Source organism: Camellia sinensis, chromosome 8 (genome assembly GCF_055761805.1).
Source record: "Camellia sinensis isolate YWXY chromosome 8, ASM5576180v1, whole genome shotgun sequence".
Classification (NCBI taxonomy): domain Eukaryota; kingdom Viridiplantae; phylum Streptophyta; class Magnoliopsida; order Ericales; family Theaceae; genus Camellia; species Camellia sinensis.
Window position 1 is genome coordinate 69444388 of NC_138968.1, and position 72089 is coordinate 69516476.

The 72089-nt window shown below is 37.8% G+C and overlaps 2 protein-coding genes across 2 annotated transcripts; one reads left to right on the forward strand and one right to left on the reverse strand.

The window, feature by feature from the left end:
* Positions 1-8947: 8947 nt before the first annotated feature.
* Positions 8948-37525, reverse strand: LOC145797821 (uncharacterized). Its single transcript, XM_082885248.1, has 5 exons — positions 36468-37525; positions 35644-36123; positions 34809-35028; positions 9121-9218; positions 8948-8987 (listed from the first exon to the last, which is right to left on the reverse strand). Exons 1-5 carry the CDS (start codon positions 37523-37525, stop codon positions 8948-8950), a joined length of 1896 nt encoding a protein of 631 aa, XP_082741374.1.
* Positions 37526-58387: 20862 nt separating this feature from the next.
* LOC145796576 (uncharacterized) lies at positions 58388-59391 on the forward strand. Its single transcript, XM_082881795.1, has 3 exons — positions 58388-59015; positions 59104-59196; positions 59289-59391. The coding sequence occupies exons 1-3, from the start codon at positions 58833-58835 to the stop codon at positions 59316-59318; spliced, it is 306 nt and encodes a 101-aa protein (XP_082737921.1). The 5' UTR covers positions 58388-58832; the 3' UTR covers positions 59319-59391.
* The last annotated feature ends 12698 nt before the right edge of the window (positions 59392-72089 follow it).

Below are 72089 nucleotides of genomic sequence, written 5' to 3' on the forward strand. Positions count from 1 at the left end.
CTTCATATCATCCTCAATTTGTACCCCCATCTCATGTAAATCTGAAAAGGTGGGGAAAGGGAGAACAATCATTTTCTGCATAAGCTTGGGTTGGAGATTGCGCACAATCATCCTAATCTGATCTTTGTCAGTGGGCCTAATGGTCATCATTGAGGCCTTGGCCCTCCACCGGGTTACGAAGTCAGAAAAACTCTCCTTAGGCTCCTGCCTAGTCGTCTCGAGATCACGGGTTGTGACCTCGATCTGTGTATTATAGGAGTACTGAGCTACAAAAGCCTCGGCCATCTCATCCCAATTCCTCTTAACATCATCTTCTAGTTTTGCGTACCAGATGGCCGCCACACCCGACAAGGTCCGGCTGAATAAAGAAAGCTTCTGTAGTCTGGTGAGGCCCATCAGCCTTAATATGTCTGAAAATAGCCGTAAGTGCACCATGGGATCCCCGGACCCGTCAAAACGGTCAATATGTGGCATTTTAAAGCGGTCCGGCAGCGTCATGGCAGCATCGGTATACCCATCCTCAATGTCCGGGATGGACTTGACGCCCTGAGATTTCTTGAACAGCTTTTCAAGCTTGCTCACCTTCAATGCTGTGGGGTCTACCTCGAACTCAAAGGGAGAATCCGGCAGGTTGGTAGGTGTTTTGGATAACTGGGATAGAATCGGGGGCGGAGCCGGTCCTACTGGAATGTCCGTATCTTCCTGGGCATTAGCTGTCTCCCCGAGTGTTGGAACTCTGGGTGGAGGAGGAGCCTGATGTGGAGCGGAGGCTCCGATTTGCTACTGCAGCCGGGTGATTATCTCTGCCTGTTGGGCCATGATCTTGGCCTGCTGTTTGGAAAATTCTGCTTGGCGGGCAGCGTCCTGCTGCATAGCTTTCATGCTTTCTTGGAGTTGACACATCATTTCCTCCATTCCTACCATGTTCTGCTGATCCGGCTGAATGACAGGTATATCTACCCCTGCAGTAGTGACTGAAACCTCAGCCTGACTGTTCACTGGTGGGGTGGATAAGGGCCACTAATCTGGTAACTGCCGAACTGGTGATCTGTGCCTTACCGGCCCTTCTACCCTGCATCTGGCAAAGGAACACTAATTGCCCTTGAACTGAATCTCTGACCTGACAAGGTTTATCAGCACAAGTCCGATGAACCTCGGGGGATATTGGAGCCCTCTGAAGCTATGGTTCCCAGACTACCCTAGCAAAAGAGAAAACATGCAGCATCTCAGCCCAATTCGCCAAAACAGATATGAGCATAACAGGATGACTGTGCCCTCCACTGAATTCTGCCCCAAAATTCTGCCTGTAAACTGCTACCCTCAGGTAAAACTGATTCCCCAAATACTGATGCCCGCAGGCCTGATACCCAGACTTGCAAACTGTTACATACATTCCTGTAGGGACACACCTTAAAAGCACATAGCAAGCAAGTGAGAGCCAAAACACCCCTATGTTAGGGTAGGGTTTCCCTGTCCTAGTTTCGTCAAGAACTAGGGTTTCACTACGCACGCAGTGGTTTCAAACAACCTATAATCGGGTAAGCAATTGTCCTAGCTTTGGAATGGTCACTATGGATTCCGAATATGCACTAGGTCGAATGGTCAAAAAGGGTGCCCCGGTAAAACCGGGGTTTGTGTTCCCGTCGTGGCAGAGCCCGCAACCGGTCAGCCTTATGGCACGCTTCTCAAAGCGGGCCTCCGACAAATCGTTTAGGAATAGCATACGGCAAACACGGTGTCCTAGGCGCACCAATGAAAATGCAATGCAAAGAAACACATAAGTGTAGTCAAAACCAGATATCATGAGTTCGAGTCAAGTTCTCTAACTCCCCAGCAGAGTCGCCAGAAAGTATAGACGTCCCCGAACGTCTCGGGAGGAATCCCGTTTTGTTCATCGGGGCTCACTACAGTTCGGACTCAATGTCACGGTCCTGTATCTAATCTCGCAGAGTGCAATGCAAGACCGATGAATCATCAAAGAGTCCAAATCCGACAAATTATTTTAGAAAACAGATTTTTAGAAAGAAGTGCCAAACATGGACTGCTTTTCCAGATACAGAGTCGCCACCTAAATATTTTATTTTGGGAAATTTAGGAAACCCTGACTCGTTGCCTAAGGCCACGTGTCCATCATCACCAAAGTTGCCTTGGCTCGGGAACTTGGGTACGATTGAAGAAGGTCACTTCATGAGCACCCCCGCTCGCCCGATCAAAGATCGGCCTCTACTAACCATGATATCTTGTTTTGAAAACATTATGTGTTCTTATTCCGATTATTAGCCTAGAATTACTATGTGATGCGCACAGCATACAAGTATAGATTGGGTCGCCTGAATTGGAACAAAACATTTCATGTTTGTTTCGAAAATGGTTTGCTACTCGCAAGTAGGCTAAAATGTGGATTTGCCACCCTCAGGTGGTTTTAGAAAACATGATAATTTGCCACTCTCAAGTGGGCTTAAAACTCACAATTAATGAATTGTTCCAATCCAAATAACCCAACCTTCACCCACAGGCATTCAGGCAGTTATATCACATAAGCAGGTAGCCTCATGGTAAGCATGCTATCATGGCAGTCACTCACACACATGCAAGGATGCTGAAGCATAAATACTTACTGAGTACTCCAAGCCAAAACAGAAGCTATGTTAGAAATCCATGCATGATCCTAACTATACAGAAATGCCTAATGTAACACATGCAAAAATGAAACTACAATGGACTCGGCTATTCTAAGATGGCATATGATGATGCTATAGCTAACACGTATTCGACTTTGGAATTGAAATACAATGCAGTTAGTATGATGCACCGAGCCCGGTGCATGCAAGACAAATGAATGAATGCAAACATGTAAGCATAAGTATGCTAATTGAAACATGCCCTAATCTAACCATCATAAGCTGGTAAATAAAAGAGAGAAAGACGTGGGGTTGGAAGACATACATCACACACACGCACACTTATTACAATTGTGTCCTCGCTCGGAGGGTCCGAATAAATAATACAAGCTGCCTAATTAACTAACTAACAAGCTAATTAATTATTACAAAACCAATAACAAATGCTAATTAACAAGTAAGCAGTAAAAAAAAATTGCTCCAGCTCCGTTTGAAGAAGAGGAGGGTATGCATGCTCGCTTCGGTTCCTCGCCTCGAAACGCCTTCCGGTTGCTCTTTAGAGGCTCTATTTGCAGGGTGTCTTCCAGTGTTTGTTGCTGAAACTTACCAAAACACTACTGGAGAGTTCACCAGTGGCCTGCCGGCCATGAAAGGAGCACTGCCGGCCAATGGTGAGAGTCTGCAGGCCATCAGTGGTGCACTGCCGGCCACTGGTGTGCTGTGACACCAAGCTGCAACACAACACAAAATAGAGGAAATGGAGGGTCTCCCAAGGGTGTATATGCACTATGCCATCCCAAATCACCTCAAAACATCAAGGGAGAGGCCTAGTCGGATCCACGACCATCAATTACGCATCCTGATACATGATGGCCAAAGATCCAACTTGTGCAAATCAATATGAAAATGAATGCCCAAATACAACAAGTGAAGCCTAGAACTCTATCATGAATCATCAAGAGCTTCGGCGACCGAGAATTGAGACACGTTCCATCGCTTGAAGTATGAAACGTCCCTCGTTTCCCTTGTTTGGGCTAACTCCTATCCCAAACACAATGCAATGAGATGGGATACACAATTTGACTAACATAAAACCTAGCATACGCAATGCAATGGACTAAAATGGCATACACAATGCACGATGGACTTACACCAATATGAGTGGACCTCTGCCACACTCAAATCAGTGGCCATATGATGGAAATGAGACGACCGAAATACATGCAAACATGCACGGATGCAAATGACCGATCCTAAGGCATAACATGCAACTCTAACTAAGCATGGCAGAGGATGAAGTATGGCATAGAATGACAAATGATACAACTCTGAAATGGCACAAAAGATGGTCCCGAAACATGTAAATATGTCACACAATGTATGCTAGGGGGCCCGGGTACCGAAACTAGTGAATTGCGTTACACTAGAGGTACCCAAAGCAAGGCACAAATGGCAAAACCAACCCCAAACAGACCCTAGGCAGGTCTGAAACAAGTGGGGAAATGGCCTAAAATGATGGCTCAACATGCAAAGAAATTGAAGCTCATTCAATGGTCCGAAAACGAGGCATTCATGGACAACTCTCAAGCACACTTAAGGAGTAGAAAACATGGCAATATGGCATTCATACAAGCTCTGAAGTATGATATATAATGGACCCAAAACATGAACACACCTCAGTATATGCATGGAATGAGCCTCAAAACTCAAAGTTAAGCATGGGTATTGAACTACAAGCATGCAAAACAAACAACATTCGACCATGAGACCCAAAAATAGAGCTAAGGCAGTCCAAAATATGCATAACATCAGTTTAAGGTATGGCCAAAAAATGCTAAAATCAAGGGTCAACAAAGCATGCAAAGAAAGCTAGTGAACCATAAGTTGTACTACAACTATATGAAGCATATGAGAGCTCACCAAACCAGCCAAAAACAGAAGTATGCCATGCCAAAATATGCCCAAATAACCACTGAAACTCAGTCAATGCATGCAAGAATGATAGGCTCCTTTGGAAGGCCATGTACGGGGTTGTTCTACACATATATGATGGACACACCAAATGGAAAAATCACCTCTGGAAAAAGGTTATGAGGGTCCTAAAACCCACCAAAAAGGCCCTGGAATGTGGCTAGGAAGCATGCAAATGAAAGCCCCTTTGAAAGGCCTTGAATAGGATTACTCTACACATGCATGATAGACACAAAATATGGCAAAAGGGGCTCCGGAAAGATTTCATGCAGACCTTAAAACTCACAAATAATGGCCTGAAACAAGACTTCAAAGCATGCAAAATGGAGCTTCTTTGGAAGGCCAACAAAGCTAGTAAAGAGAACAAGGGGAGAGAGGGTCACCCCTCTCTGATTTTGAAGCTCAAAGACACATCTAAGCCACTAAAAATCCACTGGATTTCAGTGGCTAAAAGGCCAAACCAAGGCCAATGCAAATGCTCAAATGCATAGCCCTGAACATGAGGAAATAAAGCATGCAAGGGGGTAGATGACCCCCAACAGAAAAATATCCTTAAGAAAACATGTTTATAAGCTCAAAATAAAACTTTTTTCAGTTTATGTCGAAACCCAAAAATGCTTGAAAATAGGGCTAAGATATGAAGCAAAATAATGCAAAAAAAGGAGAAAATAGAGGCTTACCCTTGTAGAGCCGACCCTCAGCAACTTCTGGACCAAGGTAATGAGCCTTCAACCTCCGTAAATCAGTTCCAAGGTGCTTGGATGGATGGTGGAGGTGTTGTGCTAGGAGGTGTAGTGTAAAAGTGCAAGGAAAAGGGACTAAAACAACAACAATATAGAGAGAGAGCAAGAAATATAAAGAGAGATAGCTATATCTCTTGTCAAAGTGTTGAACCTCTACTAAGGAGAGAGGGCCTCTCCTTATATAGAGGATAATTAATTCAAAGCTTCTTGAACAAGCTTGGCAAGAGCTTCATTCCTTCATACACGTGTATGGAGGGGAAATTAAAGGATTCCAGCTGGCTCAAAAGATCTGCCGTGAAACCTGCTGAGAGAGGGGTTCTGCCGACCATCAGTGATGGCCGGCAGGGGTCACTTTTGGCTGGCATTGGCCAATCATGGCCGGCACACTCCCATAGAGGCCGACAACAAAAATCAATCCTAGTCCCCGTTTTGAAGAAAGCCGAAATCCTTCATCTGGATGCCGTTTCAGGTCATTCTTGAGCCTAAACTGTAGCCCCGGAAGTCTTCTTTCCAAATTTGGCCGCCTCACCTCAAAATTTCATGTGTGCTAAGAGATATCCCTCTTTTAGTAAAGACTGCCCAGTTTCGGTCCAACCGGATTGATGCCCAACTTCCAACAACCATATCTCTCCCATCCGAACTCGGCTCGAGGAGATTCTTGAATGAAAATTGAAGCCCCGGAAGTAAGCTTTCCAACGGTGGTGGCCTCATAGCTGAAATCCAGGTATTCAAAAGGATAGGCCTGATTTGACGAGGACTTCTCGTCTCTCTCTTAACGGTTCATGCCCAACTCCTTCCCCAACTGGATTTCTTCTCTCCTCTCCTCTTTTCTTCAACTCCAAACCCCTAAACAAGGTGTTTTGAAATATTTTTCAAAAGAGTTCATCTCTCCTTCATTCATTTCCACTTTGTCCTTGCTCGGTTTACCGAAAAGCGCAACATTTAACAAAATGCGAGCGTCGGAACATCGTAGGAACCTATTTTCAAAAATGTTTTGAAAGAGAGGGTTTTGAAGGTCTCAAAATCTTTTGATCAAGATAGTTTTGATCCAAAAAGGGGTATGAAGTTGGGATTTGACCCTCTCCTTACCGAAGAAATCGAACCCTTGCACTGCACAACTTTCACCACCAAGTAAACCGTCAGTAACGGCGTCCAAGTCTTAAGGGCGGTCAAAAATGGGGTGTCTACAATATGCAAACTGTTTGGCAGTTTTAAAACTACTCGGAACTGCTGGGCAGTTTTGCCCAATCTGTTGGATAGTTTGAACTTGTTGGACTGCTAGAAAATGGACTGTAAACCAGATACAGTTTGGAAAGAAATTTAAATTCTATTTTGGTACAAAATTTGAATTCAATTTCATTAAGAATTTTGGAAAAAATTCAAATAAATTTTCTCCAAAAAATAATATTAGAACTGACCCGACCCACAATTAAGCCCGGCCGGACGGACTGCAGCGCGCGCGTGTGATGGTTTTAGCCAAGGATAAAATCCATAACTCCTCCATTTTACAAACTTGGGGTTCCCCAATCCAAGTTAGTACATCAAGAGCTTATATATCCACAAAAACTCTCTTAAAGTTTCAATGTGGGACAACCCATTTCAAGGAAACTCACATTTACTTCTTTAATTGTCCATTCCATGAACCCGAAAACGACGTCCACTTCCCATTCACTCATAAATGGTTTTGACAAACCGTTTTCATCGTGTGACTTGCCATGCAGTAAGGAACACGTCACCTTTTCGGACCCACCCCAAAAGACGTTTGGGGCCCACTCAAAGTTGGTCCAAAGTAAACCTTATAAAACCAATTTTTCCAACATACTCTCCTCCCATGAAATGATAAAAATATCTCCAATGCTATGTTTGATTCACAAGACTAATAGTGAAAGTATTAATAATCACATCAAATTAGTGTGGTATTCGCTATCCAATTGGATTAGTATGATAAATTATCCCTTTATCCATTGTTTAATTTGTATTGAATAAGAAAATATATGAAGGTAAAACAGTCTTTTTATTTTATTTCTCAATTTAGGATATATAATCTCATCCCTACCTCATTATTAATAATTTTATAAATTTACTAGATTAATTATCAATCGGATTAATAATCCTGAAATAAAATTTCAAAACAAATATAAAATTATTGAATTCACGAATTAATAATTCTAATCACATACTCTAATTATGTCAATCAAACATGCCCCAAAGACTTTCAAATGGCAGGTTTATTTTTTTTTTTTTATTATAAATGCTCTCATTTACAACTTTATTGTAAAAATAATAATAAAAAAATACTAATATCATTCACAGTTGTACATGAATCGCACAACTTTTTAGTCAAATGAAAATCACAGTCAATGTCTATCATGTGAGATTTGGTCATAAGTCCACATCTAACTTTTAGTGTGAAAAGGATATATTTATAATAAATAAGGTAAATTATACTCACATTTTTAAGATTTTTAACAATTATAAAATTTTTTTATGTAATTTTAATAATTACACTAACTTTTCTTATTTTTGAAAATATTATTAAGATTCCCTCACTATTATTCTCTATTAGGATATTTAACAAAATTTGCTGATATCATAGGTTATAATACCAAACATGATGATATTGCCTATTAATTACCTTATGTATTTAAATGAAAATTTTCACTCACCTCTCCTAAGGTTTTGCATATATATATATATATATACATTATCAAAAATCTATACATATTTTAGCATTATTTAATATGATTCTTAAATTTCATCCACTATTAAATAAAATCCTTGAATTGTTAAGATATCATTAAATCATTTAATAATAAAAAATTAATTTTCATTGATAAAATAATTAAAAATAAACAATCTATTTAATATAAGATTTATCTACACAAATAATGTAAAATTTATCATTTTAAGTAATGCATTTATTATTTGAATTTTTTTAAACTTGAAACAAATAGATTTATTTTTTCCCAGCAATTTGCCTTACTTATTTATTCATATGTAAAAAAAAAAAAAAATTATTAATTTATATTTTCTCAGTCATATTTTATTCTCAAATTTCAATTTTTATTTTTAAGTGATTAAATTTGTAATCAATGCATATTTAAAAAAAAAAACGCAAGTTAATATTTTTTACATTATTAAAAAAATTTAAAAATAACTATAGAAGTAAGAAAAACCTAATCGCCTCAAAATAAACATATTAGTTGGTAGGGAATGAATGATCAAGAAATCATTTGAGAATAATATTCAATGCAAATAATTTGTCATTTATTATATCTAAAATTAAATTTAAGGGTGATGCACCAATAAATCCCAAATTAACAACTTATACACCGTTTACTCCTAAAAGTTTTCTTATAGACTGAAAGGTCCCATTATAGAGAAATTGACCATAGAGGGCATATACATCAAGCATCATCATCATCAAAACAACATCAAACATCACAGCATTATTATTAAAACAACATCAAACATCACAACATCATCATCAAACAACATCAAACATTATCATCAAAACAACATCAAACATCACAAACATCATCATCAAAACAACATCAAACATGGGCGGACTAATTTATGAAAACAACATCATCACCATCAAAACAACATCAACTACACCATCATCATTAAAACAACATCAATATTAACAGTCCTACAATGAACCAGAACATTTGGAAAAAACATAAACTTTTCTAATACTGCCAACATCATATCAATCTACAAGTAACATTACATTTTCTCTTTTGAATAAAAAAAAAAAAAAAAAAAAAAGGAGTAACATAAACCCAATGAAGTAGAACGCTGCCACTGTGTTAGTTTCAACCACAAACATCAGTTTCAACCTGTAAACAACAACAAAGAACCCAACATCAAAAATCAATGACTGTCACAAAAAAAAAAAAAAAACAACCTATTAAAAATTGCCCAGCTCTATGAACACCCCAAAAAACGTATACCAGATGTAGCGATCCCAAGTTTACCCTTGTTGTATAGTGATCCGGACATGTGTCCGTGGATGTTGGTAGTTGTTTATTATCTTGTTTACATCCTTTCTTACGTTGTATTTGAGTTATAGGATGTGTTGAGCGGGTTTGCTACAGGTTGGTTGAGTTTAGAAACCAAAACTAGTTGCCCAGATTTGTACGCTCGAGCGGAGGTGTTGGTGCTCGAGCGTATATTACGTCCATCCAGTATCTTGTTGTGCAGTGTTGTGAGCTCGAGCGTAGGGTTGGGAGCTCGAGCGGAGTCCTGGTTCTGCAAAAGTGCTGGGCGAGTGCATTCTGCGCTCGAGCGGGAGGTTGGCCGCTCGAGCGGAAGTCTGTGAGTGGCCGCTCGAGCGGGGTGTTTTACGCTCGAGCGGAAGACTGGGTTTAAATCCCGAAATTGTGACTTTTCAAATCACTTTTTCACTTTCTCTTCTCTCTCTTACTTTTCCAAAATCACCATTGTTGAGCCTCTCACTCTAGACTCTACCTTCTCTCTAGGTTTTGATCTAGTAGGAGTGATTTACTCACCTTTGGCCTTTACAAAAAAGTTGTTGATCGTCGAGGGCTTCATTTTAATCTGAAAATCTCGGGTTTTGGAGCACGTTGGGTTTTGTCGTCTTCTCCTTTGGGACTCCGAAATTGAGGTAGGGATAACCTACTCCTCTCTATGGGTTTTGTCTTTAAATTTTGGTATTTTGAGATGTTGGGCTTGGTTTGGTAATTTTGTGAAAGTTTGGGGCTTTTGTGTAATTTTACAAAAGTTGGGGTTTTATTCATAATAAACCTAGATGCATGTTTGGCATAGAAAAATGGAATGATTGTTGAATCATTGATGAAAATGGGACCTAAGGGTTGAAATGGTAATTATGGAAAATGGCCTAATTACATTGTTTAATTAATTGGGATAATTAATTGGTGAGAAATGAGGAAATGAAATGTTGATTGAATATCCATTTGTGCATTTATTTTCTGTTTTAGAAATAACTGCTTTGGGCTATCGGTGGAGGATAGTCGAGATTGTTGTAGACAATGCATGATGATTAGGTAAACGGAAACTAATCAATGGAATGTGTCATGGAACTTGACGGTTGATAGTATACATTAATTGTGTGTATTGTGTGATTGTATATAGAGCCAATGTGTTTATATACGTTATGTGTAGAGGAGGAGATAGGGGATGTACTCCGCGGTTTAGGGGAAGATAGGGGATGTACCTCTAAACCGGATAGGTATTGGGAGGAGATAGGGGATGAACTCCGTAGACAGAGCTCATATGCTTGTCTAGAGAAGTGAAGATAGAGCTCATATGCTTATCTTTGTGAAGTGTGGATACAGCTTGTATGCTTATCTGTGGATATTGTTGATATACATATCTGTTGTAGAGTGTGGATACAGCTTGTATGCTTATCTGTGGATATTGTTGATATACATATCTGTTGAGAATGTGGGTATAGCTTTTATGCTTATCTGAATGTGAGATATAGTTTTTATACATATCTGTGGAAATGATGATAGAGCTAGCATGCTTATCTGTTGAAAAAGGGAAAATGAAAAGTAATTGGGACTTGTAAGTCGTTGACATAAATATGTAATTTATGTGATTGTATCAGTGTTGACCAACTATCAATTGCTAATGTTTTAGTCATTGTCCATGGTTGGTTTAGTGTATTTCTACTGGGCTGTGGCTCACCCTATATGGGAATATCATTTTCAGGTACAGGAAGCATGCCACCTCCAAGGACATAGCTTGGAAGGCTAGAAGCGGACATAGTGTAGTGGTTTTACTTTTGATGTATTACATGTAACTTCAAGCCAAGGGCTTAATGTGTAAACGAGTTAGTACTCTTTTGTTGAAACCAAGTGTTAACTTGGAAAGCTGTAAGCCCGTAGGGCATTTTGTTTTGATGTTAACATGTAATACTTATGTAATGAAACTCAATGAAATAAAGGAATGTGGTTAGTTTATATGTAAATGCTTGTCTTATTTTGAGGGCGTTACACCAGAACACCCTCTTCGTTCTCGCCTGTGTTCTCATCGTTGCTTTGGGTCGGTTAGGGTTTGGAGTCCTCATTAGCAACATTCCCAAAGTTCAAATTCCCAAAAAATGAAGAACCCATATCCATCTGAGAAAATGAAGAAATCGAATTATCCGAAACGGGTCAAAACGGATTAAACCCATCAACATCATTATCAAAACTACAAACAAAGATATCGTAACCAACATCTGAGAAATTTATTTCAAATTCTCAATTGCAAAAAAGAGAGGTTGGTTATGGTATATTTACATAAATATATATATATATATATATCAGCACATCGATCGATCGTGAGGCTCTCTCTCTCTCTCTAGATTCTCACTAAAAAAAAAAAACCTCTTTTTGATTTTCTGTTTCAATTCGGAAACAAAAGGATTGAAGTTATAACGGAACGATGATCGGAAGTTTGCCAGCGGAAATGGAGGTTCCGGCGAGATCAGGCATCTTCAGGCGGAGGAAGGTTAAGATCGAGACTGTGGAGGAGTTTGCTTGACGGACTACGGTCAGCGTCTCGAGTGTTCGAGATTGTAGATTTCCATGATAGTAGGGATTGATCTGCATGCTGATCTGAAGAAATCGAACACTCGAGCCCTGCCCTCCTTCAGGCTATCAAACATCAACATCAGATGTAGGTTTGAGGGAGACGAAGGAGTTGCAGCTATGGAGTTGATGTTTATGTTGATGTTAGGGAGAGGATGTAGTTGATGTTATGTTGATGTTTATCTTGATGATGTTAATCAAAATTAAATAAACAACATTACCAAAATAAAAATGGGACTAAATGGTGCATAAGAAAACATTTAGGACTAAATGGTTCAACTTTTCAGAAAATAAGATTTATGGGTAAATTTTTCTAAATTTTTTAATCCTGACTTGAATGTAGAAATTATTTGAGAATAATAAAATACTCAATTAATTTGCTATATATGATACTCAAAATCTATTTCTCCATTTTTATTTATCTCAATTAAACTATTTTTTATTTTATTAAGTCTTAAAATTAATTTCCCACCTTCATTAATGGTTGAATTTTTATTTTATTTTTTATTTATAAAAGTTCAAAAACTTGTTATAGAGAAAAATAGAATCAATAAATTACATTTATATTTTGAGAAAGTTATGAAAAATAAATAATGATTTTTATATATTTAATAAAATAAAATAAATTTAATATATTTAAATTTAATATTAATATTGATAATGAATAAGTTTAGTTTAATTGTGAGAAAGCTTGGAGGGGATCAGGACAATAGTAATGTGCTAAATAAGATAAGGCATGTGTATTTTAAGTATCGACAATTGAAAAAAGAACCGGATTTATAGGTTAGTAGGTCCAGTCAATATGCTTGACCCGTCAATGTTCCAAAATTATTTGATGCCCTGCAGAAAACTTATGCCTGGCAAGTAATTTTTTTAGTTAAAAAGTTAAAAAATTATTAAAAAAAAAGATAAAAAGATAATAATTTATACTAAAAAGTTAAAGATTTTATTTTCTTTCTACTTTTTGCATATATTTTTATAAAAAGTCAAAAAATCATCCAAAATATATTAGTTTTTTTTTACATCATATTTTAACTAAAAAGTCAAAAAATTATTAAAAAAACATGTTCTCAAACGAGGCCTTAGGCGGTGTTCTAACTTAGTTTTTATTAATTAAAATAATTTTAACTCCACAAAAAATAAAATAAAATAAAATAAAATAAAATAAAATAAAAAATAAATAATAAAAAATCGTGATAAGCATATAGATTTTTAAAAAAATGGCAAATTATATTAAACCCCTTCAAACTATCGACTATTTATATTTTATCCTCTAATTTTTTAAACCTAACAATTATCCCTTTCAAATTATTTGAATTCGAATATTAAGGTCTCGTTTGACAAGCGATTTTTTTAGTTAAAAAGTCAAAAAGTTGTTAATCTATACCAAAAGTCAAAGATTCTATTTTCTTTCTACTTTTTGCACATCTTTTCGTAAAAAGTCAAAAAGTCATCCCAAACATACTAGTTTTTATAACAACGTATTTTAGCCAAAAAATCAAAAAGTTATTAAAAAATCCTATTCCCAAACGAGGTCTAAGTCATTCTGTTAGTAATCTGTTAGATATTTGGATGAAAAATTGTCAAGTGTTGTGCACATTATGCTTATATTAAATTTTTACAAAAAATAAAAGGGTATATTATGTAAATAGTCCCTGTAGTTTGCACGATGTGTCAATTTGGTCCTTATAGTTTCAATTTACTCGATTTTCCCCATTAATTTAACGGATTGTGTCATTTTAGTCAAATAAATAACGGTTATTGAATTAATTTAACGGAAGGTCAAAAAATGTGTCAATTTGGTCCCTGTACTTTACACGATGTGTCAATTTGGTCCCCGCAATTTCAATTTTCTCAATTTTGACAGGGATTAAATTGGCACATTGTGAAAAATACAATGACCAAATTGACATATTGTTTGATTTTTTGTTAAATTAACTTAACAACCATTATTTATTGGACTAAAATAACACAATCTGTTAAATTAAGGGATAAAATCAAGCAAATTGAAACTATAGAGACTATTTGCATAATTTTTCCAAAATAAAATAGGATAATGTTGATAAAATTTAATATAATCATTGTGCACAGTACTTGATATTTTTTCATCAAAATATTTAACAAATGACTAACAGAAAGATTTAATATTCAAATTCAAATAGTGTGAAGGAGGTAATTGTTAGATTTAAAGTATTAAGGGATAAAACATAAATAATTGATAATTTGAGAGGGTTTAATAGAATTTACCCTTAAAAAAATAGATCAAATAAATGAATGTGACAATGGCGTGGGCCCTCTCTCATTTCTTCTATAAAGACCATAAAGTTGGGAAGTAAAAAGTCTTGTTTGAGATGTTAGTTGGTTTTTTGACTTTTTGGATATTTTAGACCAAGTTTGACATTCTTAGAAAAATCTAAAAAGTCAAAAATTCATTAAAAAAGTAAAAAAATTCATACTATTTACCTCTTTTTGGAAGGAAATCTGTCAATTAAAAAAAAAAAAAAAAAAAAACAACGTTGCACAAACTGTGCAGCCACACATTCCAACAAAATTTTCAACGTGGCACACTTGTAGCCACACATGCCATATAAAAAAAAAAAAAAAATTGAAAAGTAACAGAAAGTGCACTACGCAGTACTACTGTGCTGTGTCAGCGAGGATAATTTCGTAATTTTATAATTTTATATAATATTTTAATACACATTTTTTCGTAAAAAGTCAAAAAGTTAACCCAAGCATCCATATTTTTTTTTCTCTACTTTTTAATCCAAAAAGACAGCAAGTATACTTATTTAGGACATCCCAAACAACCCTCTGGGGCTAAAAAGTCTTGTTTGGGATAGACTTTTTGATTTTTTTGACTTTTGTGAGAAAAAAAATAAAATAATTGTGAATTCGATGTGATATTTTGTCTTATTGAGCAAAAAAAATTATTTTATCTTTTTATGACTAAAATAATCAAAAACTCCAAAAGTCTGACATGCCAAACAAAAGCTAAAAGTTTTCACCTAAACTATAGAGTTAGCTCATTCTTTGTCTACATTTACTTTTCAAATTTGACCTGGGTTATTCCAAATTCAAATATAAATTAATATTTATTTTTAATAATATATCAAATATATTAACTTATTTAAATAACTTTTTTTTTTCTATTTTTTTACATATGTTTTTTGTAAAAAACTAAAAAATGATCTAAAACATACCAATTTTTGTTTGCCTCAATTTTAATCAAAAAATTAAAAAATTATTAAAATAATTTATTCTCAAACGAGACTTTATTATTATGACAAATGAGATGTTGAACTTAACATATAGCCTTTGCTTGGAAAGTGGGTTGGCTTTTTGACTTTTTCACTTTTGTAACGTAAGTTAAAAAGTTTCGTTTGAAATGCGTTTTTTTTTTATTTTTTTCGACTTTTGTGAGAGAAAAAATGAAATAATTATGATTTGAATATGACATTTTATCTTATTAATTTTTTTAACTTATTTTATCTTTTTGTAATTAAAATAATTTTCAACTCACATGCCAAACATAGTCGTACTATATAAATTTGGTCATACTAATCCTTAAAATAGTGTGTCTAACAGTCAAATTTTAATTTTTAATTTTTGCAAATGGTCTATTACTTGATAGTGATGGTCAAGTTATTATATTTCTCTATTGTACTCTTTTTACTTTATTATATATATATATATATATATAGTCTTGTAAGTTTACTTATTGACAGCAGTGTTATAAACGGACAACATAAAGTATTGTCAAAACTATCTAAAATCAAGTACTCTTGTTATAAAATCTTATTGACATTTAAAAAATTATAAAGTGTGTGTCACTAGTTTTTTCTGGCTGGCCATAATGAAATTATTTATAAAAAAAAAAGAGATGAAATTACAAATACAACTTGAGAGGGTAATTTTTGGGAAAATTGGGCCGAACTTCGGGTTTGGTTTTGAGGCCCAAAACGCAGTGGACTAGGTAAAAAGGCCATACAGAATACTCCGGCCCAGAAGGGCAAAATTACTCCGGCCTTAGGAAGACAAAGCTACTTCGGCCCAAGGAGACGAAATTACTCCGGCTCAAGAAGAGATCGTTACTTCAGCCCGAGGAAGAGTAAAATTACTCCGGTCTGGAGGCAATTCACAGTTAGGCCGGTCTCAGAGTTAGTCCGGTCGCAGTATGTTCTAAGAAGGCCGGTGTCGGAATTAGTCCGGTCGTGACTTATATTGGTTAGGTCGGTCCGAACTTGTTACTTGGAAGTTTGATCTAAGCGCATCAAGGTCGAACAGGGCAGCCGAAGTAAAGAGTTGGAGGAGAAGACCGAGCTAAGGATAGTTCGGCCTTCTGTGGCGCGGTATAGCCAAGTTTACTTCGGTCAAAAGGAAGTTCGGCCGTAAAGAAAACCATCCCACTTGGTTTGAGCAGTGGGGGAGGGTGTAAAAGGATAAGCATTATCCTTAGGAGAATGAATCCTAGGAGGACTCTGCATGGAGAAGTGCAAGTCCTACTAGGATTGTGCCACGGGAAACTTATAAAAGCTCACAAGCATCACCTTGGAGGAGGTAATTGAACACAATCTTTCTGAGAACTTAGAGCTTTGTCTATTTGTCAAGTTTTCTGACTTAGGCATCGGAGAGGTTTCCGGCACACACCCGCCGGCTAGCTCACGTTTGTGTTTTCAGGTGACAAAGCGACGTCGTACGGAGGAGCGTGGACTTGGTCAACAGGATTATACGAGGAGAATTATTTCCTCCCCGTACAATTGGCGCCGTCTGTGGGAAGAACAGACAAGAACAAAACCTCTTGACTAAGCTTCTCCTTTTTTCTCAAGTCAATGGCACACATTGAAGAACCACCGCAGTCCGCCGTCGACGGACTAACTCCAGAGGGGGGCGCAAGGCGAGAAGGATTACCTTCCGTCCCTCCCATGGCGGAGTTGGAACTCCAACAACATAACTCCAGGAGGAGTGGCAGGGGAAGGCGGAATAGCAGCCCTCGTCACTCTCAGAGTCCTGACAGACAAAGGAGGAGGATTGATCCTCAAGCCCTGGAAGATCGCGTGAAGGAACAAGATGAACTAATTCGAAGGATGGCGGCGGACATGGAGGCCTTGAAACGCCAGATGAAGAATAAAGATGTGGCGACAGGAGAGGGGCGCAAGCATAAAACGCCCCCTCGCCACTCAGAGAATCGTAGTAGGAATACTACGCCCTCCCAAGGAGAGAGCAGAAGCCTCAGGACAGGCGACACTCACTCCTTATCTTCAAGAACTCGTCACTCCAGGTCTGAGAGGACGAGATCCGAAAGATCATATACTGAAGGAAGTACGTATTGGCCTTCACATTCACACCAAACCAGATCCAGACAAACCGAGCTACCCAGGTCATCCGATTTACGAACCGTGCTAGAAGAAAAAGCACGATGCAAGGAGGATGCCAGGGCAAGGGATCCACACCGAATTTCGGCCCTACAACGGTTGGCTCCTCGAACGCATGGAAGCGTCGAGGTTGGAATGCCAATACCGCGACCGGCCTACGAACCAGCGGACAAAGCATTGGCAAGACTACAGACTTCGCCGTTTGTCCCAGCGATCGAAAACGCTCCCCTACCATCAGGCTTCCTTCAGCCGAAGTTCAATACATATGAAGGGAAGACGGACCCGTATTCACACTTGAGCCACTTTCGCCAAGTCATGGCCGTGTACAGGCGAAACGAGGCCTTAATGTGCATACTTTTCCCATCAAGTCTGGGCGACCTGGGCTTGACTTGGTTCGAAAAGCTCCCAGAAGGTAGCATAGCCTCCTGGGCCCAATTGGCAGAAGCATTCGTAACAAGGTTTCGGACAAATACTAAAACACCGGTGGAGATAGACCAGCTACTCTCCATCGACATGGGTGAGAAAGAAACCCTCAGATCTTACAACAGTCGCTACTGGGAGACATTCAACCAGATTGGAGACTGCCCCACCAATCTAGCCATTGCGCAATATAAAAGAGGCCTACCAGTAGGGAACCGACTAAGGGATTCAATTACCATGACGCCACCCCTCACCATGGAAGCCCTGATGGAGAGAGTGCATCAGCACATCAGGGTAGAAGAAGATGGCGCACGTTCCAAAGCCAAAACAAGTGCGACCACGGTACCAGAAAAGAAAACCTCAGCAAAGGTTAATACGGTGGACCGAAGTAACAAAAATGGACGTGGCAGACGAGATAACGGAGAAGACCCAGACAAAAGATGGCTAAGAATTCGCACTGCCATAACCACGGTGTTCAAAAAACCAATATATCGGATTCTGAGCGAAATCAAGGATGAGCCTTTTGTCAAGTGGCCAGCCAAACTTGGAGAAGCTCAGAAGAATTACGACGACAGATCACGGTGCACCTTCCACAAAGAAAAGGGGCACCGAACTGAGAATTGCACGCCCCTAAGACAGCATTTAGAAGAATTGGTGGCAGCAGGCCACTTGGACGAATACATTGAAGGAGGAGCGCAATCTGCCTCCCAAGATCATGACCAACCCAACAGAATGCCAAACGACGCACCACCACAAGGCATTATCAATGTAATTCATGGAATTTTTGAACCTGAGCGCGTATGCGAGCTTAGAGGTTCAATCAAGAAGGCTGAACACTTTAGGGAAGTATTAAGTTCCCAACCCACCATCAAGAAGGGGAGGACAGAGGCAACAAACGTCATGTCCTTTTCGGATAAGGACTTGGAACGAATTTACTGCCCCCATAATGATGCCCTGGTTGTCACTCTCCGAGTCAAGGATTTTGACGTCAAGCGGATTCTGATTGACCAAGGTAGTTCATGTGAGATCATGTATTACGACACATTCAAACAACTAAAGTTACAAGACAAAGACTTGGCACCTGCAGTTTCTCCCCTGATTGGATTCAACTCCATGCCAGAGTGGCCTGTCGGCAAAATAATCCTTCCAGTCAGAGCTGGAAGCGTATCAAAACAGGTGGAGTTCTGGGTATTGAAGGTCCCCTCCACCTACAACATCATCCTGGGCAGAACATGGCTGCATGCCATGCGTTCGGTGGCGTCGTCTTACCATCAGGTAATGCGGTTCCCCAGTGACGCCGGTATAATTGAAGAAGTCTATGGCGATCAGATCATGTCAAAGCAGTGCTTTGCCACAGCAAATGGAAGCCGAGCTGCCAAAGGATACGTTCATTCGGTGGAAGAACCAGAGAGTAATGAACTATTCGCTGACGTCGGCAAAGAAGCTAATCAGAAAGCGGTGGAAGACTTGGTAGAGGTAAAAATAGATGAGAAGAACCCGGATAAGTTCTTCCTGCTTGGCTCATCATTGTCCAGCGCTGAGAGATTAGAGGTCATGGAATTCTTGACTTCTAATATCGAAGTGTTTGCCTGGACACCTTACGACATGCCAGGCATTGATCCAAACTTCATCAGTCACCAACTCAATGTCCACCCATCCGCCAGACCAGTCATTCAACGCACACGCAGATCGGCACTCCACCACGCCGAAATAGTGGCAGAAGAGGTAGGCAACCTACTGGAGGCAGGAGCGATAAGGGAAGTGCACTACCCAAAATGGATCTCCAACACCGTCGTAGTGCCAAAAAAGAATGGTAAATGGCGTGTCTGCGTCGACTACAAAACAGTCAACAAAGCGTGCCCAAAAGATAGCTTCCCTCTACCAAGAATAGATCAACTGGTGGACTTAACGGCAGGACATAACCGACTTAGCTTTTTGGATGCATACAGAGGCTACCACCAGATCGCCATGCATGAACCAGACCAGGAGGTCACATCCTTCACAACACCAAGGGGGTTATATTGCTACAAGGTCATGCCCTTTGGCCTAAAGAACGCGGGGGCGACATTCTAAAGGATGGTCACCAAGATGTTTGAACCATTGTTAGGCAGAACAATGGAGGCGTACATCGACGACATGGTGGTCAAAAGCAAGGATGAGAATGACCATCTGAAAGACTTAGGCGAGATGTTCCAGATCCTGAAGAAACACAAGCTACGCCTCAATGCGTCCAAATGCGCATTCGGAGTTGGATCTGGCAAATTCTTGGGCTTCCTGGTGACCAACCGAGGTATAGAAGCCGACCCCTCTCAGATCAAAGCGATCCAGGAGTTGGAGAGACCAAACTCAGTTAAAGAAGTGCAGCATCTTACTGGTATGGCGGCTGCACTCAACCGGTTCATAAGCAGATCGTCGGACAGGCTACGACCGTTCTTCCAAGCTTTAAAGGCCAAGTTTGAGTGGGATGAAGAATGCGACCGAGCTCTGGAAAGCTTGAAGGAGTACATGTCTTCCCCACCACTACTTGTAACTCCAATTCCTGGTGAAGAACTCTTTTTATACCTGGCAGTTTCTCAGCACGCAGTTAGCGCAGTGTTGGTTCGTGCAGAAGGAATACAACACCTGCCCATCTTTTATGTAAGCAAGACATTGTTGGGAGCCGAAACAAGGTACTTGCCCTTAGAGAAATTAGCATTAGCATTAATGATGGCATCCAGAAAGTTGGCACACTACTTTCATGCCCACACCATAGTCGTCCTTACGGCCTTTCCATTAAAAGCTCTGTTTGAAAGGGCGAACTTCAGTGGGCGAATTTTGAAATGGGCAGTAGAGTTGGGACAATTCGATATCAAGTTCCAACCAAAGACCGCAATAAAAGCTCAATCTTTGGCAGACTTCGTCGCAGAGTTTACTCCTGGAAGTCATCATATCTGTCCAGTCGACCTGACTAACTCAACCGAACTAGGGACGGGAGTTGACGCCGGAATAACGCAACCCCTAGTGAAAGGTAGTCCATCGACCGAACTAGAGACGGAAGTTGACGCCGGAATAGCGCAACCCCTAGTGGAAAGTAGTCCATCAAGCACAAAGGCAGACCACATTAAGGACGACAAGGAGGAGCCAAACAAAGGCTCACCAGCAGTTCAAACAGAGGACGAAGGGCAGACAGCCAATATGGACTTTGAAGAAAACACCATCCTTGACCCCACGGCATCGTCTGACCCTTCCACATGCTGGAAACTATTTGTTGGAGAGATGTGGAAGCTCTTTGTGGATGGAGCATCCAACCGACATGGTGCAGGGCTTGGCATAGTCCTCATCTCTCCAGACGGCCTGGTTATAGAGCAAGCAATCAACCTTGGCTTCCCAGCATCCAACAATGAAGCAGAGTATGAGGCGCTTATCGCAGGACTCAAGTCAGCACACTTCATGAAAGCAGCCGAACTAATGGTATACAGTGACTCTCTGCTGGTAGTAAACCAAATTTCGGGCGAATACGAAGCAAAGGACGACAGAATGGCCAAGTACCAAGAGTTAGTCAGAACAGAGATCAAGAAGTTTGATGTGGTAAGGATAGAACAAATTGGCAGGGAGGAAAACAGCCGAGCGGACGAGCTAGCAGGCCTGGCCTCAATGGCAGATACATCGATCCCTCATCCAGTACTCATCGACTTCTTACCAAGACCAAGTATAGAAGACCCCGAAGCAGAAGAAGTATATTGCACTGAATTAGGCCCTTCATGGATGGATCCCATCATCCTGTTCCTAAAAGACGGCATCCTACCAGCAGAGAAAAAAGAAGCCAACAAAATAAGGGCAAAGTCGCAGCGATTTTGGCTATCTCCATCTATGGCATTATACAAGAAGTCATTCTCTGGGCCTTACCTCAAGTGCGTTCATCCCAGCAAAGTAGAAGCCTTCCTATTCGAAATACATGAAGGGGTATGTGGAAGTCATCAAGGGGGAAGGTCGCTCGCCTACAGGGCTATTTCGCAAGGATATTGGTGGCCATATATGCAAGCAGACTCAGAAAAATATGTGAAGAAGTGTGAAAAATGCCAGAAATTCGCACACCAAATACATCAACCAGCAAGAGAACTCCTACCCTTAACTAGCCCATGGCCTTTCGCAATGTGGGGCTTGGACATAGTAGGACCACTTCCAACAGCGCCCGGTGGCAGAAAATTCTTTCTCGCAGCAACAGACTACTTCACAAAGTGGGTGGAAGCAGAAGCATTGGCGTCAATCAAAGAGAAAGATGTGAAGAAGTTTGTTTGGCAGAATATTATCACTCGGTTTGGCATACCAAAAGCACTGATCTCAGACAATGGAACTCAGTTCGACGGCAGGATCTTTAGAAGCTTTTGTGAAGAGTACAAGATAGAGTTCTACAATTCCACACCGGCATATCCCCAAGCAAATGGGCAAGCAGAAGCATCAAATAAAGTCGTCTTGGATGGACTAAAGAAAAGGCTAGAGAAGGCAAAAGGCAAATGGGCAGATGAACTTCCTCATGTTTTATGGGCCTACCGCACCACACCTCGGCGATCAACAGGAGAAACACCATTCTCCTTAGCATATGGAATGGAAGCAGTGATCCCACTAGAAGTTGGCCTCCCCACAATTCGAAGCGAAAATTTTGATCCAGACTTAAATGGAGAAGCCATAGCCTTAGAACTCAACCTTGCAGAAGAAAGAAGAGAAAAAGCATTAGTCCACATCGCCTCATACCAACGAGAGTTAATCAAAAAATACAGCAAAAAGGTTCATCCAAGACAATTCAAAATTGGCGATTGGGTACTGCGCAAAGTAATGGGAAACACCTTGGTCCCAGGAGACGGCAAGTTAGGCCCAAATTGGGAAGGTCCTTATAAGGTGATTGGGTTAGCAGGCAAAGGGGCATACCACCTAGAAGACAAGGATGGCAAGGCAATCCCTAGGCCATGGAATACGGCCAATCTCAAGATATTTTACTTTTAGCTTTTATCCTTCAAACATTATGTAATTTTCTCTTCCTTCAATAAAATGAGATTCTTTTTAGCACAGATTACTCTTTGTAAAAGTTAGCTAGACTTGAGTATATTGCAAGCATTCCATTCTAAGTTAGCCAGAAAAACAAACTTAGAGGTTGGCTGGATTAAACCAACACCCTTCCTAAGCCCAGGATAAGGATCCAGGCTGCAGGACATTCGGTCGGAATAACCAAACACTCGAAGTTAGCTGGAAAAACTAACTTCAATTGTTGGCTGGAATAAACCAACACTTGTTACTCTTCAGCCGAAGTAAGTGTAAGGCTGAAGAGTGGTTGGCTGGAATAAACCAACACCTGTTACTCTTCAGCCGAAGTAAGTGTAAGGCAGAAGAGTGGTTGGCTGGAATAAACCAACACTTTTACTCTTCAGCCGAAGTAAGTGTGAGGCTGAAGAGTGGTTGGCTGGAATAAACCAACACTTGTTACTCTTCAGCCGAAGTAAGTGTGAGGCTGAAGAGTGGTTGGCTGGAATAAACCAACACTTGTTACTCTTCAGCCGAAGTAAGTGCAAGGCTGAAGAGTGGTTGGCTGGAATAAACCAACACTTTTACTCTTCAGCCGAAGTAAGTGTGAGGCTGAAGAGTGGTTGGCTGGAATAAACCAACACTTGTTACTCTTCAGCCGAAGTAAGTGCAAGGCTGAAGAGTGGTTGGCTGAAATAAACCAACTCTTGTTACTCTTCAGCCGAAGTAAGTGTATGGCTGAAGAATGGTTGGCTGGAATAAACCAACTCTTGTTACTCTTCAGCCGAAGTAAGTGTATGGCTGAAGAGTGGTTGGCTTGAATAAACCAACACTTGTTACTCTTCAGCCGAAGTGTAAGACTGAAGGGTGGTTGGCTGGAATAAACCAACTCTTGTTTCTCTTCAGCCGAAGTAAGTATAAGGCTGAAGAGTGATTGGCTGGATTAAACCAACACTTAATACTCCTTAGCCGAAGTAATTATGTCGGCTAAAAGAGTGGTTGGCTGGTAAGTATAGTTTAACCAACCAAAAACCGAAATAACACTTGGCGTAATAGAAGACATTACAAACACAAGCATACACATAATAACCGGAATAAGAGACGTAAAATTTTTCATTCAAAGAGAAGTCATTACAAGGGAGCTTAATTCGGTTACAAAGGAGAAAAAGTAAAAAATCAAGAGAAAAGTTCATCAATTTCAGCGTCGAGAACCGCATCAGTGTCAGCTGGAAGACCGGTCTCTGGCGGCAGGACTCCTTCAGTCACAACAGTAGTATCGACCGGAGCCGCAGCTTCACTTGGCTGTGCAATAGTCAGATCTTCCACTCTGGACTCGGGCCGATCTATCTGATCCACATTCACAACCGAAGTATCTCCATGGGCAGAGTCTTCATCAGAATCTTCATCATCTGAGCCCTCAAGGAACTGCTGTTGCATGGCCGTGGCATATTCCATCAAGGAGTTCGGTATGAAGTAGGCTGGAGGGTTGAAAACCTCGGTCTGAGGATCATGACCGAGCTTCTCAACGGCTCCCCTCCAGCCGCACTTAAAGAAGAGATCCTTGGCAGCATTGCATTGTAGGGCTCTTTTGTTTTTCAGCTTCGGCCGAACTAACCATTCCGGTCAGTCGGCCGACCTCACCCCGGAGTTCGGCCAGTTCCTTGCGAGCTTCTTCTAGTTCGGCCGATTTCGCCTCTGCCTCGGCCGCTGCTTGCCTAGTCACTTTCCTCAGCTCCAATACTTTCCTGTGGGTGATTTGGTTTTTCTGGATGGCCTGACAAAGCAACAACCTCAATTTAGCCAAAGAAAAAGTTGAGTAGAAAAACAGAAATGCGACCGAAGTTACTTACCAGAATCATTGATTTAGTGGCTGACCGGATGGACTTCAGCTCGGTGGTTAACTGTTTCTGGTGGTGTTCCATGTCTTTGGGCAGACACACGCTCTTGGCCAGGTTGATGGCCAACAGGTGGTCTTTCTCAGCAACGACCGAGTCTGTGTCTAGAATGACTCGGTCGTTGAAAGTTAGTTTCGGTGCCCAGCAGCCGATAGTTCGGTCGGAAGACTCCGGTTGGGGGCTCGGTGGTAAGCTCGGCTGAATAGGAGTTTCTTCATCAATCAGAACTCGTTCGGGTTCGGAAGTTCGGGCACGTTTGGTTCGGCGGGAAGAGGATGGCTGTTGGGAAGGAAGGGCGACAACAGCAGGTTGCGGTTGGCTGGGAGGCGCCACTTCGGGCCTAGCTGTTTCGGTTAGAAGGGCCCTGACCCTGCTCCTTTTCGCCATCTCTTCTTCTGCGGTTAGAGGGACAAGTCTTATCTCGGGCAAAGTTGGGTCCGGTTCCGGTGCCTCTTCAAGAAGGAAGTCAGTCACCTTTGCTTTCCGTCGACCGCTGTAACGGTAGGTCGGTTCGAAATTTAGAAGCTTGGCCCAATCCCTTTCTTTAACTCGAAAAGCGGCTCGCAAGACTCCGAGGTTAGGATAGCTATACAGGGAATGGAGATGGGCAAAATCTGCAAAAAAGAGAGAAATGTTAGTTCGGCTAACAGACTAAACAACCGAGATAACTTACAAAGTAGAAGACCGAAGTAAAATTACCAGGCTCTCCCATTTTCCAATTTATGGGTCGGCCAGGAATTTGAGCTCGAAAATCCTCAAAGTTCCCAGAGACCCAAAAGAAATCGTCATCGTTAAGATCTTTGTCCGGAGTGTGCTTGATTATCTTCTCTCGGCGGCGGCGAATTCTAAGGTAGTAAACCCACCCAGCATTCTTTGAGCCGATAGAGTATTGATGAAAGATCTCGGCTAGACCAAGATTCAGTCCGGTTTGGTGGTTTAATGCGGCTATCCCCATTATAATACGGTATGTATTGGTGGATAGTTGGGTGGGACATAACCTAGTCTGTCTAAGAAATTCGCAGATTAGCGGTTGGACAGGAAACCGTAGTCCGGTCTCTATTATGGATTGAAGGGTAAAAGGCACAAAGCCTTCATTGTTCCAGGGGGTAGCATCTTTTTTGGCCAATACCAGTTGGACATCATCAGGAATCTGGTAGTCCTGCCTAAATTCGGCCATACCACCAGGGGTTTCGACTAAATATCTATACTTACCCATTTGTTGTATAAATTACGAATAAATTATTTCGGTACAAAAATTGGGCTCAGTAGCTCGGTTGAGCACACGCAGGAGTGTCTGGGCAACCTAAGTCTGCAAGGTAGAAAACAAAGGGGTTAAGCACAGATCGATTGGACCGCGCTACAAATTATAAGCAAGATATACAAATCCTACTTTGGCTTAGTGGGCTGGTTCTACCTCGGCTCTTCAGAATGTTTGTTAGCACGGTTTTGAGCACATTAGACCGGTTTAACGTCTAGGGGCAGCTTTCTAAGTTCGGTCTAAAAAACTAAGAAAGCTGGTCTAGTCCCAAGGCCTAAAACGGTTACAGTATGAGGAAAATTACTTCGGTTGAGCTCTTAGGGGCGGCTTTCTGAGTTCGGTTTAAGAACTGAGAAAGCCGGCTTGGCCCCAAAATCCAAGCTCGGTTATAGACCGAAGTACCTAGTTCGGTATGAGCAAGCTTGTTCGGTGATCCTATCTTGGCTAGAGTGGGTCAAAAGAAACTACTGATATTCCTACAAGTTCTAGTCCGGTTATGTTCTGAATCTATTCACATACATGACACAAACAGTATCCAAGTTCGGTCGGGACGTGATTCTGGATCAAAATCGAATTTTTTTCTCTAGGGTATATGACATACACATACAAGTTCTACTGGTTTCTTCATAGAAAGTACTAAAGCAAATTAGAGATAGAAGAAAAATGTTTTGCAAAAACAAGCAGAGCATGGAAAACGAAATATGAAAGCAAAACAAAGGAAAGGAAAAAGGATTGCTTACCAGGAAAAGATGAAGCAGAGGACAGGAGCAACGGAACCAACGAAGAACACAGATTCAGGAGGCTCAGAGGCTGGAGAAGCAGAGGCACAGAGAGAGAAGAAGATGAAAACAACAGAGTAAATGATTCCAGAATCGAAAGGGCTGTTTTGTGTAAAGGGGAGAGAGAAAAAGGCGGCAAAAAGGAGCGGGAACAGTACAAAAATTCTGAAGGACGGCGTGACAGTTGGCCACAGCTTATCAGAGCTAGCCACGTGTCACTGGAATTGGAAGCGTTACAGTCGCTGTGATTGAAGAGACGTTTTGACCGGACATAGTGATACCCGAGGTAAACTTAGCTCGGCTGGAAAGGCTGAAGGGTTTTTAGCTCGGCTGGAAAGGCTAAAGGGTTTTTTTAGCTCGACTGAAAAAGCATGACAAACTCTAGTTCGGCCAGAAGGCTGGTAATCCCAATCATGTTGCACAGATGGAATTAAGGGGCAATTGAGAGGGTAATTTTTGGGAAAATTGGGCCGAACTTCGGGTTTGGTTTTGAGGCCCAAAACGCAGTGGACTAGGTAAAAAGGCCATACAGAATACTCCGGCCCAGAAGGGCAAAATTACTCCGGCCTTAGGAAGACAAAGCTACTTCGGCCCAAGGAGACGAAATTACTCCGGCTCAAGAAGAGATCGTTACTTCAGCCCGAGGAAGAGTAAAATTACTCCGGTCTGGAGGCAATTCACAGTTAGGCCGGTCTCAGAGTTAGTCCGGTCGCAGTATGTTCTAAGAAGGCCGGTGTCGGAATTAGTCCGGTCGTGACTTATATTGGTTAGGTCGGTCCGAACTTGTTACTTGGAAGTTTGATCTAAGCGCATCAAGGTCGAACAGGGCAGCCGAAGTAAAGAGTTGGAGGAGAAGACCGAGCTAAGGATAGTTCGGCCTTCTGTGGCGCGGTATAGCCAAGTTTACTTCGGTCAAAAGGAAGTTCGGCCGTAAAGAAAACCATCCCACTTGGTTTGAGCAGTGGGGGAGGGTGTAAAAGGATAAGCATTATCCTTAGGAGAATGAATCCTAGGAGGACTCTGCATGGAGAAGTGCAAGTCCTACTAGGATTGTGCCACGGGAAACTTATAAAAGCTCACAAGCATCACCTTGGAGGAGGTAATTGAACACAATCTTTCTGAGAACTTAGAGCTTTGTCTATTTGTCAAGTTTTCTGACTTAGGCATCGGAGAGGTTTCCGACACACACCCGCCGGCTAGCTCACGTTTGTGTTTTCAGGTGACAAAGCGACGTCGTACGGAGGAGCGTGGACTTGGTCAACAGGATTATACGAGGAGAATTATTTCCTCCCCGTACACAACTTATAAAATTTTTTTAATTTACAAATTCTCTAGTTAGAACAACACCAACTAGAACTACAAGTCTTCTAGTGAGATAATGATATTATTTATTTATTTTAAATTTTTTATATCATACTTAAAATTATGATTGTTAGTCTCTTTCAATATTAAAAAATTGTCAATTTCGTTAGATTTAATATCTACTGTACATGTAATCTAATTAATAAATATTAAATATAAAATTGTGAGTCCATAAAATAATAATATCAATTCTATCCTATAACCTTATTAATTAAACATTTGACTAAGACTTCGTTTGACATTCCAAACTTTTTGATTTTTTGGCTATTTTAGTCACAAAATGGCAAAGTAGACTTTTTAACTCAATAAGATAAAATACAACATCTAAATCATAATTATTTTATTTTTTCCCTCACAAAAATCAAAAAAGCTAAAAATCCTATCATGAACGAGACTTTTTAACCCCAAGTTAAAATAGTCAAAAGTCAAAAAATTAAAAAACTAACCTACATCCCAAACGAATCCTAAGACACTATTTGGCATCCTTACAAAAATATATATTTTTTTATCTTTTTATTTTTTTAAATCAAATTATCTTTCTATTTTTTTTACACATATCTTAATAAAAATCAAACCAAACAGCCACTAATGTGTACAAGAGTGACGGGAGTGATGCTTTTACTTATGTCATCCGGGTCGTGTAACCGACAAAACCACACGAACACTACAAACATGAATGTTGACAAACGAGGAAACTCACAGACCTAGACATAGACCCAGACACTTTGAGTAGCTACTATAAAACGAGAATCTATGATTGGTGTTACTTTAATTAGAAAGCATCCAACCTTTGAGTATAACTAGAGTGAGTCTTTAATTTATCCAAAGAATGTTTCCGACGAGTGAGGATTGTCTAGAGTTTCTTCTCTAGAGTGATCTCCTAGAGTGATTATCGGAGAATTGAGATTTTTCCTAACAAAAACGACGTTGTTTTTTTGTGTAATCTGAAAAAAAAAAATATTCAAAATTCAAAACAGAGAGAAGGGCTGAGAGAAGAGAGAGAGAGAGAAAGGCTGAGAGAATGAGAGAAGAGGAGGACGTCGCCGGCATGGCTCCGCCGCTGCCGCGGAGATCTGGAAGATCTTCTGTCAACGCCTTCACCTTCGTCTTCGATCTCTTCCGCCGCCGCCGCCACTCCAATACATTTGGTTCAATCGCATTTGCAAACCACAGATCCGTTTCCTGTTCTAAACTTTTCTTCCTTTTTTTTTCTTTTTGTTTCACTCAAATAGATAGTATAGACCATGCTCTGTTTTTTTTCCTTCAAACAGACACACTGTTTTTTCTCTTTTTTCCTGAACAAGCATTTTTTCAAACAGTTTTTTCCAACAAATTTCATAGTTATGTTCCGGCGATGGATGGAGGTAGAGGAGTGGGGGAAAGGATGGTTGGCCGGAGGAGGGTTGGGGAGCAATTGGCGGCAGTCGGTGACGATGGGGGACCAGGTGGCCGCCACCTCTGAGGAGGGGGGGGTTTGGCCATGGAATCTCTATCTTCTCTCCTCATTCTGTTCAAGGTTTTTTGTTTCTTTTTTTTTTTTTTTCATTTCCTCACCAAAACGACGTCGTTTTGGTGAGAATTGATCTCAACCCTTAATTCCGTTAGTGGGACAGGTGTCACGCCCATCTCCTTTACTGCAGGAGATCACTCTAGAGGGATCACTCTAGAGGATCCTCACGCGTTTCCGACTCTCAATCGATTGCGCCGCCAGGACCATTTATTAATTATACGGACAACTTACAAAAACATTCTCTTAAACTTGTTTAAAATATAATTTATCATTTATAATATTAAAAATTATATCTCATCTTTTAAAATTTTAATTTCATAATAAATTAATCATTTTATCAATAAATTATTTTTTTGGATGAATATTCAATAAATTATTAAGTTCATTAATAATTTTTAATTATGTTAAAAAATTATTTTAATTAATAATTCAGTTAATTTTATCAATATATAAGAGTGCAGCTAATAATTTTATTTTTTAATTAATTGTATTAAATAAATTTTTTTAATAAAGGGTTATTTGTAATTTTTCAAAACACAGAAGGTAATTTGTATTTTAAGTAAATTTAAGAGGATATATTTGTAATTTCTCATAATTATAAACACAGAAATTCATATATATATATATATATATATAATATGAATTAATGTAAACTTTTCATTTAAAAATAAAATATTTATAAAAATGATATGACACATTATTTTGAAAATATTTTCTGCATATATATTATAATTAAATGCTAACTACCAAGACTTGAAAACACACACACACACACACACAAGTATATATATATATATATATATATATATACATATTCATTTTTAATATGAGTCCTACCATAATAAAAAATAAATACAAATATTTAAAATATTTTTTTTCTAAATTTTTTGATCCTTAGTATGACTAAAATTGTCTCTAAGATTGCAAATTTTCTTATTTCATTTATAGTTTATTTTGGTGCATCTCATGTGCAACTTATACCTCCTCTTGTTCCCTTTTTCGTTTTTCCATATTTAAAAAATTATTGGTCTAATAAATAAAATGAAAGAAAAAGAAGATGGACAAGTAAATATGTGGAGATAGAACTACACATGAGCATCTGATTGATAATAAAACCATACATGACCAACTTAGCTCAACAATGCTAAAACTATGTGATTAATTTTATTATATTTTTTCAAAAAATCTGACTAGCTCTAAAAAATAATATGTGATATACTTTTTGCTAGTTTGAATAAAAAAATTAATTATAACAATTTAGTCCAAAATCCCGTAGTGACTATCTTGGCTTACAAAATTTGTTTGTGCTGTCCATTTTTAAATATTCTATCTATTTATTTATTTTTTGGGTTCAATTCGATTTTACTTTTTTGTAATCATTGGATTATGTAATGAAAACAACAATGATTCATCCCACTAAAAACATCACCACTAATAGCACTAATGCATTAAAAAAATAAAAAAAATAAAAAAAAATTACAACTCCAAGACCAAAACATCACATCATTCATGACGGGACCCACTGCCACCTAATTAGTGGGAGCACTAATTAGTGCTCCCAAGCATTTTTCTAATGAAAATTATCTATTGCAATCATATAATGAAGACCATCCCAATCCCAATAAAGCAACTTCCACACATAAGAAAGAGTTGTGTATGATTTTGTGATTAAATTTTGTACAGTCAAACTTAAGAAATACTATTTAGAAACCAAAATGCACCTACAATGACATAGCACCTACAACGTGTGTATGGGATCAAGTTGACAAAGCACTTCACATATAATTGTGAGTAAATTAAAAAATGTTTTATTAATCTCCTGTTCATTTAGAAATTTAAATTATTAATAAAATGTTAACTTAAGAAAAATAACATAAATGATATTAGATAGATGTTCAATATATTTTTTTTAAATCAATAAAAAATATTTTATTAATAATAATAATAATAATAATAATAATAATAATAATAATAGTAATAATAATAATAAGGGTAAATTATATTGACACCCCCTGAGATTTATGTTCATTATACTTTCCCCCATCACCTTTTGGAAATTACGTTCCCCTCCCTAAGGTTCGAAATTTTATTACAGATTGCTCCTTCAGTTAATTGACTGTTAAGTCAACTAACAGATTTTGTTGATGTCAGTAGTTTAATTTTTGTAAATACCAATTTTGCCCTCACTGGGTAAATTACATTGACACCTCTTGAGGTTTGAAACTAATACAATTTCCCCCCTCACATTTTAGAAATTACAATCATTTCTCCAAGATTTAAAGTAACATTACCAATTGCCTCCTCGATTAGTTGATTGTTAAGTCAACACACAATATTTGCTTATGTCATCAATAATTCTTTTTAAAGTATAATATTTACTCTTGATCTTTTATCCTTCATTTTCTTTTTCATTCCTTTCATTCTTTCCATACCACTTTGTATTACATAAACCAACCACAACCTTACAATGCTTTTAATTACCCTGCTTTAACAATACCAACTATTTAACAGTCCTTAAAAAAGAAAGAAAACTCTAAAATATTGCACCCCACCCAACGTTGACTTGACATGCATTCAAAAATAAAAAAAATTCTACAGTCCCATTAATTGAATAAAAAAAATAAAAAATAAAAAAATCAAGAATATCAAATTATGCCACCGCGACCACCACAACCATCGCTACCATGTCACCACCACCATCACTACCATGCTACCACCACCATCACCACCATGCTACCACTACCACTACCACCATCGCCGCCACTACTACCACCACCACTACTACAATCACTTTCATCACTATTGTCATTATTTCCATAAACACCACGATCATTTTACTGTTACTACTATCGCTACCTCCATCACCACTATGCCACTGCCACCGCCACCCCCACCACTTCCACTACCACTACCACTACCACTACCATCACCATCATAATATAAAAATTAAAATGTACAATGTAAAAAAAAAATAAATTTCAAATTTGATCTGATACATATCAAACAGCTTATTTTTAATTCGGCACTTAAATTTTTATCAAACAGTTTTTAGTTTAACAAGTTAAGCATTTAGTTTTCAATACTTAATTTTCAGTCTTTAATTTTTAGTTTTTAGCTTTATCAAACACCACCTAAGTGTTGTGAGCCCATACTTTAACAAATCTAGACCACTGATATTAAAATTGACATATTTTCTTTCTTCTTTTTTTTTTCTTTTTTTTTCCCCTTTTTTGTCTTTATGGGATTACAGAGGTGGGTCACCGATATAAACCCATAGTGTGGTGGTGAGAGAGAGTCGTTGTGCTAGTAGCATTGAGAGTAGAAGAGAAAAATGAAAGTGGAAGAGATGATGGTAATTCCATAAATTAATATCTTTAGTAGAGGGTATTAATGTCAGTACCCTTTTTTTCCATTAGTTCTGTTAAACAAACATTGACAAGGAGGGAAGTGTAATTTCTGAAATGTCAGGGGCAGATCCGTATTAAACTAAAACCTCAGGGGGTGTCAATATAATTTACCCTTTAAAGTATATGTAAAAGTTAAGGGTAAATATGTCATTTTAACTTAAAAGTTAATACCGTCAAATAATTACACTTAGAAGGGGGGGTCAGTGTAATTTTCCAAATGTGAGGGGGAACTATAATAAATATAAACCTCAGGTGTCAGTGTAATTTACCCTAATAATAATAATAATAATAATAATAATAATAAATATTACAAAAGAGAAGGTACATATGGGTCATAATTAGATCGTGATATCTAACTTTATTTTTGACAAACAAGTGCCAATCCTACTGCACCCATCACACCCAAACTCCTCACTTTTTTTTTTTTTTTTGATCAGAAAAAAAAGACTTTATTGATGGAAAAAAAAATTTACATCAATAAAGAGGAGCTTGGAGCTATAACAAGCTCCAACCTCCTAGTTTGTGAGAAACCAGCGCGCAAAACAAAGGCAAAAACGAAAAAAATTAAACCAGACAGATCAGTCAGCCCTTCCAAGCACCAAACAGATACCAGTAGACAGACCATAGCAGACAGACCATTCCAAACAGCAAAACAGAACCTTTCATGCCAGTAATGGACCATTCCTCACAACAGTAATGCACCAGCAATGAACCTTTATGACAATAACTTCCATCAACCTCATTGAACCTTTCATGCCAGTTAAATTACATCCACTCTAGCTGCTGGTGTAGGCCACTGAGCAAGGCAGACCAGCAGATCAACCATTGAGGGCAGACTGTGATTCGTAGAAATGAGACAAAACACCCAACCCATACTGCAGAAAACCAGTAGTAGATAGCAGCTGCCAAGACTATGTGACCTCAAACACAACTAGTAGAAAACCAGAAGTAGACAACAGAGCAAACAGAGCAGCTAAGACAGAGCAGAAAAGCAACCAGCAGAATGCCTCAACAACCCCATCACAGTAAGCACTCCAAACACCAGCAGTGTACAACTCTAACAAATAGCCAGCAGAGGTCCAAGTAGAATACAACTCTAAGCAAGCCTAAGCAGCTCAAGACAAATCAACTTATTAACCTCAGCAAGAGAAGGACCAACAGATGAGAGAGCACTGGATCAAAACCACAATAAAAAACGAGAGAGGCTCCAAAAATCAGTAGATAACCATCATAGGGCCAGACCAGACCAACAGTACACATCACCGGTCAGCCACCATTCCTGAGGCAGAATAAAACCTGTTGTAGATTTGAAACAATGTCGCTGACAGAGAATGCCAAAGAGGGTGATGAGGCCTTGACCCATAGTGCTATTCTCACCTTAATAAGATCACAAAGCACCTCTTGGTTAGGTTGAGCCCCATTAAAGACACATTCATTTCAGAGTTTCCAAATGGACCAGAGAACAGCAAAAGGAATAGCCAACCAAATTTTTTTTTCCATTTTTTCATCCTGCAGCTAGACCACCAGTGCATAAGATCTGGCACAGAACCAGGTAACACCCACTTGAGACCCCACCATCGTACAATGTTGGACCAAATCAGCCAAACAAAAGGGCAGAACAGGAGGATATGATTCACAGATTCAGCTTCATTGTTGCAGAAAGGACAAGCTTGTTTGACATTTGAACCCAAGACCCCAATTCTGCAGAGAAAGCTTACAGTCTTAACCTTACCATGCCAAGCTAACCAACCAAAAAATTGGGCTTTGGGAGGGGCGCAGTTATTCCATAGTATATTAGGGCAGCTCAGAACATGACCAAGAGAAGATTCTCACCAATTGTACGCTGAGGACACAGTGAAAGAGTTTGAAGGGCCAGCAGTCCAAGATAAGGTGTCAGGCTGGGAATTACATGTGCAATTGTAAGAAAGTCATACAACCTAGACACCTCTTCTTCCTCCCAAGCCAGTAAGGCTCTTCTAAAACCAAGATTCCAATCTATAGGACTAACTCTTCTCTGATAATAGGCATAAACCACACCCATCTTATCAATGGATAAGGTAAATAGCCTGGGGAATGCCTCCTTGAGGCATACATTTTCTGCCCATTTATCCCACCAGAATAGAGACCTTCTACCATCCCCCAACACAATGATGGAATTATTGATATAAAAGTTATGAAGCACTGCGTTTGGTAGGGCAGAAGATAAGATATCAGTCCAGATTTTGGAACCGTTGCCACCCGAACTAGGAGTCCAGCTGCCATCCCTCAAGTTATATTTGTTACATATTACAGTTTTCCAAAGAGAGATTCTCAGTCCCAAAGCGCCACTACTATTTTAGAAGAAAACAAGCGTTCATAATATTGATTCTTCTCACCCCCAAGCCCCCAAAACTTTTGTTTTGCGTGACCACATCCCACTTGACCAAATGCACCTTCCTTCTTAAATCAGATCCACCCCAAAGGAAAGAGGATTGCAATTTCTCTATCTCCTTAGCCACTCCAGTAGGTGCTCTAAACAGATAGAGATAATACGTTGGTAAGCTGGACATGACAGATTTGATTAAGGTCAACCTTCCAGCAAAAGAGAGCCTAGTTTATGATACAGACAATTAAGTCTACTAGCAAAGTTATGTAACAATCCCTCGTCAACCCTAACATCACTGATTACACTCTTATGATAATTAATTTTTAGACCCGAGAGCAGCTCAAAGGATCGTAAAATTCTTTTGATATTTACCACTTACCCCCAGTTAGCTTCACAAAACAAGATAGTATCATCCGCAAATTGTAGATGGGATATAGAGAATCTAGATGATCCCACTTGAGCTCCTTTTAAAAGTCCCAGCACTTTTGCTTTAGACAACAAAATATTCAGGGCCTCAGCTACTATGTTGAAAAGGAAAGGTGACAAGGGATCGCCCTGTCTTAGACTCATTTGAAGATGGAATTCAGGGGTTGGTGAACCATTGGCCAAGACTAAAATCTTAGAAGAAGATACACAAGCTTTGATCCATTTGATCCACTTATTGCCAAACCCAAAGTTGGATAGCATGGAAAATGAGAAGGCCCAATTAACGGAATCAAACGCTTTTTCAAAGTCTAACTTGAGAATAAGGCCTTTACTTTTCGATTTCCTCCACCCATCAACAATCTCATTTGCAATCAGAACCCCATCAAGTATATTCCGGCCACCCACAAAAGCTGACTGAACCTCACCAATGATCCTAGGCATAACCAATTTCAATCTATTAGATAACACCTTGGCAAGAATTTTGTAGAGGGAGCCAATCAAACTAATAGGCCTATAATCATTCAGAGAGGAGGGGCTATCTGATTTTGGAATCAAGGCAATGAATGAGCTATTAATTCCTCCAACAAAACATGCATTGCGATGAAACTCATACAAGAAATTGACCACATCGGATTTCACAATGTTCCAACATTTCTTAAAGAATGCCAAATTAAAGCCGTGAACTCACCCTATAAGTGGGCTATAGCTTGTGCACCACCAATGTTCTTAAAAGAGCCAGATAATTTGGGTCTGGAGCCCCAAGGTTCAGAAAAAAACCTGGAGAAGTGATTAAAAACTGCAGCTCGAACCTCTCTAGGCTCCTCTATCCGAGAGCCATTCACAAGCAAAGAGCCCAAGGTGTTCCTACTATTTCTACTACAGGCCATGATGTGAAAGAACCTTGTATTTCTATCCCCTTTCAGAGCCCAATTTTGTCTAGATTTCTGCAGCCAAATCCACTCTAGCATTTTGTTCAATTTCCAAGCTTCGCCTCTAATTTCCTTTCTTCTGCACGATTCTGCGGAGAGTAGTGGCTTTACCTCCGCTAGCAGATCTAAAGCATGAGCTTCCTCCTCGAGACTTTTTAACCTGGATTCAACCCTCCCAAACACCTCCAGATTCCATTGTTTTAATACCTGTTTCAGAGCTTTGAGTTTCATAAGACATTTATATCCTGCCCACCCTACTACTTGCATTTCAGACCAGCTTTGCTTCACAAAAGGAATGAACTTGGGATGCAATAGCCAAGCATTGAGAAATCTAAATGGTCGCGGGCCCCAGTCTCTATCATCATCCATCAAGATAATTGGGCAGTGGTCTGACAGTTGTCTAGGCAGCCCCCAGAGTTTGAGAGAAAAGTTTGGAATCCATTCATGATGAACTAGGAATCTGTCAATTCTACTCCAATTAGCCCTATCTTGAGAATTACACCAAGTAAATTTCCTCCCAAGCATGGGCATGTCCAATAGATCCATTTTATCTATCATGGTGTTGAAATCCCGTATACCTCTATCTCTGTTGGAGCATCCAACCCTCTCAGATAAATTCCTAATTTCATTGAAATCCCCTCCCAAACACCAAGGCCCTGGGAAATTGGTTTTGAGGTTCACTAAACTAGCCCAGAGCTCTTGCCTTTTTGCCACATCATTAGGAGCATATACATTAACAATTACACATGGAAAACTAGAAAAAAATGTACCTGACAGTAGCAAGAAACTATGATTACAGCAAGAGTCAATAAGTTGGAAGACATCCGGATTCCAAATGCACAACAGACCCCCAACTCGACCAACAGCATCAACTGCCAAAAATTCAAATTGATCACCGGGCCACATGGATCTTATGAGACTTATGCTAATCTCAGACTTTTTGGTCTCTTGGAGTAAGATAATATCCACTTTCTTTTCAAAAACACCTTTCTTGATCTTTCTCCTTTTTTTTGGGTCTGCCAATCCCTCTTGTATTCCATGATTGTATCTTCACATAGACAAATTTATACTCTTGAACCCCAGCCAGCCGTAGCCTAGTTGGCGTCCCCAACCCGAGCTCTAACCTTCTCCATATCTTCTGCATCCAGCTGCTGTAATTTGCTAATAACCTCCTCATCATTTCCTTCAAAATCGATGCCCAGAGTTTTACCCAGAGCCAAGGTAGCTTCCGGCTCAAACAGAGCGAGCCTCCCACTACTGGATTTGCTTGCCATTGAGAGTGAAATGACAGCTGCTGTTGATCTGAAAACAGCCCCCTTCCGTAAGTTTAGTGTCGCTAACCCAAAGCTAGAAGTTCCAGTTTGAAGACCTTTCATCCGCCGAAGTTTCCTCCTTGGTGCTCTCTTCTGAAAGCTGGAGCTATTTGGGGGTGAGCTGGTAGCATTCAACTTCCATGAGTGCTTAGGTTGAGGATGATTCGAAGCCCCCACACCATGGATTATCGGGGTAGAGTGTAGTGATTGTGTTCCTATATCAAAAGGAATGAGCCCAGCAGTTGGAGGGGCTAGACTATTTGGGCCGGCAGCCAGATGGTCTAAAATTGGAGCCTCATCCAATCCATAACATTCATAGGCCGGGGGTTTTTGCAAGTCCACAATTAAATTAATCCCACGGATCAAGTTGTCAGGCCCAGACAAAGTTCTAATCGATCCAGAACTTTGAAATTCAACTTCAGACCTCCCATCATCAACGGCTCTCAGCAGTCTTGCAGGGCTCTCCTGACGTACGTAGCTGATTTCTTCTGACATGCCTTTCTTCAAATCTGATTCAGCCACCATTGAAGTGTCTCTGAGCTGATCATCTTCTACTATGGTGTTGCTGCTATCATGTGCTTGCACTATTTCATGATCAACCCCTTCTTCATGCTTGCTCCCTTTATCTGCGATCTGATTGCCCACTTTTGCAAGAATACTATTTCTGGTTCTACCAAAATGCTCTTCTGAGGAATGGTTGAGTCCGGCCATCTTCATATCTTGAATGATAATGATTTGTTCCTCGCACACCCTAACTGGGTATGTGACGTCCTTGCATTCTAAACTGAGGGATTGATTAATGGGATCCATGAAGTTTGTCGCAATCTGCACTTTTCCACATTGGAAATGATTTAAATTTCGAGTATCCTCATCCAGAGCAGTCACCATGCCCCACATCTTACCAATGTTGATGAAGGTATTGCAACTCCAAAGGTTTAGTGGAACTCCATAACAACTGAGCCAAACCTTCCGTTCTTGGGTAATTGACATCTCCTGTTTCCATTTAAGAACTGAATCACACTAGTCATTTAGCCAGCTCTTCATTAACATAAGTTTTTCCTTCATAATTTCCTGAGATTGAAATGTTAGGACCAAGTCTCTTCCTCCACCTGCCCTTACTTGAACTTTCCCCAAATCTCTTCTTACTATTTCTGCCTTGAATTCTTCCGCAGCGTAGATTGGTTTCAACCTAGCTATGACACTCTCATATAACCAACTATTGCCTTCCTCATAGGCTTTGATAATGCAGGAGGAATTAGATGCTGATGCCTTGCCACTCACCACCTCTGCAAAATATCTCTTACCTTGGTATCCCACATGCGAGCTGTTGAGTTTCTCTGCAAACTTTCTAGGCTGCATTGATGGACCAGCTTGCTGTTTCGTGCCACATTACTTACTGTAATCTGCCTGTTTAACCTTTAAAGCTTTATCATCGCACCAGAGCCCATTGGCTTTTTGAATAGCCATATCTACTGCAACAGGGCATCTGTATCTGACAAAGCCAAATCGGGAATTCGTCGTTTTCCTCCTCTTGTTTGAAATGAAGGTATCAACCACAACCCCATAGTTGCAGAATATTGAGAACAACCCTTTAGATCTCATGGTTTCGGGTATATTATCCACGAAAATAGAATGGATAGACCCATTCGTCCAGCTATTCCGAACTCCCCTTCCGCCGTGTCTTCGAACCACCGGCTGCCATCCTCCATCGCTTGGCTTGACCATTGTAGAGAGAACCTATTATTGGATACCTGGTTATGATGTTAATAAGCAAATCAAACTTACCTCCCCCTTATTTTTTTCCATATGTTCAGTTATAGAAAACTCCGCCGGGGTTGTTAACAACTCTGCCGGTCCCAAGCCCGGGTTAAGGAGGAGGGTTGTGTGTTAGGTAGCCGACAACCAACACGTAAAAAAAGCCGCTCGGATCCCTTATGAAAATGAATCCTACTTTGAATCGTTTAAATGCTAGGTCGTTCCCCTCAAGTGACGCGTTGCGCCTGCCTCCGGGTGTTTCGAAAAGTGAGCAAGGGGCACCGCATCGACGCCTGGGTGCGGTGAAAAATGGGCAAAGGTTTCCGCATTTTTCTGGACGAGCGCCGGTAAAGAAGCTAGTCCAAGACTATAGGTTTAGGATAGCCACTTGGAACATAGGAACCTTAACTGGTAGGACGATGGAATTGGTAGATGTTATGATTAGGAGGAGAATTAGTATAGCTTGCATACAAGAAACTAAGTGGACGGGAGAGAAAGCTAGGGAAATTGAGGATACTGGTTTTAAACTTTATTATAGTGGTAAGGATAGACACAGGAATGGGGTAGGAATCATAATTGCCAAGGATCTTGTGGAAAGTGTGGTGGCGGTCACTAGGAAAGGAGATAGGATTATGCTAGTTAAACTAGTTATTGGAGGGAATATAGTGAACATTATTAGCGCTTATGCCCCTCAAGTAGGGTTAGATGATTAGACTAAAAGGGATTTTTAGGAGCAAATGGATGAGATCTTACAGGAGATACCCGTAGGAGAGAACCTGGTTATAGGTGGAGATTTTAATGGCCATGTGGGCATAGATAAAGTAGGTTATGAAAGGGTGCATGGTGGATACGGTTTTGGTGACAGAAATGAGGTTGGAGAGAGAATCTTAGATTTTACGTTGGCTTCTGACCTGGTGGTGGCCAATACTATGTATAAGAAGAGGGAGGAGCATTTGATAACCTTTAAGAGTGGATTAGTTAAGAGCCAAATAGATTATTTCTTAGTGAGAAAAGTGGACTGCCTAAAATGCAATGATTGTAAGGTGATTCCTGGAGAGAGTCTGGTCTCTCAACATAGGATTTTGGTACTAGATTTATGTTTTAGAGGGCAATACCAAGCTAGGAAGGATGGTGGGCGTCGTAGGACGAGATGGTGGGACTTGAAAGGGGATAAACTAGAAATATTTAAGAATCGAATGGATAAGGAAGGTACTTGGGACTTAGAAGGTGATGCTAACACTATGTGGAATTCGATGACCAATTGTATGAGGAGAATCTCAAGGGGAGTGCTTGGAGAGTCGAAAGGAACGAGACCCAGCTCTAGGGAAACTTGGTGGTGGAGGGAAGAGGTCCAAGCGGTAGTTAAGGCAAAAAAAGAGTGCTTTAAAAAGTGACAGAAGGATAGAACTGAGGAAAACCTTAAGAGCTATAGATTGGCTAATAAGGAGGTCAAGAAAGTAGTGAGAGAGACTAAGTTGAAAGTTTATGATGACCTATACACTAAACTAGATAGTAAGGAGGGAGAGAAGAGGGTATACAAACTTGCTAAGATACGGGAGAGGAAAACAAGAGATTTTAATCAAGTAAAGTGCATCAAGAGTGAGGATTCTAAGGTATTGGTGAAGGATGATGAGATTAAGGAAAGATGGAAGAATTATTTTGAGAAACTGTTAAATGAAGAACATGGAAGTACGACAATAGGGGAAGAAATAATTAGTAATACGATAAACCAAGACTATAGGTTCTATCGCAGGATTAGGAACTTTGAAGTGGAGATTGCACTTAAGAAGATGAAATCAAATAAGGCTTTAGGACCTGATGATATCCCTATTGAAGCTTGGAAGTGTTTGGGTAAAAAGGGAGTTGCTTGGTTGACTAGGTTGTTTAGCAAAATTTTGTTGACTAGGAACATGCCAGATGAGTGGAGGAAGAGTATTTTAGTGCCAATCTATAAGAATAAAGGTGATGTCCAGAATTGTAACAACTATAGAGGAATTAAGCTAATGTGTCATATAATGAAAGTGTGGGAGAGGGTGATGGAACGCCGATTGCGAGACATAACAGATGTGTCAGAGAATCAATTTGGGTTTATGCCTGGTAGGTCAACAATGGAAGCGATCTATCTTTTGAGGAGAGTAATAGAAAAGTATAAAGAAAAGAAAAGAGGCATTCATATGGTGTTTATCGACCTTGAGAAAGCATATGACAGAGTGCCCCGAGATATAATATGGTGGGCGTTAGAGAAGAAAGGGGTGACAAAAGGCTACATTGACGTGATTAGGGACATGTATGAAGGGGTGGTGACCACTATTAGATCGCCAGCTGGAGAAACAAATGAATTTCCTATCACTGTAGGGTTACACCAAGGATCTACCTTAAGTCCTTATCTTTTTGCTTTAGTTATGGACGAGTTGACGATAAATATTCAGGATGACGTGCCATGGTGTATGCTTTTTGTAGACGATATTGTGTTAGTGGATGAGACTAGAGAAGGAGTTAACACAAAGTTGGAGATTTGGAGAAAAGCTCTTGAATGTAAAGGATTTCGGATAAGCAGAACTAAGACAGAGTACATGGAGTGTAAATTTAGTAACAGTAACAATGAAAGCAGAGGAGAAGTGAACATTGAGAACCAAGAACTGCCTAAGAGTGAACATTTTCGTTATTTAGGGTCGATTATCACAACAACGGGAGAGATTGATGCAGATGTGGCCCATAGGATTAAGGCGGGATGGTGTAAGTGGAGAAGTGCGTCTGGGGTATTGTGCGATAAACGAATACCCACTAGACTAAAAGGTAAGTTTTATAGAACGACTATTAGACCAGCTATGTTGTATGGGACGGAGTGTTGGGCAACCAAGAAACATCATGTAGATAAGATGAGTGTGGCTGAGATGAGGATGCTAAGGTGGATGTGTGGTAAGACTAGACAGGACATGATTAAGAATGAGTGTATTCGGGAATGGGTAGGAGTAGCACCGATAGAAGATAAGTTGAGAGAGAATCGTTTGAGATGGTTTGGTCATATTCAACGGAGACCAACAGAGACAGTAGTGAAGAGATGCGATACTGTAATGGTAGATGGAAGTGTTAGGGGACGGGGTAGGCCTAGATTAACGTTGACTAGCGTTATAAATAGAGATATGAATCTACTTAATTTGACTAATGAAATGGCCTTTGATAGGGTCGCGTGGAGAAGAAGGATTCATGTAGCCGACCCCATTTGATGGGATTTAAGGCTTGGTTTGGTTTGGTTTGGTTTGGTTTGGTTCAGTTATAGAAAAGGTCTAGTATAAGGGTGATTTTGAGAGTGCTCCAACCAACCATCAAGAGCAAAAGAAGCTAGATTCTATCTATACATGCCTTCTAGATATGAGCTCCTCACTTTCTTTTTAATCTTTTGAAAAACTAGTAACAATAATTTATGAATAGGGCAAGCTTATAACAGATTGTTGTCTGCCACAAATTAGAAATGTGGTCATCGAGTGAACAAAAAATCCTTGGTGAATTGAACTTTACCCACAAAGCGATTCTAACTTTCTCAAGTTTGCACAAAGCCATTATATTTGGTTGAGTGTTCTTAAAAAAGCACATTCATTCATGTGTTTCCAACTTGACCAAAGAAGTGCAAAAGGGATTACTCTCCTGATCTTCTTATGATAGGAGAAATCATACATAAGAAGGTTCATTGTTTTATAATTTAGTATTAGTAATAGGTTATTGGTCTCATCAACAACAACTGACATCAATGCTTCCACGCACCTAGATTTAAACCAAAAAGAAAAGAAAAAAAAGCACACATGCATCTTGTTCCCACAAGTTACTTGTACCCTCCTAGGAGAAGAAAAGCCAGGAGCTGGGAGATGCTTTTATTGTTACATAAACCTAATTCTTAATAAAAACATGTTGTTGCAGGTCCCTCCTTGAGTCCTTCTCTTAATTAGTTAGGAGGAAATAGCTGCAGAACCTTGACGCGGTTAGGGCCTTCAAATTTCACAGAGTATGAATTGAGCGCAGGTGTATAAAAAAACCTCATTGTTTCCCCAACCTCCAGTTCATTAGCCTTTGCTAAATCAAGCCATTCTTTTGATTTCAAGGCCTTTCTTTGATCTGCCCTTATTGTCATACGAAGCTCCTAATATCTTCCACCTTGATCCCACACTGGCATGACGGCATCATTGTCTTCAGGCAAATCAGCTGCCCAGTTCGGTATCTCCAAGGTGTACGTAATGTCTGTGTGGGAGAGCACCTTACCAAAACAATAGTTTTCCATATCCTTTCTTGAATTGATTCTCCAAGACCTAAACAAATTAAGGATGTGATCAATTAAATGTATATTCGAAGAATAACTTAAACTAATCCAAAAAGAAAGCATACAAATACTAAACAAAAATGAAATTATAAAACAGAACAGAATAAAACAGGTCCTCCCACCCCACACCCCTCTAAGAACATTCCGAGAGAGAGAGAGAGAGAAGCATTACCTTTACTTCCTCGTATCTCTAAAACTTGTGTCGAAGCTCAGACAATGAGGTGTTTATATAGAGGAAAGACAGAAAGAGTGGAAGCTACTGTTAATGTTTTTTTTTTTTTATCAAGAAAAGAAGAAATTTTATTAATGAAAATCAAAATAAAAGAATAAATATGTGCAACAATAAAGAAGAATAGTGCACAACGTATCACAATAAAATTTAACAATCCGAATTTTGTCAACATCAAAAAGCAAGCGCAATCTTATACCACCACTAAACTGAAATATGATTGGTGAGGAACCAATAAAAATTGTCAACATCAAAAAGCAAGCGCAATCTTATACCACCACTAAACTGAAATATGATTGGTGAGGAACCAATAAAAATTGTCAAGCAAACATGACTAAAGAAAACAAAGCAGAAGCCTAACAGTCCCCAATCATAGATACAAGATAGAAAAACAAATGAAAACCACCAATACCAATGGAGCGATGTTACGTATCATAAAAAAAAAATTTCATAAAAATAATTATGAAAGATTTATGATTTTTAAATTATATTTAAAATAAAATACCACACATTAATCAAGGTAATCTAAGGGTCATAAATTTTTCATAATCAGTTTCATGAAAATTTTTTCATGATCCCTATCTTTTCACACAATAATGTTAGGTATCATGAAAAATCTTTCATGAAAATAATCATGAAAGTTTTGTAATCCTTAGATTACATTTAGAATAAAGCACCACACACTAATCAAAAAAATCTAAGGATCATAAATTTTTCATAATCATTTTCATGATCCCTAACTTTTCCCCTTTTCACGTACCAATGAGTGAATGTTCTTCTAGATTCATAGCGTTAAGATAATATTATATTATTATCCTAACGAAGATTAGACATGAATGGTTGGTTACGGTCGTTCTCATTAATGCAATGAGAGTAACTGAGGATGTGAGACTAGTTTTTGTTTGGGTTATTGTAATTGTTGTAAGTATAGTACATTGTCAAAGTTAGTTGCCCGCACCTCTAATTATTTATAGCAATTATGTCAAGACAACAACGTAAATTACTTTTTATTTATTATTGAGACTGAGATCCTATTATGAATTGGTGCTAGGCACTATAAGTTAACCTGCGCAAAATTATCTAGTGTACTTTAAAAGAAAAATTCATGTAATATTTTCACTACAAGAAAATCAGGTTTTAGCAACGTTTTTTATTGCAGCTGCCTAAAAAATGTTGCTATAGATGGAGTATTGTAACGGTTATTGACCACAACTAAAAATTAAATTTTTAGTAACATTGTTTACCTAAAATGCTGCAATATATTTTTTAATAGTGACGGTTCGTACACAACCGTTACTGAAAAGCTAATCAAAATAGAGGCCCGCCAAATCAAACTCTGATTTCGCGCCAAATCAGAATTTTTTTTTTTGGGGAGTTGATAACATATCAGAATTTCAGTCAAAAAAAAAAAAAAAAAAACCGTTCAACTCACAATTTGTGCCCTAGTCCACCACCCCTCTTTGGCGAAGTATCACAGTTCATCCTCCCCCACGGCAACGTATCGGCGTTTATCCTTCCCCGCAGCATTCATCATCCTCTCACTGTGATTTCAAGGTCAGTTTGCTTTCTCTGTTTCTCTTTCTCTATCCCTTTCTTTCTTCTTGTCTCTCGGTTTATCTCTCTGCCATTCTCCCTTTCTTCTACTATCTCTGTTTATGTTTTTCCCATACTGTCTTCGGTCAAGTTTGGGTCAATGAAATTCATTGTTAATCTACGACTTGCTACTCCATTCAGTGCTTCTAATATCTCTCAAAACTTCTCTACTTTGAAGGATTTCATGAACATCTTGAATGATTTTGATTTGGGAAAATAATTTAGAAAATAGAAAAAAAAAATTGTTGGTATTCTGATTTTTTGATCTTCTATGATTTTCATATTTTAACCACTGTAATTAGTGAAGTAAATAGATTGTTGTTGATGCTACACAATAAAATCTCATGTTTGAGGATTCATTATGTATGCTAGGTGTTTGATAAAATGACACAATGGAGTAATAGTGCCTACATTTTTGTTTATTGGTTTGTTCTGTTTTTTAGTCTCTCTTTTTTTTTTCTTTCTTTTTTTTTGTGTTGAGAAAATTGTTGTTTTGTTGGCTTAATAATGAACCAATATATTTAAGGTTTGATGGGTCCAACTTCTAGATACACACCCACACTCGACACCCGAACACAAGTCCATATAACATAGGTATATCCTAATCCACAAAAAATTAGGAGTGATAATGGTATAGGTACAAGATTTCAGGAAAAACATGTCATGATAGCTTAAAAATATACTGATTATGTTGTAACTAGGATGAGTTGACTTGAGCATTGGCATGTATTACTCAGAAAGAACTACCAAGTTAGATTTCAAATAATAATTTTCAATGTTAAAAACTGAATTTTAACAGTATAAGCAACTTGGGGTTAGTTAGTACAGTTAGAAAGGAATGGTAGTTAGGTTGTTAACTACCATATGTATATATATATATATATATATATATATATATATATAACTAAGTAATAAAATAAAAAGATGATTGGATTAAAAAATTAAGCAACAATCAACCTAATCATGTTTGGTTTCTCAATTTTGTTATCAACTCAGGAGCCATTGATTACATTCATCTGTGAATTACAGGATGCGAAATTCGACAGTTAAAATCAATTATTTTCAAGAACAATAAGAAAAAAAGAGTACCTTTTCTTTTAAGCCCATTAAGAACAATTCTAGTAGGTTTTGCAATCATAGAATTACTGATTCCAAGTTCTTTCGAACTCAATCTCTTCCATTCTGACGCATTACAACCGCTTAAATTTAAGGTTTGATGGGTCCAACTTCTACATACACACCCACACTCGACACCCAAACACAAGTCCATATAACAAGGTTTTGTTGGCTTTGTCTTGTTTTTTAGTCTCTCTTTTTCTTTTCTTTTTTCTTTCTTTTTTTTTTGTGTTGAGAAAATTGTTGTTTTGTTTTGTTGGCTTATAATTAATCATTGGTATCATGACCAGATTATATGTATTTCATGATACTCATATACATATATCTCCTTATATTATTATTTAAGAAAGTGAACCCACTAGATGTTTCCATTAACATATAAATATAAAGTTCAGCTTTTGTCTTCTTGAGGTTGGGGATGTTTTGTGGGTGCTACGGCTTGTCGTGTCCTAATGGATATATTGCATAACCACTTTTAGTTCTTCAAACACTTGCAATAATTTTTCATAGAAATTAGGGTCTGTTTGGAAATCAACTTTTTAGTGCCTGTTTAGTTAAAATATGAGGTGTAAAAAATTAGTGTTTGGGAATGATTTTGACTTCTATACAAAAACATGCAAATAGTAGAGAGAATGGAATGAATTTTTGACCTTTTTTATGATTTTATGATTTTTTTTAGTGACTTTTTAGCTAAGCCAAACAATCCCTTAGAACCATATTTCTTTCTGTCACCAAGGCACACTTTTTTGTGAGCTGGCATAATAGGGGGAAATTTTACTCAAATCAGGGGAAAAAAATTATGGGATGCACGTCACAGAAAATTTGCGGACACCATTCATTTTTGTTTTGTAGTTTATTTTTGTTTTGAAGTTTATATTCAAATATTTTATTTTTGTTTGAAAATTTATATTCAACAATACAAATATTCAAATTTTTTCTGGTGTGCTCTCTGGTGTGCATAATGGGTATTATGCTTTCTGGTGTGTCCTGCAACCGGTTTGAATTCTTGGCTTCTCAACTCTGTCTATTAAACTCTGTTATGCATGACTGTAAGGGTGGGAGGTAGTGTTAATAGTAAGGGGGTTGTGGCTTGTGGTTGGCTTTTGCTGTTCTGCACTGGTCTGCTGTCATTGATGCTTTGGGTACATCCAGATGTGTAATGGGGCAGCTGCAATGGGGCGGCTCCTGGTGTACTGGTTGCATAACTAGGTTTCATTGTTTGAGAGTTATCCATTAGGTTGTTTGAGAGTTATCCATTGGGAGACTTGGGCAGCTTTTTGATTTCTTCCAAACGATGTCATTTTACTTTACCACCGTTGGTTACTATTTTTGCACTATGGTATGTTATTTATGCCATCTTGAGCTGTGAATCTCTGCTATGTTGTGAGCTTTGATTGAAAGGAGTGTTGGAATCTATTGCTGCAGGATTGGAATGTTAGTTTTTAAGGATAATATTAATTGTTTATTGGTTTATTACTTCTTTGTTTCATGTATCTGCAAACAAAAAATATTAATTTTTTTGGAGGGGAAGCACTTAATTAGTGACTTTCTTGTGAATTAAGTTTCTTGATATTGGTTGTGCTAAACATTTAATATTACAAGTTAAGTTGTTTCTGTTTAGTGTCTAGAACTTGATGATCTTGATGTCATATATTCCTATACAGTTCTTTTTCACATCAGTGTCTGCTTATTATCATTTACTTTGGTGTTACTTGTCTGGTTCACATGCATAAATGGTGCTGGAGAATGATGTGATTTAACTGACGAAAGAATAGTGAGATTAGAAATGAACTATGTATGCAGTACTTGAAGTTCTTTGAGAGTTTGATATATATTGTTGGACCCATTAGCTAATAGCTTTAGCTTTGCAGATGATTGTTTTCTTGACACATTATTAACTATGAAACACAGATACTAAAAAAAACTATACGTGTACATTGTATACATTACGTGAGTAGAATGTTGCATGTTATAATTACTCAAATAAAAGTTGAATCCCTAATTTGGACACAAATCGATGTGCCACAAGTTTAGTATAGATTACTTTTTCAATGTTATTGTTTTCCCTTTAATTCATTAAAATTTTATGTACTAAGGTAGAATTGTAGTATTTTCTTAGTAATAGTGTATTATATTAGAGATTTTTCTTATCTGTTATGTAATACTTAAATTTAATCATGGAGTTTAAACCATATAATGTATTGTACAAGAGATTTTTCTTAACCTTCAACAACCAAACTTTCACTATGTATTTGCATGTGCACGTGAAAGAAAGTAAAAAATCATAACCAAACCAAACTAAGCCTTATGTTCCATCAAATGAGGTCGACAGGGTAAAAAAAATCATAACTCATAAAAATTAAAATGCTACATCAATTGTGAAAATGAAATCCAAGAAAACAAATAAAAAAAAATGAAACGTATCAATATAAAATAGTTCAATTTTAGGAAAAGATATACATGAAAAGTCATATACAAATAATTCAATTATGTGTACCTACCTACACTAAATTGTGTAGTGCTTTTTTATATTAGTATAGATAACTCTTTATATAATATATTTAACTTTTTATTTTGTTTCATGGTACTTCAATTTAGTTAATTATCAATGGATAAGAGTTGGATGAAGAAGAGTAGATTGTCAAGAGATTATATGCAAGGGATTAAAGAATTTTTAGAGTTTGCTTCTCACAATGTATCTAATGATGGAACAATTTCATGTCCATGTATGAGATGTGTGAATTCATACATGTTGACCCTAGAAGTTGTACATGATCACTTAGTATCCTATGGAATTAGTCCGGGTTATAATTGTTGGTATCTTCACGGAGAAATTATGTCTGCAACGACTTCTAGTAGAACTAGTCAAAGCCATGAAGAAACATGACCTGAGTATGGTGATATACGTGACATGTTGCGGGACGTGTTTCCCATGCACACTCAAAATATAGATGAATATGCAGAAGAAAGTAATTTACCAGAACCATCTGATCAAGGTCCAAGCATGCAACGACCTCAAGATGATCCTAATGAAGAGGCACAAAAATTTTACGACTTACTGAAAGATGCTGAGAAGCCTTTGTATGAAGGGTGCAAGAATTTTAGCAAGTTGTCAGCAATTGTGCATCTGTATCACTTGAAATGTCTTAATGGATGGAGCAACCACTCATTCACAATGTTGCTTCAAATTTTGAGAGATATGCTTCCTTCAGATGCAAATTTGCCGAAAGCCTCTTATGATGCCAAGAAGATTATTAAGGATTTAGGTCTCGGTTATGAAAAGATTCATGCTTGTCCTAATGATTGCATGTTATTTTGGAAAGAACATGCAAATGATGAAGTGTGTCATTGTGGTGCTTCAAGGTGGGCTACAAATGAGAATGATTTGCAGCATAATATGAGTACTTCATCTAAAAAGAGAAAGAAAAAGGCTGCAAAGGTTTTACGGTGGTTTCCCTTGAAGCCTCGATTGCAGAGGTTGTTCATGTCTTTAAAAACAGCTGCTTTTATGAAATGGCATGCTGAAGGTCGTACAAATGATGGCATAATGAGGCATCCTGCCAATTCTATGGCTTGGAAAACATTCGACTCTCGATATGTAGATTTTTCCTTTGACTCCCGCAATGTTAGGTTGGGGTTGGCAGCAGATGGATTTAACCCTTATGGGAATATGAGTACTAGTTATAGTATATGGCCAGTCGTATTGGTCCCATATAATTTGCCTCCATGGATGTGCATGAAAAGATCTTCTTTCATCCTATCATTGCTTATTCCTGGTCCGAGCTCCCCTTCGAATGACATAGATGTGTATATGCAGCCTTTAGTTGAAGAATTGAAGGAATTATGGGATGTTGGAGTACAAACTTATGATATATCTTCCAAAGAGAACTTTCAAATGCATGCAGCTTTAATGTGGACTATAAATGACTTTCCCGCATATGGTGATTTGTCTGGTTGGAATACCAAGGGTGCTCTTGCATGTCCTTCTTGTAATTATGAGACTTAGTCTCGATGGTTAAAACATGGAGGGAAATATTGTTTTATGGGCCATAGGCGTTTCTTGGATAAAGATCATAGATTTCATAAAGATAGAGCATCGTTTGATGGCAAACAAGAAATAGAATCAGCTCCTGATATACTATCTGGCTTTCAGATCATGATGCAAACAGAAGACCTTGAATACAAATTTGGGAAGACAAAGGCAAATGAAAAAAACAAAAAAAAAAAAAAGAAGAAACAAGCGGATGGTGATGAGATACAACCATTGAAGAAAAGAAGTATATTTTTTACATTGTCATATTGGGCAAATCAAAAATTGCGTCACAATCTTGATGTGATGCATATAGAGAAAAATGTGATTGATAATGTATATGGAACATTGTTGAATTTAGATGGGAAGACAAATGATAACTTGAAGGCACGTCTTGACTTACAAGATATGGGTATAAGATGTGAACTTCACCCACAAAAGATCAATTCCAATAAGACATATTTGCCTCTATCTTGCTTCTCAATGATTTTAAAAGAGAAAGATGACTTTTTGAAAGTTTTGAAAGGGGTAAAAGTTCCAGATGGCTATGCTTCAAATATTTCACGTTGTATCCAACTTAGACAGCGTAAGATTATAGGTTTGAAGAGTTATGATGGTCATATTTTGATGCAGCAACTTCTTCCTAACGCATTACGAGGAACATTACCAAAAAAAGTCGCTTCACCTCTAATTGAGTTATCTTGTTTCTTTAGGGAAATATGTTCCAAAGTCTTGCAAGTGGAAGAGCTTGACCGACTTGCATCTCGAATTGTACTGACTTTATGCAATTTGGAGAGAATCTTCCCTCCCTTCTTTTTTACTGTTATGGTGCATTTAGTCGTCCATTTGGCCAATGAGGCTAAAATTGCTGGCCCAGTTCACTATAGATGGATGTAACCCATTGAGAGGTTAGTCGTGACGACTTGTATCCATTTGTGTTTTTAACCCACATCACAATGACATCCAATTTAGTCGATCTATAATTATATTATTTTTCATGTAGGTATCTCCAACGACTAAAATCTTATGTTCGTAATAAAGCCCATCCAGAGGGCTCTATTGCAGAAGGATACATAGCTGAAGAGTGCTTAATATTTTGTTCGCGGTATTTGGAATCTGTTGAAACTGTATTCAATCGACCCTTAAGAAATGTTGAAGATTCTACAGGGGCAATAATGAATATCGAACTTGATCAAAAGTCATGGATACAAGCACATCGTTATGTGCTATTTAACAATAATGAAATTCAACCATATCGGATGTAAGCAATATTTATGAGTTATGGTATATAAATAAGATTGAGTTTCCCATTTTAATACTTGCAATAGTAACACAAGTTAGGAATGAACATACAGAGAACACAAGGAGCATATAAAGAGACAAAGTCGTCCGCGTCGTCTAACTGATGAAGTTCTTAATAAGATGCATATGGAAAAGTTTTGTGAGTGGTTTCAATCATATGTAAGTATGTAGCTATTAAATAATACTATTACCATATACAATTTTTAGCGTAGAGATTAATGTAATCATTTTAATGGATCCTGTAATATATCAGGTTGTAGCTATGGATGACACAAGAAATAAACAACTTACTGATGAAATCAAGTGGCTTGCTCAAGGCCCAAACACTCTAGCTAGACGATTCAAACGATATGTTGTTAATGGTTTTAAGTTCCGAATTAAAAATTACGAGGAGGCGAAGAAAACTCAGAATAGTGGGGTTTGTGTAGCCACTGAAGGAGGCACCATGTATTATGGTGTTTTATTTGATATCATTGAGTTGAATTATTTTGACAAGTTGAAATATGTACTATTCAAATGCAATTGGGCTGATGTGAACACAAGCAGAGGCTACAAGATAGATGAATATGGTTTTAACCTTGTAAATTTTTCGCATTTGATACATACTGGAGAACGGTCAAATGATGAACCATTTGTCTTGTCATCTCAAGCAACACAAGTTTATTATGTGGGAGATGTAAGGCATGAAAATTGGTTGGTTGTTGTTAAAAGAAAAGCAAGGGATGTGTTTGATGTTGGCACCACTGAATTGGGTGATGGTGATGTTGACAATTACTATGATAACGAGCCGTATAATATGATAGTTGAAGACACTCATATGGATGCGAATGAAAACCTCAATTGGGCTAGAAATGATACAGATGGGACGACAATCAATATACCACTTCCACTTGATAACCAACTGATCGATGAAGATGATTTAGATGAGGATGTCTAGCTATAGAGTTCAACTAGTTTGATTTTAATTTATTTATTCTCATGTTAATCTTTGAAACATTATTTGGTTTTGAATATAAATTTCAAATTTCTTAGTTTCATATATGTATGGCAACCCATGTTTTGCATTTTTTTTTTTTTTTTTTTTTGGATTTTTGTCCTGCTTTGAGGAAAAACTAGTTTCTAATGTCTATTTACTTGAGCAACAATTTTAGCCTCAGGAACTCTTAAATAGGCATTTGAATGAAAATATGAAATTAAATTGTGTTTAAACTCAACCATTTATTAGCTGGTGCAAAAAGTGATAGCAAATATGAATCATACAGATTCCTATTTACAGTAACTCTATTTAGAGATCTTATATGAATCACACAGATTCTTTTTGATCTATCCCTGTGTTGTTTGATCTGTGTTATTGTGGTCTGGTGTGAGATTCGAGTTATTGTGGTATGTTTCTGGGATGGTTTTCAAGGCAACAGTTCAGGTGCTGGTTTGTAAGGTAGAAGACTGCTATTGTGGTAAGGCTGCTGTTTCTGCTGGAATACTAGGCCCCAGTTTGGGTGTGCATTAGCTTCAGGCTGCAGAGTTCTAAGTTTGCATTGGTGCTTCTAGTCTGCTAGTAGCAGGTTTGTTGTGTTTCAGTTCTGGGTTGGTTTTCAAGGCACTAGTTCAGGTACTGGTTTGTAAGGTAGAAGTCTGCTAGTGTGGATAAGGCTGTTGTTTCTGCTGGAATATTATGCACCAGTTTTGAGTGTACATTACCATCAGGCTGCAGAGTTCTTAGCTTGTGGTTCAGGTTGCTGGTTCTGTTTCCTTAGTTGTCTACTGCTGGTCTTCAAGGCACCAGTTATGTTTCCTTAGTTGTCTACTGCTGGTTTCTTTGCTACTGTGGTGAACCTCTGCTGCTGTTGGATGGTGCTTAGTGGTGATTATTTGTTGCTGTATGCAATAGAGGTTTCTTTGCTACTAGGGTGAGTACTGGTTTGTTGAGTGTTGTCCTGATATGTTTAGTGGTGATCCTTGGTGCTGCTGAGTGCAATGTTGTAGTGATGGCCTTTTGCTTTAGGGTGATAGAGTACTAATTGAGTACTGTTTTTGCTGATGAAATCTCAATGCAATAGAGGTTTTTGCTACTGTGGTGAATCTCTGCTGCTGCTGCTGTATGGCTTGCTTTGCTGCTGTCCTATTTATGTTTCACTACTGTCTGCTCTGTTTGGTCTCTTGTAGTGGTTGGTGTTCTTTGCTTTGTTGGTCTGCTCAATTTTGCTTACTGGTTGGTGGCTGCTCAGTTAATGTATTCTGTTTTAGTGGTCGGTCTGATTATGATAGGCTGGGCTTTTTGGCAGTAGTCTGTTTGGTTTTGTAGGTGTTCGGTTTGCTTTGTTTTCTCGTTGGTTTCTCACAAACTCTGGGGGTGCTAGCAAATGATAGGATGGGTTTTTTGGTGCAACCCTAGTTGGGACGATTTAGCTCATTATGATACTTTTGCACTTTTATTTTCTTTATTGATGGTTTTTTGTACTGTGTACTTGATTCTTACATCAATAAAGTTTTTCTTTTGCCGATCAAAAAAAAAAAAAAAAAAAGTAATATAAGTAACCTTAATTAAGCCAAGAAAGGAAAATGCATGGATAGATATATTTTTGTTTTATTTTTTTTCTGCATTTTGCTTTTGGCTTTGTTTTAGTCTGATGAAATAGGATGAGTGGCCAAACTTCTCTAAGTTATCTTGTGGTATTTGTTCTTGTGTAGGAAAGTCCAGAGCAAGAGATGCTGCATTAAATGTCGTTCAATCACCTTTATTAGATATTGGCATAGAGAGGGCTACTGGAATTGTCTGGAACCTAATTGGTGGTAGTGGTTTAACTTTGTTTGAGGTCTCTTTCTCTCTCTCTCTCATCATATGCATGGGTTTGATTTGTGTAGTTAACATTTGCAGATCTCTGTTTACCTCATATTTTGTTTGGGTATCTTCTGAATATAACCATTGGTGGTTAAAATTATCATCTAATTGAGAGTGAACTTCTACAACTTCCGAGACATAAATATATGTATACATGCACATACATATTTGTATACATGTATTGCAGCCTATGTAAATTCCTACACCATTTATTTATTTATTCAGTAAATAATAACTACATTAATTAGCATCAAGGGGATGCCACCCATGTACATCAAAAGAGCCTATGAGAGATCCCTCAGTTTTTATAAATATTTTTTAAATGACCAAAAGGTCCCACAAAAAGGAATATTACTTACAAATAAGGTATTGGTCCTAGGTTAGGCCCCACATTTGCCACTTAAAGTACCTTGAGGATTTTCTCAATGTTCACCAATTTTACATGAACAGAACAGAGGCAAATTCTTATGTTTAACCTTGTCATGCTATATTTGCTTATGTTGAACCTTGTCATGCTATGTTCTTTATCCGCATGCATGTCTCTTTATCTATCTTACTGATCACACCTTGATTCATACTTTGAACCTAAATGGTCAGTATTATTGGTGAAGAAAGGCACTAAATGTGTACAGTTTTGCTTGGCTTCAGTGTTTAAATCTTATGGTTTGTGAAAATATTGATTAGTTCATGGTTAGTTAATTGATTTGGCCTATCATTAATGCCAAATAACATTGACTCATGAAACAATAGCAATAATGATTACCCAAACCCTAAAAATCCTCTTTGACAGGAGATATCACTCATCACTACTGGGGACAGTGAGGCCCTTGGTCTGCATTTGTTTATGCATCCATTGCTAGTTCTCTGGTGTGACCTCACCCCCAAGAGCCCGAATAACAGAGCCACCATTGCATAAGCCCACTTTGCAGCATTCCTCTAGGTTTAGCCCACTTGCAAACAGGTCCTCTGCTCCAGTGGCATCTATTGCCTTTGCCTCCCCAATTGCCGGAACCCGAACAATCTGAAAGAGGTAATGAAATTCTATCCATTACTTACCAAAATGTAAAAAAAAAAAAAGTGCACTTTTTTAGTGCTAATGTTCTGTAGTTAGATCTGTTTCTATAGTTAGATCTGTGTCTGTAGACTTACTATATACTAAAAGAGAGCATATTGTGTACTTAAAACAGAATAAATGTCTTGTGTTAATCTTGTATACTTGACATGATCATTAGATAACAAATTCAGATTCACAATGTTTAGGATGATACCAATTATAATATCCATTCCATAAGGGGTACACATGTGCCTTTGGAAGAGAGATTATTATAAGATTCCATGGAATAGTTACCTTTCAAAGTTCCACAGATTTTATATATATATATATATATTAATATTTCTAATAACCAAAACTATGGAAGAGGAGACAAATATAACATATCACTGACCTCTTTTCCATGTTTTGCAATGTATCCATTAGGGCCTAATGTCACCACAGCCCACTGACAATGTTTTGCCAAAAAATCAAGAGCAGACTCAGGATTGGCACCTTCTTCACCCCTACAACCGTACCAAGACAATCAAACACCATTTACTAGAGACTGCACCCTTAGTTGAGAACCAATGAACTTACAATCATTTTTTCCGTCCACAAATACCACAGTGCAGCAAAAGGAAACACATCCTATATTTTCCATTCCAAGATTCTAAATTTATACCCAATCCACCATTGTAACAGATTTGTTCCTCTTCCCAGGCATTGTGTACAAAAAATCTCCTTAGAAGTAGAAAAAGAAAATAATCTTGTGAGGTGTATATGAGCTTTTCCTATGGCTTATGTTCTTTAATATCAATAGTATACTATGATAAATTCCCATTTAATTTGATTAATATCTTTGTGTTTGATTAATTACATCTATTGTTATCTAGCAGATATGGCAAAGAAACGATTTAGAACTTGCAATCTTGAGAATGAGTCCCAGAATAAGCGATCAAATGGCTCTTCACAACCTAGCCAATCAAATAACTCTTCACAGCCTAGCCAACCAAATAACTCTTCACAGCATAACGCACCAAGTGGATCTTCACAACCTAGTCACTTAATTGGCTCTCCACAGCTGGACTGGCCAAATAGAACTTCACAACCTAGTCGTTCAAATGCCTTTTTACAGCTTAATCGGCCAAATAGAACTTCACAGCCTAGTCGATCAAATGGCTCTTCACAACCTAGTTGGTCACATCCCTCCTCACATGCTCCATCACATGTTCTACATCCTCAACCTCAAGAATCAGAGGTTAACTCTCAGTTTGAAGATGATTTAGATGAGGACTGGTTAAGGGAAGAAGAAATGCAACGTATAGGTATTATTAGATTTTTAGTTGAGGTACAAATTACAAGTCACCCTTAACTTCCATGATATATTTCATTGTTGTATTGTAATAGATGAATTGACCAAGGGAAACACGCGGGGAATTACACGTATGGTTGAAGTGTGGAATTTGACTCCAGAAGAACGCATTATGCTCACCTTCAACAAGGATTTGTAGGCTGTTTCTACAGAGGGTGGTATATTCAGTCGCTTCATAGGCACCATTGCTAGGAAGCGACATTTATGCCCAATTAAGTACAAGAATTGGCATGAAGTGCCAGATCAGTATAAAGAGGATTGTTGGAATATTATCGAGGTAATTTTCTAACTACAAGTATTTTGTGATAATTCTACTACAGTAGTAAGGAAAATTGTATTAACTTCAACTACAATCTTAGATTTTATAACAAATTTAAGTTATAATTGAATCATTAATTTGGTTTCTATTCCTAATACCAGCATGTGCATGTATATGTTGCTTATTTGCAAATGACCTTCAAAAAGAACAATCAAAGATTCAATTTTCTTACACAACAAATAACACATTGTTGATCATATCATTATCATTAATCCAAAATCAAATATGCTGTTCATATCAATGTACAATAAGACAATACTAATAATACATTGATTTTCTGAGCAGATTGACAGAAAATGAGCACAGGATTTACAAATGAAAACAAAAGGTTGGCCTTTTTTCAATATAACCAGGACAAACAACTTTAACATCCAAGGCACTGAGAAGCTTTTTTGAAATGTATCCATTCCATTTCCTGTCTTCATAATGATTTCCTCTCATTTAGCTTCAATCGTCACTCCATTCTTTTGTTTGCTTATGAATCTAAGCCACCTTTCTTTTTCATTTTTTTTCTTTCGCTCTACATAACATGTTACCCCCCCCCCCCCGAAAAATCAGAACTCATCCTAGAAAAGAAAAAAATTAAAATCCAAAATTTAATCTATAAAGCAGTTCAAAACGTTCCCAATAGGCAGTCCTTCAATTTCTGAATTCCTAACTCCTCTGCTTCTGCATGTAGGTAGAATGATCACAATTTTCAAATCTTTGATTATATAACTGCTGAGGCTTTTCTTCATTGAATAAATCTTTTTAGGACATATGTTTGTTGTTAGGATTGTCTGAAAGTTCCTTTCCTGTATTAGGATATAGGTGTCGTCTAGAAGTAAGAAGTATGAAATTAGTGTGGTTCATTATCTCCATGTAAAAATATGAGAATTAGGCAAAGAAATGCACAAATTTAGTTTATATTATTGTATTGATAATTTTAAGAATGTTCATAACATGAAAAAACATACAATTGTAGTCCAAGTTTGCCATTCCTCAAGATGAGAGAAGAGATATGATTAGGCATCGAACATTGAAGTCAATGGGAGAGAAATGGAGAAATTGGAAATGTAGTTTAAAAGCAAAGTACTATGATGAGACAAAGACAGCATCACAGATAGTAGCTACTGCACCTTTAACAGTTAACCGTGAGCACTATGCTGACCTTGTCGCGTATTGGTTTTCAAAGGAAGGACAGGTATGCATAGATGTATGTTTTCTATCAAATAGTACAATCTCATTATATCATTTTTTTTTAACATATTGTTATGCATTTATGAGTGAAGGAACTTAGTGCAACCAATAAGGAAAGCAGGCGAGAGCAAACAAGTGCACATACAGGAGGATCTAAAACTTATGCACAACATGCATATGATATGGTATTTCAAACTTCATTCTTTCTTTTATATTTTGAATTTGGTTAGCGCATTATATTATGAATTTATTCTCAAACGATATGATTGTTACATAGGAGCAAAAAGATAAGATTGCACTAGATTGAGCAAAATTATATATACCGCTTCACAAAAGGAAAGATAGGACACCAGTCAATGAAGCAGCAGCTATAAAAATTGTATGCCCATTTAATAAGTTACATTTTCAAAATTCTAATGTGTTTGTGGCAAACAATCACTCTCGCTCTTTGTCTTCTTATTTTTTCCCCCCATTTATGCTATAGGAAAAACTAGAAGCTTTAATGAGCTCACAACCAAGTAGCTCCGAAGGAAATGTTGGTGGATGTATATCCTGGTCACCAAATGATATTTATTCTCAAGTGATGGGTAAAGAGCATCATGGTCGTGTTCGAGGTTTAGGATTTGGGCCTACTCCTTCCAAGCATGGCTTCATGTGTAATAATTTTGACCACTTAAGAATGGTTTCTGATGAAGAGAGAATGAGAGACAAAGACAATATAATTGAGTTGAAGGAACAACTAAAAACTCAAGGTGATCAGTTGTAAACTCAAGGTATTCAGTTGCAAGCTCAAGATGCTGTAATAAACTCTTTAAAAGAGCAAGTAGCACTTTTGATGAGTCAGAGACATAGTTCTAGTGGTTTGCAGGTATAGCTACATATAATATATTCTTTTATATGATGTATTTATCATATGTTATCATTTTCTATATTTATGCATACTTATGTAAATTTTATTGTATAAATTAGGCGACAGATGGATCTAGTGGCATTCCGGACCAAGCTTCTCCACGAACACATCAAAGATCCTCTTTTGGGAGTCATGAAATGCAACCTTCTAGTCGAGGTAAGTCATCATTACAATACACATACATTGACAAAAATTTAGAACCACTGTTAATGACTTCTTTACCAATAAATTGTTAGTTAGTTAGTTTGGACAAAATTGGGGTTTGATAGGTTGACTTCTCTACTTTGCTTCCTTTATTGGCATCCGTAAAAATACCAAACAAACCAATGAAATAGAGAATTGGGCAAAAATCGAACAAATTTGAATATCAGCAACGTATCAAACTGTAATATACAATTAAAAATTGACCCTTAGAAGTTGCTAGTGGTTGCTTGATTTGGTGGCTGCTACTAATGTTTGGCTTGATGATCTTCAACTTTATTGTAATCTTTATTTTTTTATATGTAAACCATATACTTACCAAAAAAAAAATAAGACTTGTCGAGAATTATTTGTTGTCTAAATTTTCTTTATAGATTTTAAAATTGAAAATGATACTTATGCTCATTCAATTATTTTTATTACAGGAAATAAGATAATATGAAGTATCAAACAATGGACGTCATTTCTCGATTTGAACATTTTTCATGGAGATCTTTATAAAATGGTGTCATGAGTAATACTTTTGAGTACTATTGTTATGTGACAAGTTTTTCTTTTGGATTGTGGTGTGGGCTATTAGTTTGCTAGGAACATTGGATCTTTTTTGTATTACAGGCTTATGTAATGAACCTTTTAATTAAGGTGTTTTGGATATTTTGGGATTATGAAAATGCAGACTCTTTTACCTTTTACAATTATTGAGTATTGAGCCATTAGAATAAAATAGTGTTGTTATAGATATATAATGTGAGCAGGGCTATGGTGTCTGTTTTGATCATTTTGTAATCAAATTGTCCCTGTAATATGACCTTTTGGGTTTTGTTTCTAGTTCCTTTTGTTGTTTGGATCTTTTCAATGTAACCAGGTTATGTTGCTCTTAGGTTTTTTTTTTTTGTATTGTTTGCCTTGTTCTTGCCCTCATTTGCTCTTTGCTTATGTGGTGTGTGAACAGGATGGTTTTTGCTATCTAGATTGTCTTTTTTTGTTTTTTGGTTTATGTGTCTTTGTATAGTTGGTGAGCTCCTAGGGTATACCCCTTGTATCTTGTAGTTTTTTGTCATTTTATTTATGACTTTATTCATCTCCTCCTCCCCCCCCCAAAAAAAAAAAAACATAGCCTACAACAGCGGTTAATAACCGTCGCTGTAAATAAAATTCGAAACGAATTCTATGGTTATAGCGACAGTCTAAAACTGATGGAATAGAGTCAAAATATAGCAGCGGTTTACTAAATGTCGCAAAAGTGAAGGATATAGCAGCAGTCGACCCGTCACTATAAAGTTAGCAAGTAATTGGTAAATTCAAGATATAGCGACATTTGTAACTGCCACTACATCAACTGTCGCAATAAAAATAACTATACCAGCGTTTGCGAAAAACGTCACTATAAGGATATGTCGACGGGGCTATTGCGGCGGTTTGGCCGCCACTATTGCAACCTCGGGTAAAGGTGTTTTAGTTTTTAGCGACGCTTTTTCCTGCTTTTAGCGACAGTTTTGGCCCCTACTAAATCTTGGTTTTTTTGTAGTGTTTACATTATTTTTTAATCATTAAATTTGTGAAAATTAACATTTTGGTATTATTTTAAGAAAGAACATGACAAATGTCATGTAATAAAGAGTGAAGTATTGCTTTAACACCATCATTGAATAACCTTTTGAAAAATGAGGTGTAATATTCATTTTTGACATATTATTTGTTTGACATTTTTTGTCAAAATAAGACCCACAGACTCTACGTGCATGAAGTTTTTACTTAAAACAAAATGTACTTTCATTAATTGGCCGCATTATAAATACAAAAAGTGTTTTATAGAGAGTTCTACATATATAGGAGTGTAAAAATGGCCCGTAATTTGTAGGCGACTCGAAGCCTACCTGCGGCCTGGGGTGGGCTCGGCCTGTTTAGGCCTGAGCCCGAGCCCAGCTGTAGACGTCCCCGAACGTCCCGGGAGGGAAATCCCCCCCCTCCCGTTTTGTTCATTGGGCTCACTACAGTTCAGGACTCAATGTCACGGTCCTGTATCTAATCTCGCAGAGTGCAATGCAAGACCGATGAATCATCAAAGAGTCCAAATCCGACAAATCGTTTTTGAAAACAGATTTTTTTAAAGAAGTGCCAAACATGGACTGTTTTGCTAGATACAGAGTCGCCACCTAAATATTTTATTTTGGGAAATTTAGGAAACCCTGACTCGTTTGCCTAAGGCCACGTGTTCGTCATCACCAAAGCTGCCTCGGCTCGGGAACTTGGGTACGATTGGGGAAGGTCACTTCGTGAGCACCCCCGCTTGCCCGATCAAAGATCGGCCTCTACTAACCATGATATCTAGTTTTGAAAACATTATGTGCTCTTATTCCGGTTATTAGCATAGATTTACTATGTGATGCGCACAACATACAAATATAGACCGGATCGCCTGAATTGGAACAACACATCTCATGTTTGTTTTTGAAAAATGGTTTGCTACTCGCAAGTAGGCTTAAAATACAGATTTTGCCACCCTCGGGTGGGCTTAGAAAACATGGTTTTGCCACTATCTAGTGGGTTTAAAACTCACAGTCAATGCATTATTCCAATTCAGATAATCCAACCTTTACCCACAGGCATTTAGGCAGGTATATCACGTAAGCACGTAGCCTCATGGTAAGCATGCTATCATGGCAGTCACTCACACACATGCAAGGATGCTAAAGCATAAACACTTACCGAGTACTCCAAGCCAAAACAGAAGCTATGTTAGAAATCCATGCATGATCCTAACTATACAGAAATGCTTAATGCAACATATGCAGGAATGCAATTACAATAGGCTCGGCTATTCTAAAGATGGCATGTGATGATGTTACAACTAACACGTATTCAATTTGGAATTGAAATACAAATACAGTTAGTATGACGCGCCGAGCCCGGTGCATGCAAGATAGATGAATGATGCAAACATGCAAGCATAAGTATGTTAATTGAAACATGCCATAATCTAACCATCATAAGCTAGTAAATAAAAGGGAGAAAGACGTAGAGTTGGAAGACATACATCACACGCACGCACACTTATTACAATTGTGCCCTCGCTCGGAGGGTCCGAATAAATAATACAGTCCGAATAATAATTACAGTCCGAATAAGTACAAAACCCTAATTAATTAACAATTTAACTAGGAAAGCAAGTAAATTAGCATGCAAATCCATGGACCGCCTCAGCTCTATTCCGAATAATGAAAGATGCATGCTCGAGTTGCCTTGCGCGGAAATCCATTGCGATGCCCCGATTCGCCTCTGTTTGCAATTAATGCCGGAAGGCTGTGCAAGGCTTTAGAAAGCTGCTGATTTCTGATTTGCTGCAACAGAGAGCAAGAAAGGGGCACAGCAAAGTATTTTCACATATGTATGCATGACTACTCTTCAGGGGGTGTAGTCATCGATCCTCGTGCCACTAATTACGCATCTCGATGCATGATGGCTGAGGAGTCAAATTGCACGACTCAATGTGAAATGAATGCACATATAAACACAACAAGACCTAAACTTCATCATGGGTAATCCGGAGTATCGGCGACCGGGAATTGAGATACGTTCCGTCACTCGGAGTACGAAACGTCCCTCGTTTCCCGTGCTTGGGCTAACTCCTATCCCAAGCACAATGCAAATGAGATGGCATACACAATGCGACTAACATAAAAGCTAGCATACGCAATGCTATGAAATGGCAAACACAATGCTCGATGTAACATGGCATACACAATGCTCTAACATGCAACTCAGCATACACAATGCTATGGACCGAAATGGCATACACAATGCACGATGGACTTACACCAACATGAGTGGACCTCAGCCACACTCACATCAGTGGCCATATGATGGAAATGAGACAACTGAAACACATGCAAACATGCACGGATGCAATGGACCGATCCTAAAGGCACAAATGCCATTCTACCAAAGCATGGCAAAAGATGCAAGATGGCATAGAATAGAACATGATACAGCTCTGAAATGGCATAGAAGATGGTCCCGAAACATGCAAATATGTCACACAATGCAAGTTAGGGGGCCCGGGTATCGAAACTAGTGAAGTGCGTTACCCTAGAGGTACCCAAAGCAATGCACCAATGGCAAAACCAACCCCAAACAGACCCTAGGCAGGCCTGAAACAGTGGGGAAATGGCCTAAAATGATGGCTCAGAATGTAACGAAATGGAGCTCATTCAATGGTCCGAAAACAAGGCATTCATGGACAACTCTCAAGCACACTTAAGGAGCATAAAACATGGCAATATGGCATTGATACAAGCTCTAAAATATGATGTATAATGGACCCAAAACATGAATACACCTCAGTATATGCATGTAATGGACCTCGAAACTCAAAGCTAAGCAAGTGTATTGAACCACGAGCATGCAAAACAAACATCATTCAACCATGAGACCCAAAAACAGAGCTAGGGCAGTCCAAAATATGCACAAAATCAGTTTAAGGCAAGGCCAAAAAGTGCTAAAATCAAGGGTCAACAAAGCATGCAAAGTAAGCTAGTGAACCATGATTTACTCTACAGCTATATGAAGCATATGAGGGCTCACCAAACCAACCAAAAACAGAAGTATGCCATGCTAAAATATGCCCAAAAACCCATGGAAACTCAGTCAACACATGCTAGAATGAGGTGCTCCTTTGAGAGGCCAATAAGAGGGTTGTTATACACATACAAGGTAGGCATGTAAAATGGAAAAACCATCTCTGGAAATAGGTTATGAGGGTCCTAAAATACACCAAAAAGGGCCTGGAATGGGTCAATGAAGCATGCAAATGAAAGCCCCATTGAAAGGCCTTTATGAGGATTGCTCTACACATGCATGATAGACACAAAATATGGCCAAAGGGGCTCCGGACAGAGTTAAGGCAGACCTAAAAACTCACAAATAATGGCCTGAAACAAGACTTCAAAGCATACAAATAGGAGCCCCTTTGGAAGGCCAAAAGGGCCAACAATCAAGACAAGGAGAGAGGGGGTCACCCCCCTATGATTTTGGCTCTCAAAACAGTGTGTTAGCCACTGAAAATCCACTGGATTTCAGTGGCTAGAAGACCAAACAAAGCATGAAACAAAGGCCTAGATGCAAGGCTCAAAGCAAGATGCAAACAAGCATACAAGGGGGTAGATGACCCCCAACAGAAAAATTCCCTTAATCAAGCTTCAAGAGGGGCTCAAAATAAGACTCTTTTCAGTTTATGACAAAGCTCAAAAATGCTTGCAAGTAAGGCTAAGATAGGAAGCAAAATAAGCCTACAAAGAGGGATGGAGCATACAAGGAGGTAGATGACCTCAAACAAAAAAGTATCCTGAATCAAACTTCAAGAGGAGCTCAAAATAAGAAACTTTTCAGTTTAATACAAAACCCATAAATGTTTGCAAATAGAGCTAAACTATTGAGCAAAACAATGTCAAAATGGGAAAAATAGAGACTTACCCTTGTAGCCAAAGGGACCAGCAGCTTCTGGACCAAAATAACACACCTTCAATCTCTGAAAACCAGCCCCAAGTTGCTTAGAGTGATGGTGGAGGTGTTGTGCTAGGAGGTGTAGGGCAATGGTGCAAGAACAAGGGTGTTTTGAAGCTTGGAATAGAGAGATATAGGGAGGGGTGTATGTATGAGCCTTCACCAATCTTGAAACCCTTGCAATGGAAGAGGCACCTTTCCTTTATAGAAGAGAGGGCCTAAAGATTCTTCAAGAAGCTTAAAACCAAGCTAAAACATCCTCCATATGTATGGAGGATGCATTCTGAGGCTTCCAGCTGGCACAGCTGGTTCACACTCATTAAGACAAAACAAAGGGTAGCTAGCCGACCAGTTCAAGTGGTCGGCCGACCACTTGACCTGGTCGGCCGACCAGGGGTCAAAGGGTTCAAGCTCCAAAGTTGGTCATCCACGAAGCCCTTGAAGTTAGCTTTCCAATGCCGCAAACCTTGCATTAAAATTCCTCCTGTGCAAAAAGTTATGCCCGTTTTGGTGAAGCCGCGCAGATTCGGTCCAACCGGATTGATGCCCTACTTCAACCAACCATATCTCCCCCACCCGAACTTGGCTTTAGGAGATTCTTGAGTGCAAAATGAAGTCCCGGAAGTAAGCTTTCCAACGGTGGTGGCCTCATATCTTAAATCCAAGTATGCAAATGAATAAGCCCGATTTAGCGAGGACCGCTTGACTTTTTCTCTCTTTCCCGGATTCATGCCGAACCACTTTTGACCACCTAAGTGGTCGGCCATCTGATTTTCTGGTCTTCCATGTGGCCATATTGAAGCCCCAGAAGTTAGCTTTCCAATGGCGCCAACCTTGCATCAAAATTCCTCCTGTACAAAGAGTTATGCCCGTTTCGGTGAAGCCGCGCAGTTTCGGTCCTACCCGGATTCATGCCGAACTTCTCCCAAACTAGTTTTCGTCTCTCTTCTCCTCTTTTCATCAACTCCAAACCCCTAGACAAGGTGTTTTGAAAGATTTTTCGAAGATTTCATCTCTCTTTCATTCATTTCCACTTTGTCCTTACTCGGTTTACCGAAAAGTGCAACATTTGACAAAATGCGAGCTTCGGAACATCGTAAAAACTTTATTTCAAAAACGTTTTGATAGAGAGGGTTTTAAGGTCTAAAATCTTTTGATCAAGATTGTTTTGGTCCAAAAAGGGATATGAAGTTGAGATTTGACTCTCTCCTTGCCGAAGAAACTGAACTTTTCCCTTGCACACCTTTCTCCACCACGTAAACCATCAGTCGCGTCCAAGTCTTAAGGGTGGTAAAAAATGGGATGTCTACATCAGTCGAAGACCGTAGGTCAGGGCCTTTGAAACCCAGCCCGGCCTGTGGGCCTGCCCATCGGCCCAATTAAGGCCTACTCAAGGCCCGGCCAGAGGCCCAGTGTCTTTTTTAGTAAAAAATAATAAAATTTTAGTAGAAAAAATTAAACAAAATGGTTAGGCCCACCCAAACCTAAGGCCAGGCCCACCACCCGCCCGATGTCCAAATATCCTTGGGCTAGGGCCTAATTTTTTGGCCCGTGGACCGACTCGACCCGAATTTTGACGGGATCTCGCGAAGCCCGACATAGGCCGGGCTGGGCCGACCTAGATTTGCACCCGTATACAAATAGTATCCATAGACTCACATTTTTGTTTTTGTGAAAATTTATTGTGCACTTAAATTTACTTTTTGTATATATAGGGCAAAATGCTTGAAACACTTTTTATAGTTGTTATTAATATTAAAAAAAATGTATAAACTATGTATTAAATGTATACAAAAATTTAAAACATACAAAAAAAAATTATATTAAAATTATAAATATTTTAATATTATATAATTTTTATTGACAATATTATCACGACCAACATATTAGTAATGACTGAGATAGATAGATGTTGATGGTAATGCACGCGCTTGCATGGCACAGCTAACAAAAAAAGCACGATGATGACATCTCTCTCCTTGTCTAACGAGATGACGTCTCCATTCTGAGTTCATCTCAGCGTCTAAAACGTAGTATTTTTTAGATATTTTGAAAACATCGTTAAAAGTTTACTTTTTAATTTTTTTTTTTATGTGAAATGTGATATGATTTAAAATTGATTAAAAATTGACTTTTGATTTTTTATTTAAGTTCTCAAATGGCTTAACGAGTGGCATGTATAATTCAGATAATTAATAATAAAATTAAATAATAAAAAATTTAATATCATAATATGTATATTACATAAGTGATAAATATGTTTTTAATGAAATTTAAGGTTTTTGGTTCAAAACTTGCTTAAACTGTGTATAATAATTTTTTTTTGTAATTTTATTTTAGCATATCGTGGCATGAGGAGAAGAATGTTTCACCAAACCAATTTAGACTTTCACTTAATAATAGTATACATTAAGAGATTGTTTGATATTTCTTATTTTAGCATATATTTTTATCTTATTTAAATCATATAATCTTTTATTTGAATTATATTACTTTTCTTTCGCTTTATATATCTTTTTATAAAAAGTCAAAAAAATATATTAATTTAAATCATTACAAATAACCCCTAATTATTATTATTATTTGGGTCCACATTCATAATTTTATTTTTATTTTTAGGCCCCGTTTGTTTTGGGGTATGAGAGGGGGATTGTGATTAGGATAGCTATGAGCCCAATTTAATGTGTTGTTTGTTTACAGAGTTGAGGAAGGAACTGCTAAGCCGAAGGACTTAGGATAGGCCTTGCAGATGGGATTCAGATAGGCCTCCAGGACTTGGTATGAGAAAAATAGTCTGGAGGACTAGAAATTTTTTTTTTTATTTTATTTTTTACATGTCGGGAATTTTTTTAACATTAATGTTTAATTTTTTGTATTTTTTATTAAGTAAAAATCATTATTTTATTTTATTTTTGAAATTATTTTATTTTATTTTTATTTTTTTAAAATTTTTTACCTGTTGGGCATTTTTTTTAAAACATTAATGTTTAATGTTTTTGTATTTTTTTTATTTGTTTTTTTATTTTATATTTATTTTATATAAAAATAATTTAATAATTCCTACACTAACAACTATCATCAAAATAAATATAATTTTACTTAATCCTCTCAATGTCAATTCCATCTATTCTATCTCTAAAAATAAACACTATCTTAGTTCTTTTTCACTTCGGTCATAAATGGTTGCTTTAAAAGTACCTTTTAAGTATGATTCGAATCTACTAGTTAACAATCATTATACATTAATTCATAAGTTTAAAAGGTACCCCCACAAACTTGACTTTTGCCCTCCCAAGTACCTAATAAGTAACATCATTCACAATTTTACTATTTTTCAGCTGGTTTTAGTTTAAGTTTTCTAAATTTTCTTTTTTTAGAAAATTAAATGTAGCGTTTGCTTTATTTTTTTAAATTCAATTTAATTTTTAAATCATGATTTAGATGAAATATATTTTTAAAATACAACTGCAAATTACTTTTAAAACTCAATCAATTTTTCTCTCTCATCTCTCCTCTCACATTCTTTCATATTCTATACATTAATCAATCAAAAAAAAAAAAATTATAAATCATCCCAAAATTATTTTCAAAACTTATAACCAAACAAATTTTCTTTTTTCAAATCATGATTCAAAAATTCAAAACGCAAAACACAACTCCACACTCAAATTATAATTCTAAAATTAAATAAAATAGAAATTTTTTTTGTTTTTCTTTTTTTTTTTAATTTTTACTAAATTTTTTAATATTTTAACCAATTTTTAAAATTTTTAAATACACCTAACACAAATACACTTAAAAAGTATAATATTTGTGATTTTTTTTTTTAAAAAAATCACTAAATCTTAAAAATACAAAAAGAAAAGGATATGAAAATTCAGTATATTTTTCATATTCTTGTGTATTTGTTATTAATTTTTTAAAATATTTTACTTTTTAGATACATCTAAGAGCATCTCCAAGGGGATAGTTAAACAAGAATTGTTAGGCATTTTAGCCAATGTAAGTCTAATTTTGAGCTCCAATGGGCTAGCTATTGGGCTAGCTACGTTAACATCCTATTTTTTTTTGGGCTACAATTGAAGAGTCTCAGAGGTTCTTCAAACAATTATGTATGTATATATTTTTAGATTTTTGTATATTTATGTCTTGGATTTGGAATTTTATATTATATATATATATATGTGTGTGTGTGTGTGTGTGTGTATAACAATTTTATATGTTCTTTCAATTCTGTTTGATAAATTACGGAATAACTTATTTTGTATTTTGTATTTTGTATTTTTTCTTCTTCTCATTCTACAGGTTTTGTATGTTTGTATGGGCAAATTTATTATTATTGCAAGTTTATATTAGTAAAATATCAACAATTAATATTTTTTTATTTTAAAAATTAATTAAGTTAGTTTAAATGATTAGCTAAAATAAAGAACGTGATTGGAGAACACAATAGCTAAAGTAATTAAGTAAAATAAAGAGTGTATTTTTTTTTGTACTTTAGCTAGTGAAAAGTAGAGAGTGTGGTTGGAGTTGCTCTAAGTAAGGTGCATATAAAAAAGTAGAAACAAAATGCTTAAAAATTTAAAAATATTCACTAAAAATTAAAAAAAAAATGAAAAATAAAAATCTCAATTTTTAGAAAATTGAATTCCGAAAATTGAAACCAAACATAGTGATTAGTTTTATGAAAAATGTTTGAGACTTAATTTTTTTTGCTTTTTCTTTTTATTTTATTTATTTATTTTTTACAATTGTACCTACAATAATGTGATATTATATATGTTAATTCTTAATTTGTTATATACTTAATGATATAGAGATCAACTCCCTTGTGGATCTAAAAGTATGAATATGTGTCATTGCTCTAGTTTTATTTACAAATTTCAAGTACATAAAGCATAGTTGTTCTCTCTCTCTCTCTCTATTTCTTTTTGAAATCCCCTCTTCAAAGAGGCCGGCTACTCTAGCTTTCCTTTTTCCCTTTGCTTCTTTTGTAGCTATTTTTTATTTATTTATTCATCACCATATTAGTCACTAGCCTTGGCGAAGTAAAGGGGTTATATATAAGGGATTTTGTATCTTAAAATCCTCAGAACTGGTGGTGGTGGGGAATTTATTAATCTTTCTATACATACCTTTATGACCTCTCATGGCATTCTACACCAACATTCTTGTCCGCATACTCCCTTTTAGAATGGAGTAGTAGTTGAGAGGAAACATCTCCACATTATTGAAACTACGATTTCCCTTCTCTATCATTCCTCTTTGCCTCTTGTCTTTGATGCTATAGCAGCTGCTACTTATCTTATCTACAGACTTCCTAGTGCTTCCCTTTTCTAATTCTTCTCATTTTGAGCTGCTCTATCATAAACCACCTGATTACACAATTTTTAAAGTGTTTAGGTGTTTGTGTTTCCCTTGGCTTAAACTATACACTCCTCACAAGTTAGCTCTGAAGTCTGCTCCACATGTTTTTCTTGGTTATCATCCATCTATCAAAGGTTATAGGTGTCTTAACCCTTTAATAGGCAAAATTTTACAGTCTCGGCATGTTCATTTTCAGGAAAATAGTTTCCCTTTTGTTGATATGCCTTCTGTGTCTCCTTTTTTCTCACCCTTATCTACCATTCAGAAATTTTTCTAGCATCCTTCTTCTCAGCCACAGTGTTCTTCTCGGTCTTCTTTTTCTCAGACTGCTTCATCTGTCCCTCAGTCATCTGTCCCTGTCACTGCTCAGCCTTTGATCTCTACTCCTACTTTGCCTCAGTCTTGTTTTACTAATCTAGCTCCCTTTTCACTTTTTCCTACCCATATTCCTCCTTCTAGTATTTCTCCAGCCCCTATTACCCAACCCTCTTTTGTTCCAATTAATTCCATTCATATTGATTTACCTCTGCTTCCACCATCTTTTACTAATACTCACCCTATATAGGCCAGGTCCAAATCCAAAGCCTTCTATCATACTACTATTTCTTCTGTTTATTTTTTTTTTCTTCTTTGCTACTTGATGTCCTTACTGAGCCATCTTCTACCAAGCAAGCTCTTTCCTCTCCAGTCTGGTTTCAGGCCATGATGGAGGAATATACTACTCTTTAACATCAAGGTATTTGGTCTCTTGTCTTCTTACCTCCTCACAGACAGTCCATTGGCTGTAAATGGGTCTTCAAACTAAATAGGAATTCTGATGGTTCGATTGCAAGACATAAGGCCAGACTTGTGGCTAAAGGCTTTTTTCAGCAGCATGGTATTGATTTTCATGATACTTTTAGTCAAGTTACAAAGCAACACATAATTTGTGTTCTTCTTTGTTTGGCTTCACATCACTTCTTTGTTTGGAAGTGTACATGGAACAGCCACCTGGTTTTATTGATCCATCTCATCCTCACTTGGTCTACAAGCTTCGTAAAGCTTTATATGGCCTTAAACAAGCTCCCAAAGCTTGGTTTTCCACTTTTTCATCACTTC

What these genes read in the sequence shown, in the direction of transcription:
- LOC145797821 (XM_082885248.1), bottom strand. Translation starts at nt 37,525, where the DNA reads ATGTGGCCCGGTGATCAATTTGAATTTTTGGCAGTTGATGCTGTTGGT. An exon ending in GTTTTTAATCACTTCTCCAG is followed by an intron (nt 36,124 to 36,467) that starts GTTTTTTTCTGA and finishes GGTTATGCCTAG; the next exon opens with GATCATTGGTGAGGTTCAGT. An exon ending in ACTTTCTTACAATTGCACAT is followed by an intron (nt 9,219 to 34,808) that starts GTAATTCCCAGC and finishes TTTTTGTGACAG; the next exon opens with TCATTGATTTTTGATGTTGG.
- LOC145796576 (XM_082881795.1), top strand. Translation starts at nt 58,833, where the DNA reads ATGATTAGGCATCGAACATTGAAGTCAATGGGAGAGAAATGGAGAAAT. An exon ending in GGTTTTCAAAGGAAGGACAG is followed by an intron (nt 59,016 to 59,103) that starts GTATGCATAGAT and finishes TTATGAGTGAAG; the next exon opens with GAACTTAGTGCAACCAATAA. An exon ending in CACAACATGCATATGATATG is followed by an intron (nt 59,197 to 59,288) that starts GTATTTCAAACT and finishes ATTGTTACATAG; the next exon opens with GAGCAAAAAGATAAGATTGC.